At 41.8% G+C, this 72,089-nt stretch overlaps 2 protein-coding genes across 2 annotated transcripts; both read right to left on the minus strand.

Moving 5' to 3' along the window:
- Positions 1-12,120: 12,120 nt before the first annotated feature.
- On the minus strand, positions 12,121-50,864 carry LOC147897543 (uncharacterized). Its single transcript, XM_087380580.1, has 8 exons — positions 50,751-50,864; positions 50,373-50,530; positions 50,174-50,249; positions 42,915-42,997; positions 34,866-34,904; positions 34,511-34,581; positions 34,109-34,223; positions 12,121-12,757 (listed from the first exon to the last, which is right to left on the minus strand). Exons 1-8 carry the CDS (start codon positions 50,809-50,811, stop codon positions 12,689-12,691), a joined length of 672 nt encoding a protein of 223 aa, XP_087236706.1. The 5' UTR covers positions 50,812-50,864; the 3' UTR covers positions 12,121-12,688.
- Positions 50,865-64,019: 13,155 nt separating this feature from the next.
- LOC147897544 (uncharacterized) lies at positions 64,020-65,324 on the minus strand. Its single transcript, XM_087380764.1, has 3 exons — positions 64,995-65,324; positions 64,746-64,886; positions 64,020-64,417 (listed from the first exon to the last, which is right to left on the minus strand). The coding sequence occupies exons 1-3, from the start codon at positions 65,268-65,270 to the stop codon at positions 64,277-64,279; spliced, it is 558 nt and encodes a 185-aa protein (XP_087236890.1). The 5' UTR covers positions 65,271-65,324; the 3' UTR covers positions 64,020-64,276.
- Between the last annotated feature and the right edge of the window lie 6,765 nt (positions 65,325-72,089).

A 72,089-nucleotide genomic window follows, 5' to 3' on the forward strand; every position in this document is an offset into this window, starting at 1 on the left:
TTTGTTAAGCGAGAGAGAGAGAGAGAGAGAGAGAGAGAGAGAGAGAGAGAGAGAGAGAGAGAGAGAGAGAGAGAGAGAGAGAGAGAGATTGCATGCAATAAGATTAAAAACTTGCATACAAAAGAGTGGCTTTTCAATAACAACGATAGCAAACATCTTTAAGGACCTCAAACCTCCACTTCGACTAGCTTTTGAGTGATTTCTTAGTCTTATGTTTCTAATGGTCACTCTCTCTTGGAAGGAGATAATGTTCTTCTTTTTCATGATAATCTGTCTATTAAGTATGAAAATTGCCCCAAGATCAAGTGCTTATGGTAGAGATTCATCATGCATAGCATGAGAAACAAACTACTTTGAGTGGGGAAACAACTTGCTCATGAAGAAACAAATTACCTTGAGTGGGTAAACAACTTCCTTATGAAGGAGAACAAAAAAAACACCAAATTTGAGGCTAAAAGTGACATCTCAATCCTATGGTGGACTCCAAGAAAAAAAGAGAGAGCCACTTCATTCTCTGATGAAAATAGTTCTCCTGGAAAAAGCCACTTGGGAAGACCTATGCATGATCATCCAAATGGCCATCACATCATGTACAGTATCTATCCAAATACTAGATAATGTGTGTAGGTGGAACTAGGAGCCCTCTAAATCCTCTATGTATTTGGATCTTCAAATAAATGCTTGCTAAAATCTCCCATACAGTATCCACCGATGCATGTGTAGCTTTGTAAGGAAAGTGGGGAACATCATTTAGAGAGCATAACTCAGCTAAAAGTTGTCACACTAAAAGAGCTAAGGAAAATTCATTCCTCTCATAAAAGAGAAGTTCAAGCCACTGAACCCCCAATCATGAAGAAGATAGAAGGAAAAAAAGTGCCCAAAAGACTAGCAATCCCCTTCCAGGTAAACCTTGCCAATCTACAATCCCATAAACAATGTTGAATGGACTCCTCAACACAAAGACAATGAGTGCAAGTGGGCCTACTCTAAACCTGGATCTTCAAAAGTTCACTATAATCCCTCCATGAATAGAAATCCAAAAGAAATGAGTGATTTTTCTATTCCTGAGGGATTTTCGGAGCCTTCTCCAACTAAAATTTCTACAAGTCTATAGAAATCTAAAAATTCTCCCAATTAGGAGCCTTGATGGGCATCTTGCCCTTAAGATTAAGTTGAAACCTCTTGGCATTATTTATTGCATAGCAAAAAAATAGGGGACTCTTCTCTTAGTTCCTTGCATCAATTCATTCCTACTCCCTACAGTCCCATTGCTTTATGTGGACACCTCCATAGAGCCAAATCCTCCATGAACCCAAGGGAATGTTATCTAGGTTAGGGTCTAGATACTGACTCGAAGTCAAGAAACAATGCTCCACATGAACTAAACCATGGCACAATAAAAAACAATGTCCACATCGATATCTTCATCCCTGGACTTGGATGACTTAAACCTAGAGTGAACATGAAAAACAAAGGCATCCCCATTTAAACCTTATTAAAGTACTATGAAGCGAAGAGGGATACCTAACCTCATAAAAGCTCCAAACCATGTAGAGCAATGGTGAGGCTTGCCATCTATAAATACCCCAATCAAAGGGTAGGGTTGCATCAATCTACTAAATTCTCCCTTCACTTCCTCTGAGGTGACTTACTATAACTGGAACTTACAACTACTCAGAAGGTATTTGAAATCCTTCCAAGAATGTAGAGAGGAAGTAGGTCCTCTTTTCCATCTAGACCACTACATGTAATGAGAAGTACTAAGAGGTGCATCAAGTATGTTGTCAATCCACATGATAGGCTACCTATCAATATCTTCTAAACAATGTGCCATGATAATCAAGTATTCTATCATTTCACATGACACGTTGCCTATCGATCTCTTCTAAATAAGCAAGGGGACTCTGCAAAGTCTACTTTTAAAGCCTTCCCAAGCTTTTAGGATGGCAGCCACCATAAGCTTGTGAGAAAGAAATCCTAACTTGTGCTTATGTAAGTATCCAACTGGTACTATCCATCCAATCCCCACCCATGGAAGGAGAGTAGGACTAAATGCATCAAATGAATAAGTTTTCACTATTGGAAAAATCCATCTACCAAAGCAAGGCCCTGCACTGCAAGTCTAGATCAATGGTATTGAGGCCCCCTTTCTCCATGGGGAGAATCAAAGTTTGGCAAGCCACCCTAGCTCTACCGTTTGGCGAACCTTTTTTTTTTGGGGGGGGGAGATATTTGCAAAATATTTTATGTTAAAGATATGTACATCAAGATCCTGTTACAATCAACCTCATTCTAAGGGAGCATTCAAGTTCACATAAAAAAACCACTACCGTGTAAACAATGATAGCAAGGTAATATAAGCAGCTAGATATTATGAGAGATAAAGATCCATCTAAGAAGAAAGTCATAGCACACAACCCAGGCATAAACATCATTCTACTTAATTTGAATTAGAAGAAATCTACAAAGTGTCCTTTATGGGCATTCTTTGGCATGCTTGTTTTGAAAGGCCTCCACACGTTCACCCACTTTCTTTAAATAGCAAGTCATGGTCCTCATTGTATAATTTGATAGCTTGATAGCTTGACATAATTTTAGCTTTTCCCGTTATTCAGTTCAAGAAAACAACTTGAGCATTAGTATCATTATTGTTAAGCTGATAAGCATTTCTAGAAAGCTAGATGATCCACAAAGCATGAGCTTTGAACTAAGTCCATTTAGCTTGCTCGATTGTGCAGGGTCACCTAACAGAATAGACTTCCAACTACTAGGTTCTCCTAACTACATTTGAGTCACCATCCAACCTCTCTTAGAATTAGGACATGCAAGGAAAATGTGAAATATATCCCTTTTGTGCCCAAGTCTCTTTTGCATTAACTATCTCCCTTTCCAATTCTACGTCCTCTGTCATTAATCCACATTGCTTTGTGTAGAATGAGCTACAACAATGTAGATATTTTCTCAAGTATATCCTTTCACCAAATTTTGTTGAACCTATTTTTCCAAGTCTTGTCGCTGTCCCCAACTTCCACCTACCATTAAACTTCGTCAATACTCTGACAAGGGGTTGGGATGAGTAGCAAATGAGGAGACTCAAACCCAACTAAATTCCTTATCATAATTAAAGACAGTACCACCCTTCCACCCAATACATGTTATTGTCCCAAAGAGCCAATCTTCCTTTCATTAGATCTAGCACCTGATTTGATAATATGAATTGTCTTTTGATCTTAAGCCAATTCACCCATCTAAATTGATCCTTTACCCACAATTGTCCGAAGCTTGCAACCCCTATTTGATGGGAATACTTGGAGTAATGAACTCATCATTAGAGAGAGAAGATTTTCTATGTACTATAGATACCCAAATGGAGTCAAGGCTCTTAAAATCCCCCTTTCCAAAAAAAACCAAATACGATTTCAAAGTCTCAAAGTAGTCTAAAGTGATTTCCACAACTGGCTTCCTTTAGTGGAGCAAGGTTTAGTAGACCAAACTGTAAAAAGAGTTGGGAATTCCTTAAACTTCAAGGCCCTAATAGGCCTTAAAAAATTGAGATTCTAGCTAATAGGTTGAGCCTAGGTGTAAGAGCATTTTGAAAATCCAAGTAATAGCTAGTTTTGAAGTAGCTTGCCTAGGGTCAATGACTCCCAAGCCTCCCTCTTGCTTAGGTCTAATGCAAAATCCCCATCTTACCTTGGAGATTCTTTTAATGCCACTCCAAAGAAAGGATCTACACTTATTGACAAACTCGTCCAAACCAGGCTTAGATGGGTGCCAAAAAGACAAGTAGAAAATAACAATGGGATAAATACATTAGTTCAGGACCACTTTCCTCCCAACAAGATTGGCTTGGAAGCCTCTCCACTTATCAAGATTCTTATTGAACCTCTCCATAACCTAGTCTCATCTATCCTTCGTAGAGATGTCAAATCCCATTAGAATGACAAGGAGCTTAAAAATAGTCCCTCTAGGTATCTTTTAACATCCCAATTGATCAAGAAATTCTTGAGTTTTACTGAACATTGTTAAATAACCTGCCTTTGAGTAACTTATTTTAGACTAGAAGCCTTATCGAAGATGTCAAGGCAATCAAGCACTCCCTTAATATCATGAGGGATATATTCCTTGGAGTCGAATTTGTATCATCAACAAATTTTTTATTTACTAAATGCTTGCCTGAAGGAATTTAAATACCATGCAGTGTCCCCCTCTATACTTTATCTAGTAACAACCACCCAAGAGGGTCTACTGTAACAACCAAAAGAAGAGGTGCAATGGGGGTGCAATTGGGCAACCCTCTCTAATTGATGTCCTTTAGAGACTCATTAATAAGCCCACTAACACATACTTTAGCTGAAGCATTAGCTAAGAGAAGTTGTGTGTATGAAAAAATATGGTTCCTTATCCCATGTCTTGTAGTGATTGGACTAGGAAATCCCAATCAAGCCAATCATAGGCTTTATCAAAGTCAAATTTTTCAAACACATACATCTTGATTTGTTTCCTTGGCATATTCACTTCCATTCCCACAACTTGACAATGGCTTCCAAAAGATGGCCACCCTTTATGAAACCATTTTTCCCCTTCAATATACTTTGAGTCCATTCTTCTTTAAATCCTTCGGGCAAGTGCTTTAGCAAAAATTTAATAGCTATAGTTCAGCATAATGAGAGGTCTTTAGTTTTAAACAATGTCCTTTTTCCCTATTTAGAATAAGCTCAATTTTTACTTCATTAATTTGAGCAAGTAACTACTTGCTCTGGATACTTTCCTCCCAAATTTTTGGTGGCTTTGGCCAAACAGCCTCCTAGAATGTCTTGTAAAATTCAATAGGCAAACTGTCCTCACCTGGTGTTTTACCATCTTCATGGAAAAATTAGCTTCTTTGAGTTCATTAAGAGATAAAGGGGTTTCTAGAAATAAATTATCCAAGTTTTGTACATATTTCGACCTCTAAGCTGCATGTTTTTTGAGAGGAGATTCCAAAAATGTTTGTCTTCTAATAAATTGTAAGTTTTCTTCTTCATTTTTGGAAAAAAGAATTGTCATCTTGGGCAAGCAAAGGAATCTCTTCATTGTAATGAGCTTAAAATTTTCCTTTGAAGGTCTATCTAATTTACCTACCCACCATTCTCTAAAGTAAATTTTGGCATCATGTAACGTGTTCTGCTCCAACATCTTAAGCTCTTTCCTAGTTTGCAAAAGGCTTTCTTGAGCATTAATATTTCCTTATCTGGCTACAATTCCAGTGCATCAATAGTTTCTACAAATTTATCAATCCTCTGTGCCCTTACTTTAGCTCTAAAATAGTATGAATTTCTTCTATAGCCTTCTACCAATGCTCTGCAACTAATGTGTTTGAATCCTAGGGTGTATTTCATACTTCAAGAATTTGAGACTGAACAATCTTTAAAGAAAAAAGGGGGGTACTACAATAAACAATAGCGTGCCTTCCTTCCTATACCAAAATCACAAAACAGTAATATTGGTTTATGATCTGAGATAACAAGAGAGGTGAAAGTCTGGATCTTTATCTTAGTATTCCTGGTTAAAAAGACCTTGAGAAAAATATGCCTTGTGTAAATTTGCTTTCCTTCTTAGATCCCCAATTTGTCTATTTGACTAAATAAAAACACGTTGAGTGCCAGGGTAAAAAAGATGGAGTATCCTTTAAGGCATCCTAGCTCAAGTATTATAATTACTATACCTTTTTCCAACCATCTATCTACTATGGACTCAACCATCATCCCTAAACAAGAAGGCATTCCCATCCAAACTATATAAGGCATCCCATGTTCTTTTCTTCTCTTGTGTACTAGTAGGAGTAGGATCCCAGCATAAACAGAAGCCACTATAAATTGTATTCCTTTAACTGTACACTTAAGTGCAGCCCATCTATTCTCAGTATCCACAATCTTGTCAACACCCTACTTATAATGAGACAAAATTCCAATTGCAACACCTCCTTTACCTTTAATGTGATTACTAAAGTACACATCTCTTCTCTTGTCAATGTCTTTAAGTCTAGTAGCAAGAGTTTGATCCATGACCTTGACCTCTTGCAGAGCTAGAAATGTTGGGCAGAGAGAATTCTTTCTTAACCAACCTGTAATGATCTCCTCTCTAAAAGGGTCAGTAAGTCGAGACACATTTAGGTGATGGGCTTAGTCACCTTAATTTAAAAAACCCCTTTTTAGCCCTAGATTTGGGGCTGTTGACTTGAATAGTCATATCCTTTGCATGAGACAATCTCTTCTTGGTGTGCATCACATGAATTGAGGTTGACTTTGTTGAGAGGACTCCTTCCTTCGATGCGAAGAGCTAAAACCATAACATGTGCTTGGATATCATGTTGGAAAATGAAGGAAAGAATTACTCAATCCTCACACGTGCAACAGATAACCTTCAACTCTACTCAACACAGAATTATCTGATTGAAACTACCTCACTTAAGATAGTAAAGATTAAAGAGGAAAACTCAGCATGGAGGGGCTACACTGGAATAGATTGGTTCCATAAATTGTGGACAAAATTAAGCTTAAGATGAGCACAAACACTTAGCCAAAGGGGCTAGAGTAAACTGCTGAGAACTCCTCAAAAACTAGAATGTTGCTTGCTAGAAAGACTTCAATTCTAGATGAGGAAAAGTGAGGAGGGTTTATATAGGGGGCAGGCAACCCCCCTAATCTAGCTGACCTAGGTTGGTTTTTCTAGGGCCTGGACTAACCAGCCCATGGTTGGCTCAACAACTAGCCAGGTTGGTTCTAGCTGACCCCAATCAACCCCCCTAGGCAACCTATATAAGGGGTTGCCATGAGATTCTATCCCCTACTGCTCCTAAGCAATCAGACAGTCTATGAGGCCTTACTAAGGGGTCTTTGCTACCCTCCTTGATCTTGCAATAGGCATGTGACATGGTGGCCTATTATATGCTTCAAAATAATCCCTAGGCTACTCCCACGTAACCCTCCCCCTCTCAGTTTGATTTTTCTAATGTCCTCCTCATATGGGGGCTCACATGTGGGGACATTGACTTCTAACAAGTTCTTAGATATCTTGGATCTCTTCTCGAGAAGTTTTTTGTGTGAAAAAAAGCTCCATGCTACCAGAAGGATTGCTTCTACTTATTCATTGCAGCCTTCAAACTCATGCTCTTGGTTTGTGGTTCTTCTCAATAGCAGCAGTGTGATTCCTTGGATTTCTCATATTCAAGCCCCAGTTATTTATTAGTTTTTCTTCAGAGTAGCAATCTATCTCTACTAAGTGAAATTTTGGTTTTTCTCCCTCAACCAATAATTTGAAGCTATGCACCTACACAAGGGCACTCCAAGGCTACCTTGCACTTAAAATGAGCCATTTCATTATAAAATTTGAGGCTTTTTTACTATTTTTGAGATAAGTAACACTTGTGATGCTGAAATTCTTGCACTAGGATGTTCTGGAGCCTATATTTTGAAGGCGACTTGTTTTGCTCTAGATTGCATCCTATTTTGCATAGCAATAGGATTTGCAAACATGCTTCCTACGGCCTCACAGATACTGGTGATAGTCTAGCATCATACCTAGCATCATAGTTGTTGACCAAAAAGGACATATCTTCAGCCATGTACTTTGCTGAAGCACCACCCTTGTTTGCATCTAATGCATTGGAATCCAAAACTATCATTCTAGCTTTCTCTTTTTTCCTTTCTTTCTCCAAACTCTTCCTACATTCATTGACATCGTGTCTAGGGTTCTTGCAACAATGGCACTTGATCTTTCTTTTGGGATGACTTGTATTTTTTGAAATTTTCTTTGATGGCTGAGTTAAATTGTTCCTAGACTAAGAGCCACCCAAAATGGGTGTTTTTTTCCCATTTTGCCAACAAGGCTTAATCCCCATCATGCACATTAATAGACATGTTCTTCCTTGTCTATTCTTCCTGCAATAACAACCCCGGTAGGTTCTAGAAAGTGAGTGGAATTGTACTACCCATCAATGAAGTATAACCTCAAGATCATGGATCTTAGTCAAATGATCTTACATTGAATCACTCTTTTGCATCCTCACATCACCATGCTATCTTTTAAAATAAGAGTGTAGGGCCTCATTCCTTGCTTGATACATATTCTCCAAAATGTCACAAGCTTGCTTGGACAAACATATAAGAGGTTTAATGAAAAAGCAAGGCAATGAGAGACAAAGCATGGGCATCTCTAGCATCCCATCTCCTCTGATCCTAAGTAGGAGCAACAGGTCTAGTGGACATCAATTGAGCTTACTACATATCATGGGGATTACCTCCATACTAAGGTGCACCAGGAGTAATGAATGCATCTCCTAGAAGGGCATCTTCACCTATAACAATACCCCAAAGACTATTTGCAACCAACAAACTCTTCACCACAATTTTCCATGATTGGTGCTACCCAATTTATCTTTTGGGCTAAAGCTCTCCCAGTTTTTGATTTTGACTTAAAAGGTGAATGCACAAATTGTCTTGAAAATTTTAGGTGCTATGAATTATGTTACACCAACAAAAATCACTATTCCACAACCCAATACTTGGCAAAGGAAATGCAACTTGTTTGTAGCAATTTAGAGCTAAAAAAAGTGGATAGTTCAAAAACATAATTGTGCTTCTTCTATTTGGATAGAAAAAATACCAAGAAGTTTGCTCCAAATATGGTAGATAAACCCTTAGCACAATGAAGCTAGAAAGCCTAGATGAAAACAGGGTTTTCGACCTTTGTTTTGGTAGCTTCAAAACAACTCCTGTGTAGAATCAAAGGGAACCTTGAAAATGGAGCATTCGATGTACACTCCTTTAAATAAAATAGGTCAAAAAGCCTCTAAATGACTGCGTAGATGCAGCTATTGCACAGTGAGCAAGACCTATAATGAGAGTTGCATACTTCAAAACTTGTTTATAGGTCATGACTACCTTGCTCAAATCAAAATGTGGCACAGGTTATGAGATATGCAAAAGTTGTCAAAACTATCTCCTACTAAGATGAAGCTACCTCACTGACTATGAGTGATGCTTCTATCACAATTTGGTCTTTTGATAGTGGGTTTTTCCAACTGCATCACTTCCAAGAAGAATTTGTTTACTTATTTATAGCCTGCTTCGATTGGCAAGAGAGTGTCGTGTGCCAACAATTCCTCATACCTTGTGAAGGGGGTTGGAAGGATCCTATTGTCATTTATTGATGGGACTGAGTTTTCTTCAAGATGCCCTGCGTGTCTGCGTGTCAAATGCATGTGTGGCGAGAGTTCCTTTAAAAATAAAAAATGCATAATTATGGCATGCAAGACATGGTCATGTGAACTATGGCAATTTGCAGTTATTGTTTAAACATTAGAATATGGCTTCTTTGGAGATGACTCCTACACATGTTTGTGAGTGAATAGAGAAATAGATCTATTAGAGCTATAAGAAAATTGCTAGCTCCTACACAATGATGGGTGTGGTCCTATGAGGACACCATCTTTGAGACATCTATATTTTGTTACCATCATAGATGATTTTTGCAAATTCTCATGGAATGTTTTGTGTTAGATGCCTTCAAAGATTTCTTGAAGGAGAGAGGGATTATGCATCAATGTAGAGCCCCATATGACCTTAGGCAAATGATGAGAGAAAAAATAAATCTTTGATGGAAATGGCTTGATGTATGATCACAGGAAAAGATCACAAGAAAAGGTTGCCACATAGATTTCGGATGGAGACAATAATGTGTGTAGCACATATTCTAAATAGATACCCGCCCATGGCCTTGAAACTGAGACTCGCTTTGAGACTTGGTATATAGAAAATCCAAGGTGGACTAGTCAAGTTGTTTGGTTGCACATCCCATGCACATATGCCTAGTCAATTGAGAAGCAAGCTAGATAATAAGGCCATTAAGTGCATTTTCTAAGGATATAACAATGAGGGCAAAGCTAACTATCTCTATAATCCTCATACAAGAAGGGATTTTGTAAGTATAGATGTGATTTTTGCAAAAAACCAAGATAAATCCATGAGAGGTTGATAGTCAACTGCATACAAGTTCTTGAGATGTGTTTGAAGGGTTACTTCCATCTTTGAGACATCTATATTTTGTTACCATCATAGATGATTTTTGCAAATTCTCATGGAATGTTTTGTGTTAGATGCCTTCAAAGATTTCTTGAAGGAGAGAGGGATTATGCATCAATGTAGAGCCCCATATGACCTTAGGCAAATGATGAGAGAAAAAATAAATCTTTGATGGAAATGGCTTGATGTATGATCACAGGAAAAGATCACAAGAAAAGGTTGCCACATAGATTTCGGATGGAGACAATAATGTGTGTAGCACATATTCTAAATAGATACCCGCCCATGGCCTTGAAACTGAGACTCGCTTTGAGACTTGGTATATAGAAAATCCAAGGTGGACTAGTCAAGTTGTTTGGTTGCACATCCCATGCACATATGCCTAGTCAATTGAGAAGCAAGCTAGATAATAAGGCCATTAAGTGCATTTTCTAAGGATATAACAATGAGGGCAAAGCTAACTATCTCTATAATCCTCATACAAGAAGGGATTTTGTAAGTATAGATGTGATTTTTGCAAAAAACCAAGATAAATCCATGAGAGGTTGATAGTCAACTGCATACAAGTTCTTGAGATGTGTTTGAAGGGTTACTTCCACTAACAATTGCAAGAACTTCAGAGCAATAAGAATATTCAGCTTGTGCATGTTGATGCACAACCGCCTTTGGATGCTCCCAATAAGGTCTAAGGTTGTATATCTAGATGAATCCAAGAACATGCCCAAACTCATCCTCTAAAAATACAACACATAGTGCAGTTTCAATCTCACGATAGTCACTCGTAAGTTTGAAAACCTCCATTGCACATAGCAAGGACTAGCTACTATGACATCCCCACTGACATCATCAACGCCTAACAGTGGACCATAGCATAAACATATGCTCTCACAGATACAAATCCACACACCCACACATACTTGAGCATCCATTTATCACACATGAGGATGTGCAAGAGGTCTAAGATCAGCCTATCACACATGAGGATGTGCAAGAGGTTATTAGGCAGGGGAGAGTTTCTTCACAAGAACCTAGATCAGTCCCTAAATGCTGTTACAAACTTTTGATGCTATTATATACAGTTAGCCTCTTAAATGCCTCATTTTCTCTGTGATAGCTATCTAGATATTCAATTCCATGTATCTTAGTTGAGCACATATATGCACATCCCAAAGGCACAGCATTGGTGTGCTGTAAAGCATGTTCCATATATTGCAAGATACTCGGCCTCTTAATTTGTTCTATGGCAAGGGGATGCCCCAAAATTGCATGCTTTCAACGATTCAGATTGGGATGGGGATTATGATATGAGACACTCCACTTGTGAAAATTGTTTCATTATTGGCAATTCATGCATTTCTTCGTTGAGCAAGAAATAATCCACTGTGGCAACATCATCTTGTAAAGCTGAGTATAGAGCAACCTTCACAACTACAATAGAATCTGAGAGCAACCTTCACAACTACAATAGAATCTTAGAGCAACCTTCACAACTACAATAGAATGTGTACGGCTTAGGAGATTAATGGCAGATCTTCTACTCCCATACTCATTGACAGTCAAAGTACAATTGCAGTAGTACAAAATCCTGTGTTTCATGTGCGTATGAAACGCATTGAAGTATCGTATCATTATATTAGGCAGAGATTGCATTCATGAGAGATAAGTCGATCTACAATCCTAAAGATCTGAATATTGCAGATCTTTTTACCAGGCTCTATCTAGAGAACGTTTGAAGCTTTCTACAAAGCTTTGGGCGCTTACTTCCATGATCGCTCCTTGAACACCAGGATATTGTCAGTGCAGGGGGGTGTTGCAAATATTGTAGTAAACAACCAAGTATTAATTAGTTAGGAGGGTCAGGGGCACTTTTTGCTTCTAAGGGTTTTTCGCCTAACCATACCTGTGGTTGAGTTTAGGTTTGTGGGGACTTTAACCCTTGAGGTTCTACGATTTTATCATGTTGACAGCCCCTTGGATCTTAATTCTTGCAACTTCATTTCAACAAAGCCTTTCATGTTTTTGCTTGCTCCATCTCTCACAAGTGTAACTTTAAAAATAGACAAGAATACAAAGACAGCCTTTGAAATTCTACGACATTTTCTTCTTCTGTACACATACTTGATTCCGCTTTAAAGATTGCAGCTTAGCACAGGACAGGTCTCAGAACCTTCCCTAGGATTCTTTTCAAGTGCCACTTCCACAGCTTGACTGTGGCCATAAGAACAACAGCCATGTTCATGTACAATTGCTCCTGTCCATGCTCATGTGAGCCTTCATGTCCTCTTGTTGAAGGTCACTCTCTCAAGATTTCCTTATGATTTAGGGCAGTTCCTACAGGTTTGTTGATGAGTTGACACTGGTCATGAATGGATATTTCAGACACGGGAGATTGACAATCTTCTTGCCCAGTTAGCAAGCAGCATGAACTTGAACTTGTTAACAACTGATGTATACAACTGAATTTTTTAACTGATGGACACTGAAGAAGTATAGCTGCTGCTTGGTTGTCGTAAGCAGCTTCCATATTTTATTAACTAGTTGGTACAACATATGGGTGAGTCCATGTTTTGAAAGTACAGGAATCAGGCCTTGTCTCCACAAAACCACTTACAGAAGAAGAGAGACTACTTTGGTGCACTATTTTGTGAGCTCCCACATCGCTCAACCATCACATCGTACAATTGTTTTCCATTCTGTATACACCAAGGATAAATAACAGCAGTCTAATCAAGATCCCACTCAGTTCCACATACATGCTAACTATACAACATCAGTAGCTTTATCTTCTTTGGAAACTCATTGAAGGTGCAAAGGACAATACAATCAGAAACTGCTAAGCAAAAAGTTCACTTTGGTCTGAAGTTGAGCACACCTTTTGTCCTTAAAACAACTATTCTATGGGCATGGGCTGCTGCTCCCTCCAACAGCTTGAACAGAGGCATTCCATCCACTAAAGATTGCTTCTCTTTGACAAGTGGTCTTATGCTCAAGCCTAGAAAAGCTTGGTTCTCTTTTATTCCTGAGAGTGGTCTTTCCTGGATGTGTGTATGTGCATTAGATTCAAGCGCTATCTGATCACGGATATGTACTTGCTCCATGCTGCTTCTCTCAAAAGAATGGATTGATAAACAGGCCAAATAGGATGCCATCAAACTCCAGCAGCTTAAACTGAAACTATGATGCTATATTATTTTTTCAAAAGAGCGAGCACTCTCTTTACATGTACAGTTGGAGCAGCTTGTCATTAACCTTGAGTGATGTTACATTAGCAAGTGCCAAAAGTTATGGATCTAAATGTATCTTGCATATTACTAGAGTCCTGGATGTATAACATTGAACTTGATATCCTATTAGCATCTTTTGAGAGCCTCCAGCTACATTGCAGGGGTCATGAATCATCTGGTGGGTCGTTTTCTGGTTTTCTCGAGAAACCTAGAGCAGTCCCATCACCAATATTTAAACCCCACCAATGAAGATACGAAACGAAGAGAGAGAGAGAGTGCAGGTACAACTGAGTCGATAGAGCAGTCACGTCGAATCTTAGATAAGATGAAGAAACACAAGGACAAAGTACTTGTACCTAGACCTAGGACTAAGTGTCCTAGGTGTCACATAGGACTAAGTGTCCTATGTGGCCTAGAAGGCACTAACACTATAAGTGCCTACACTTATGCCTACAAGGCACATACCATGGCCTATAGGGCATCACTAGAACCACCAGAAGATGGCCTACAAACCCCCCTCCATGGGATGGGCTGAAGTACTCTAGAAACGTCTCAGAATACCTGGTAGTTTCTCGTCATGGTGGCACATGTTCATCCAAAAGGATATAGCCACCTATGAATGTACAAGGAATGTCAGATCATGTAACAAAGGGAACCAAGTGTAAAGCCTGTCGGAAGACTTCGAACTTGGGACGAGGAAGTGCCTTTGTAAACATATCTGCGATGTTGTCCTCTGTGGGAAGATAGGACAACTCTATGTCTCCTGCTGACAACCGCTCCCGAACATAATGATAGTGAACTTCAATATGCTTGGTACGCGCATGAAACACTGGGTTACGCGCAATGGCCAAAGCACTCTGGCTGTCAGTGTAGACAATAGTGGAGGATGTCTGGCAAATACCAAGATCTGTAAGTAAATGTCGAAGCCAAACACACTCTACTGTAGCGGTGAAAGCTGCCCTGTACTCAGCCTCACAGCTAGACGTGGCAACTGTCGGTTGCTTCTTGCTGAGCCAAGAAATACATGAATTGCCAAGCAAAAAACAATTGCCAGTATGTGACACTCTGGTGTTGGAACATCTTGCCCAGTCACTATCCGTGTAAGCATGCATGGTAAGTGAACCTTGATCACCGTAGAAGAGGGCTAAATCCTGAGTGCCTCTAAGATATCTGAAGACTCTCTTCACTGCCTGCCAATGCTGTGAACTGGGCATGTGCATGAATCTGCTGAGCTGAGATACTGCATACTGCAAGTCAGGTCTGGTATGACATAAATAAATAAGGCATCCAACAGCCTGCTGATAAAGAGTGATATCACATGGTGGGCTCCCATCATGAGCTGAGAATTTGAAGCCAGGGTCCACTGGAGTAGAGATTGGCTTGCAATCCTCAAACTGAAAACGATCAAGGAGCTATCCAATATACTTGGATTGAGATATCATGATACCCCCCTCAACATGAGCAAACTGAATGCCCCAATAATAATGGAGCCGTCCCATGTCTAACATGTCAAAAATCTGCTGCAAATCAGCCTTGAAGGCTGCAATTTGCTGAGTATCTGGGCCCGTGATAAGCATATCATCCACATATAAAATCAGCACTAAAAAATCAGATCCACTCCCATGGAAATAAAGAGTGGGTTCTGTGGGACTATTCTGAAAACCAAGGGATAGTAAGTGTGCATGAATTTTGGCATACCATGCCCTGGGTGCCTGCTTCAAACCATAAAGGGCTTTTCTAAGCCGGCATACCTTATTTTCAGAATTAACAACCTCAAAGCCAGGAGGTTGTGTGACATAAACTTCTTCCTGCAGATCCCCATGAAGAAAAGCGGTCTTGATGTCAAGTTGGTGCACTTGCCAATGATGATGGGCTGCAATGGCAATGACACATCGAATGGTAGTAATCCTGGATGTGGGAGCAAATGTCTCCTCAAAGTCAATGCCTTGTTGTTGGGCATACTCTTTTGCAACAAGACAGGCTTTGTATCGATCTATGCTGCCATCAGATTTCCTTTTTAATTTGTAGACCCACCGCGTTCTAATGGCATGCTTGCTAGGTGGGAGATCTACTAATTCCCATGTGTCATTTTTGGCAATAGATTGTAACTCAGCCTTCATTGCATCCATCCACTCTTTGCTGTCAAAAGCATCTTTATGGCACAAAGGCTCTTCATTGCAAGCTGTAGCAAGGAGTGCAAACTCAAGAAAGTGACCATGCTGTCTATTCCCTGATCTTGTCCGGGCAGCAAAAGGCTGATCTTGTTTGCTGTCCCTCAATGTATCTAGAAGCCATCTAGGAACTTGCCTTTGCTGTCTATTGACAGCTCTTTCTTCAATGACTGCATCATGAGTAATGGGATCATTCTGTGCCGAAAGAGTAACCTGCAAATCAGCATGAGGTTGTGGCTGATTATTGCTTAATGGAGGGTCTGCAGGGGGCTCATGTTGCTGCTCAAAATCCTCTTCTGATGATGGCAGAGCTAACCAAGATTCAAAGGCATCAAACATGTTAATATCTGGCTTTGCTTTGCAATCCACAAGAGGAGAAGCTGAATGTTCAGCAAAGATCACATCTCTACTGACAATAATCTTCCCAATATTTGGTTGATATAACCGATACCCTCTGCTCTCTTGGCTGTACCCAATGAATATGCATTTGATTGCCTTGCAATCAAGCTTATGTCTCAGCTGAGATGGTACATGAACATATGCAAGAGACCCAAAAACTTTCATGTGTGAAAGTGAAGGCTTCCTGCCTTTCCATGCTTCATAAGATGTGATAGTCTTTAATGCCCGTGTAGGTGATCTATTCAGCACATAGTTGGCACACATTACTGCATCAAGCCAAAATTTATTGGGCAAAGACTTGGCCTTAAGCATGCATCTGGCCATCTCCATTGTGGACTTGTTTTTCCTTTCAGAAACAGGATTCTGCTAAGTGTAAGGAGTAGTGCATGAGTGAATAATGCCCCGTGAGGATAGAAATGCATCAAACTCCTTTGACATATACTCACCTCCCCTATCTGTGTTGAGGGTGACAAGCTTGCATCCTGATTCATTCTCAACCATATTCAGCCATCTCTGAAAGCATAAGAAAACTTCAGATTTGGCCTTTAAAGGATATAACCAGCAATACCTTGTGAAATCATCAATGAGAGTCATGAAATACTTGTATTCTCCAATGGCATTTGTCCTCATTGGGCCACAGACATCACTGTGTACTAGCTGCAATTTCCTTTGTGAGAGTTTTGGACAATTCTTTGAAAAGGAAATCGATGCATCTTACCCAAAAGACAACCCTCACACACATGTTTGGAAACTGTGTGAGTCTGAGGTACATCAATTGCCATTTGCTGTGAATGTAGCTTTGCAAGAGCTCTATAATTGAGATGGCCCATTCTCTCATGCCAAAGATGAGTTTCAGCAAGCTGTGAATCTGAAATAGCCAATGCTTCAATAGAAAGTGCAGCTGAATGATGATCAAGGTGATAAAGCCCTTTTGCAAAGTGCCAGTGAGAACTATGGCATTGTCATCACGAAGATCATATACTAGGCATCTGTAGCCATCAAAAGTTACTCTGAAACCTGAAGTAGTAATTGCTGAAATTGAAATCAAGTTGACTTCAATGCCAAGCACAAAAAGAACATTTGTCAGAGTGATAGGATGGCTGGAAATGGATGTGAGCTGCACATCTCCAACTCCTTTTACAGCATATGAAGCATTATTGGCACATGTAACAGTTCCCCCTCGAGGTGCATCAGCTAGAGAATGAAACAACTGTCTGCAAGATGTGACATGCTTGGAAGCACCACTATCAAAGTACCAGGACTGAGCATCATTAGCAGTAAAGAGTGCATCAGCTTTGGAGGGATCAAATGAGCAATGGACAGCCCATGCCCAATCATCCTAAAGAGCATGTGCATGTGAAGCATCTGCTGGCTCATGGGATTCAATGGCATGTGAGGCATTTACTGTCAATCCTGCTTTCTTTTTCTCCGAAGCAATGTGCTTCTTGCATTCTGAAATATCATGTCCAGGCTTGCGACAATAGTTGCATCTTTTCTTCTTTCCCTTATCTGCTGTATTTTTAGATGCATGGGAGGAATTGCAACTGCTATGCGCAGATTTTGGCTTGCCCATAGGCTTGGAAGCCTTGCCTCTTCCTGTCTGCTGTGAAGCAAATGCATGATCAGGAATAATGGCTTGTCTATTAGCTCTACTTTGCTCTTCCTGCAAAAGCAAAGTACCTAGCTGGTCAAAAGAATAGTGGTCTGAATTACCCATGGCCACTAATCGAAGGGTTGTAGCAAACCCTTGATATGTATCTGGCAGTCCATTCAATGTGGTACTGACAAGCTGTGAATTTGGCACCACCTCATCAATGTTGGCAAGCTGTTCCATGAGGTCCTTGACCTTTGTCAAATATGCATCCATTGACTCACCTTCATTCATATTCACTTCCTGTAATTGCCTTCTCAAATATGCAACAAGAGCTTCATTGCGTATCTAATAGAGAGAAGCCAATTTATCCCAAGCATCCTTTGCTGTCCTGCAAGACCAGATGTGTGGAATAATGATTCTCTTGCATGATAAAGCAATGCATGAATGTGCATTTGCATCTCTTGCATCCCATCTTGACTGTTCTTGAGTTGGAAGAGCAGCAACAGGAGTGCTAGAGGAAGAGGCATCAGGAGAAGTACCACCTGCAGAAGGACCAGCAGTAGAAACAACCACTGTAGCATTGGCTGGCCTCACATCAGCCCCAGAAACAATATTCCATAAATGCTTTGCAACAAGAATATGTTTCATGAGATAAGACCACATCGGATAGTTGGTGCCATCCAACTTATCATCTTCACGAAGAACTCCAAATAAATCTTGATTGTTCCCATCCATAGCAACTGTAATAACCTGTAAAAGACCTGAAAAACCAAAAGCCTCAAGGCTATCATTGCAAAAAGCTGGCTGTCCCAAAAATGACAGCAAATATCTGCAAATTTCTGACCCAAATCAAAGGGCAAATGCAAATCTGACCCAAATGTGACTGTGACAGGCAATGTTCACTGCAAAAACAGCAAATTTGGCAAAAGCCCCAAATTTATTGAGGACAAATAGGCCAAAAAAAGGGCAAATGTAGAAAAGCCCCAAATTTTGCTGAAATTTTGCAAATGTGACCCAATGTATCATAATTTTACCCAATGTCTTGCAAATGTAACTTAATGTCCTGCAATCTAACCCAATTTATTGCAATCTAAACAAGAAATTGCAGACTAAATCCCAAAACTCCAATATTCTTGCAAGAAATTGCAATCAAAGGAGGTGAAAGGAAAAGAAAGCCCCAAATTTGCCAATGTCTTGCAAAAGCCCCAAAACTGCAAATGTTTGTAGATGACTGCAGTGAGACCAAGAACCTGATTCAAGCCAATGCCAAAACGGGTACGGAACCTGTGGTGAAACTGTACGGAATACCTAGATCAAGTACAAGCTGTACGATCAGCTACTAAAGGTACATGTGTACGGGAAGCTGGTACAAGCTGTTGACGATTGATCTGTAGGTACGGTGCAAGTACCTTGCACGGTGTTCCTACGTAGGTACAACTGTACGGTGAAAGTTCCTTGTACGGCAAACTTTGTACAGTACGATGTACGGAATAACACGGGGTGTACGGATGAAGTACGGCTCAGTGTACGGTACACGTACGAAATAGCACAGAGTACTGAGCAGAGTACTACTACGACGCAGAGTACAGGTGACGACAAATGTACGGCGACGACGCAGAGTACAGCGCAGAGTACAGGTGATGACGGATGTACGGCGACCCTCTATGCAGATGTACGACGACGACATAGAGTACAGGTGATGCACGTCTGCTCACGTATGAACTGTACGACGCATATATTGTAAGCAGTACGGGACAGCACTGAAGGTACGAGATCTTGTGGAAGCTGGACGCCTGAATCTTGGACAGCAACTGAAGAGCCTCGAACAGGCTGGGAATGTGTCGACCATCAGGGCAGAAAACTCTCAATGAGCAATGGAGGACTCGGGGCCTGAGGAGAGCTGGAAGACTAGAGCAAAACCTGGCTTTGATACCACTGAAGATACGAAACGAAGAGAGAGAGAGAGAGTGCAGGTGCAACTGAGTTGATAGAGCAGTCACATCAAATCTTAGATAAGATGAAGAAACACAAGTACAAAGTACTTGTACCTAGACCTAGGACTAAGTGTCCTAGGTGTCACATAGGACTAAGTGTCCTATGTGGCCTAGAAGGCACTAACACTATAAGTGCCTACACTTATGCCTACAAGGCACATACCATGGCCTATAGGGCATCACTAGAACCACCAGAAGATGGCCTACAACCAATACATTAACTGGTGCATCTTAGTATGCTCCAACTAGGTGTCTAGTTAGAGATTTGGGTAAGACGAAGAAATACGTCCAGTTAGAGATTTCGGTAAGACAAAGAAATACATCCTGAGAAATGGACTGAAAGAATTCCCCTTTTAAAAATTGGCCAGGAAATATAGCCATGCTAAAGGGCAGATTATCTTTTCATGGATGAAAAAATCTCAAAGATGCCATAAGAACATTAGGAGGCATCTATGCATGAGGTGTATGAAGCACGAAAAGTAGGGAAATGGGTTGTCTCTAGAGACACCAAAGTCTAGAATAAAAAAATATAGCAGTTAGAGGTCTACGAAACCAGAGAACATGTACCTGTCTGCATTGCATCTTGGAATCGAAATTCATCAATGTGCTCTGAGTCAGCTAATTCCAGGCCTTCGATTCTCCTAGGATATATTTCCTTGATAGAAATCCACAAGATCAGGGAAAAGAGTTCCCTGGGTGCGCTTATCTGCCCAACAAATAATCCATGTGGTGGGAAAGTTATTCCGAGTGGTTCAGTTGAAAGTTGTGGTGGGTGGCATATCTTTTTTAAACTATTATAGGGAAGCGATCTCAGTGGTGTTCAAGGAGAATGATGCTTACATGTGGGTAAGAGTCAAGACTTTGCAACAAATCCTTCTCACTATCATGCAACATATCAGTTGAATTTTTTCTCTAGGCAGAGCAAACTATGCCATTGGCATCCCCGTACTCAGTGACAGGTTCTTACTTTGATGCCAAGACATGAGATAGACAAATAGTTTCTCATCTTGAGACTCTCAGGGACCATAAGAATCCAGCACATGCACATGTCTCCTTGGATAGAGAGGCCACTATTACCACATATGGTCATCTTCTTCTATACTGATCTATAATGGAATACATGCATGGATGGGATCCTCTGTATCTATCTCCATCATTCATTGGGTGATCAGGAAGGTAGTAGCGTGGTGGATTACATGGGCATCCCTTCTCACCTATCCAGGACTTCTTCGTCCTGAGACTCCCGCTTGCAACATGCTGTCCTAACCTTTGATCTATGTGGTATCCCCTTGCACTAGTCATTCACTTCTCATGCCCTTAGTTATGTACTGTTGTATTCACTAGGTCCATCATTTTGAACGTGTACACTGCTCTCACTTGGCACTGACCTAGTACAGAGAGAGACAACTGACTCCTTTGAGGCCCAAGCCACTCTATTTCCAAAGACCCTACATAAAGCAACCTTTCTCTCCCTCCCACGCGCATTGTTCCAGGCTGTTTTCTGCTTCCAAACAGGGCGATTCATTGCTTCGGGTGTTCATGGGGATGTTCCACACAATTTCGCAATTTGCAGGAGCTCCCTAGCCTATTCCAAGATTTCACAATTTGCCACAGAGCTCTTCTAGCAAATCGCCTTCCGTTTTCCTCTAATCTGGGCTGCTCCGGTGGTCTCCCGCACTCTGCTTTCATTTGCTAGGCCAACCAAGTGCTTCCAGAAATTGCGAACTTCACCAAGAGGCTTTCGGAGTTGGCGATTCTCCTCCAGCAGGTTTTCCAGGGTTGTCTTTGTTGATTTTCATTTGCCAAGGTGCCATAGATCTTGTCAGGGTTTCCCAAGTTTTTCTTTCGGTTGATAGCTTTCTGGGAGCTTTCCTACTATCTCAGAACCTTCAGATCCTTTTGCTTTGCACAACTGCCTTTTCCATTTGCCAGGAACAGCCAAGTGTGGTTGTTTTGTTGGCTTTTGTTTTGCTAGGACTCCCTTGATGGGTATTCAGAGCTACCAAGATAGATAGGGCTGATTTCTCTGTTGCTAGGACTTCCCTAGTGGGTATCAAAGCTACCACGTTACAACCATCAGCCGGATTTGGAAGAAGGGCTTCCATAGAATGTTGCACTCGATTGGGATGCCTTTTCTGTGATTGCAGAGTAGGAGGGAAGTGCCTGTGAACAAATTATTCAGTTGGTTATCTAGGGATTGATGCACTATGGTGCCATTCTTGTATTTGCATGCCTTTTGAATAAAAGATAAATAAATAACGAAAGGGACGCTAAGTTTAGGGCCAATCTGGTGTCCGGTGCAAGACAAGGGCGATCAAGTTCTCGGGTGTTATGTTCTAAGTTGATTTTGTTTGCTGTGGAAAGTTCCAAGTGGCTGTAAATTGAGCATTTTCTGGTTGTTATATGTTCATTGGCCTTTGGGGATCTCAAAGGCCGGTTACAGTGGTTCCATTGCCCGGATATCGCCATCTTCTTCAAGGGGGTGAGCCTGTGGTTCTGCTTGGGTCAGGACAACAAATGCTGTCGGAGCATGCCACTGAGGGTTCTCGTCATGAAGAGGAAGAGGTTGAGAAGCCAAATGCAAATAAACAGTTCAGAGCACAGTTGCAGGGAACCGCTTAGACTTTTGTGCAGTTGATGCAAGATCCACGCTTTGCAAAATTGGTGAATGCACCTTTGAAGCCTGAGAAGAAGAAGAAGAAGAAGACTCCACAAGCTGGTGCAATGCAACCTGCATAAAGTATGGTGGAAATCCCTAGAGCTTTTCATTTTATGGTTCGGAACTGTAGACTTTCCCTCCATCTTCTATGCCCTAGGTTACTTCGGAGGAGGTTCAGTGTTTCAAGCGATAGTTGGACAGCTTGACCAAGGCATGGGAATGCTTGGAATTTTCCCTTGTGGATTTCAGCCTGGCATGCAAGGCTATCAAGGACAAATGTTCACAGGTATGCCGGCTATGATGCCTAATATGATGTATGGCAACATTGGGATGCAGCCAGGGATGTAGACTGCCATGCCCGGTATGATGGGGGATTTTTCGAGAATGCCTGGAATGAATGCAATGGGATCAAGAATGGTCAATCCTGTAGTGAATAGTGGACAGCATGTCACAAATCCTGGCAATATGATGCAGCTCCTGTATTTACAGCGTAGAGTTTAAGCAAGTCTTCTCAGTTCCGTAATTGATCACCACATTTAAAGTTGACCTCATGACGGCTTGGCATAAGTTGGATGCCGAGAATTGCCGTAATTTAAAGGAATACAATAAGAAAATTTGGGAAGCCCTGATGCCAGTTAGTTCCTATTGGCATGTTCTGTTGTCTGAGCAAGTAGAGAAATATTGTTGTGGATTGCCGAACGAAATTCGAGACTTCTGCACAAAGTCCAAGGTTTCTAACATGTTGCAGTTGATCGAGAATGCCAATACAACTTATGCTTTGCTACAGGGCAGAACCACTAGTTTTTTTTTTTGTGCAAAAAAGAGACTTCTATTAAGTAAGAAAGAAACTCGCTAGAGCAAGCTCTGTGTGAAACATGCTAAGCATGTAATAAAAAACACCTCAGAAGAATGAGGTAAAACCACTAGTTTTAAGGGCAGCAAGAGGGAAGAATTCAAAAAAGGGAAGAGTTCAAAAGGAAGGAGGACTTCAAACAGAAGGATAGACTTGGAAGACCCTCGAGAGCTACTTTGGTTGCAGCGGCGTGTTCTCAGGTCACGGCCTACAAGGTTGACAGAAGAGGAGAAACAAGTCCTTAGAGAGAAGAACAGATGTTTCTATTGCAGAGAGGAAGGCCATCAGGTGCATGAATGCCCTCTCAAGAATAAAAGACAACATCCCTCGGAGGATAGAGATGAACAGAAGACGAAACCCAAAGCTGATCCGAAGAGCAAGAAACAAAAGCCATCTGCTAGCCTTGTACCTGACATGATCACTGATGAGAAACAGGAAGATGATACGGAACTTTGTAGAGCTTGGGGCAAAATTCATGAACAGACCGTTCTATTTTTCTTCGACCTAGGCGCTAAAACGAATTTTATTTCTCCTGAGTTGGCAGGTAAGCTGGGTATACGCCCTGAGGAGATGGATTCACTTGCGCAAGCAGACATGGCTGCTACGGGGCTAAGTACATCCATCCCTTCGATCATTGGGAAGCTTCAACTTCATATTCACACTGAAAAAATTTACATCATGCCTCTGAATGGTTGTGACACACTTTTGGGCATTCCATGGTGTTATCGTCTTTGGGCTATTGTAGATACTTTCAATAAAACAGTCACCCTGACTCACAAGAGAAAGACTCATGTGCTTGATGTAAAACTCAAAGGAGAGTCCATTCCGGACCCCGGTTGTATCTGCTTCTGCAGTTACTTCTGTAATGAAAAAGCATATTTCTGCATACTTGATTTTTGCCAAAGAAAAAGAGAGAGAAGATGATCAGTTGCCTCTTTCTGGTATGGATAAAGAGCGGACAGATTTCTTGTTTCAGTTTCAAGATTGTTTTTCTGAGTCTTTACTACGGGAACTCCTACCCGAGAGGCCTGAGGACCATGCTATCGACATTATGCCGGGTGGTAGCCCTCCAAAATATACCCCCGTACAGGGTCAGCACAGCCCAACGGGAAAAAATACTGAGCCAAGTAATGATTTGCTGCAAAAAGGGCTGATTTGGCTCAGTTTTTCCCCATATTGCTCTCCCGTCCTGTTGGTGAAAAAGAATGATGGATCTTGGCGGATGTGCATCGACTACCGAGCACTTAACAAGATCACGGTGAAGAACAAGTTTCCCATTCCCCGAATTGATGATATTCTAGATACACTTGAGGGGTCTTCCATTTTTAGCCGCATTGATTTGAAGAGCAAGTATCATCAGATCCGAAATCGACCAGAAGATGTGCACAAGACGGCTTTTACGACCACTTTTGGACTTTATGAGTATCTTGTCATGCCATTTGGGTTAACTAATGCTCCAACCACCTTCAACCGAATGATAGATAGGATTTTTAGGGAACACAAGTCTTTTGTGGGCACATTCTTTGATGACATTATTGTTTTCTCCAAGAATGAGGAAGAGCGTCGAAAGCATCTGGCGGTTGTGTTTGAAGAATTGAGAAAACATAAGCTGGTCATTGATGCAAAGAAAAGTGAATTCTTCATGCCACAAATTCACTTTCTTGGGCATATCATATCCAAAAATGGAGTTTGGATGGATCCGGCGAAGGTCGAAGCGATCAAGAATTGACCACCACTCAGGAACCTCCATGAAGTACAAAGCTTTCTTGGGTTGTGCTCGTACTACAAGAGGTTTATTCGTGACTTTGCTGAGATTGCTTCACCTCTGCATGCTTTGCAAAAGGAGGGAGTATCGTTTTGCTAGACTTCAAAGAAATAGCAGCTTTTGAAGAGCTGAAAGAAAAGTTGTGTTCTTGATCTTGCCAGATTTGAGAAAGCCCTTCACTGTCCAGTGTGATGCATGTGGCAACAGCATTGGAGGAGTCCTTATGCATGATGGAAGGGTCGTTGTTGCTTATGCGAGCAGGGTGTTGCAGCCCACGGTGATGAATTTTCATATTTATAAAAAGGAGATGCTTGCTGTAATTCACGCTCTCAAACAGTGGAAGCACTACTTGTTGGGTGCTAGTTTTTATGTTCAGACAATTCATTCTTCGTTGAGGTATTTTCTCACATAGAGAAAGTTATCTGAGAAGCACATGCGCTAGGCCAATTTTCTGTCTATGTTTCGTTTTCAGATTGTGTATGTTCCTGGAAACAAGAATGTTGTTGCAGATGCACTCTCTAGAAGGCTAGTGCCGGATGCGGTATCTAAGAAACCACAGGTTTCTGCTCTTTCTATTGCCTATCATGATGAATTGGATGCCATGAAAGAGCAATACGCTTCAGATGATGACTTTGCATGGGTATATAATCAGTTGTCTAAGGGACAAAGGAATGATCATTTTGCTCTTCGAGATGGTTTTCTAATGATGCATGGCCGTTTGTGTGTCACAAAGGAGTTGAGGGCCAAGGTAATGGCTGAAAGTCATATTCCGCCTTATGCAGGACACAGAGGAATTGACGCAGCTGTGAAAGCTGTTGAGCACTTATTTTACTAGCCAACTTTGCGACGTGATGTTGAGGCGTATGTCAAGATGTGCATCACCTTGCCAGAAAGTGAAGTATGATAGGCAGAAAACTCCTAGACTGTTACAGCCACTCCCCATTCCGGATAGACCGTGGCAAAGTATTGCTATGGATTTCATATTTGATCTTCCTCATACACCATCAGGTCATGATGGTATCTGGACCATTATTTGCAGGTTCAGTAAGCAGGCTCATTTTATTCCAGTGAGGAAGAAATTTCAGTAGACCAGATGGCAAAGCTTTTCATGTCTCATGTCTTTAAATACCACAAAATGCCATAGTCTATCATCAGTGACAGGGACCTATGGATGGCAATCTTGTTCTGGAGAGGATTGTTTCAAAATATGGGTACCACGCTGAATTTCTCATCCTCGTTCCATCCACAGCTTGATGGGCAATCTGAAGAGGCCAATGGCACCGCCCTTGATCTCTTGAAGTGCTATGTTTCGGATCACAAGGCAAAATGGGAGCAATACTTGCCACCCATTGAGTTTGCCTATAACAACACGGTTCATACTTCTACAAGAAAGGATCCTTTTGAGATTGTAGAAGGATACAGGACAGCTCCGCCCATTCTACACACCAAAGATAAAATCTTTGAAGCTGAAAATTTTGTGGAAAACTTGGATGAGACTTACAAGAAAATCAAGATCGCTCTCCAGAGGTCTCAGGATAATCAAAAGAGAGCCGCTGACTGTCATCATTGTAAGCTGCAGTTCAAAGAAGACGATTGAGTTCTCTTACGCTTCTAGAAAGCACGGCTGAAAAAGAAGGGGAAGGACAGGCTATATGTAAAGCTTGGTATGCGGTACTACTACATGTATTTTATGAGAGTAGATATGTAAGCCCAAGTTAGTACTTATTTATTGGGCATATTCCTACTTCACTGTTGCAAGTTCATTTTTGGTCTCTTCGAGTTGTTTCTAGGCAGTTTGCTGCTGAACGATGTAATCATGTACAGCCTGTTTGTCCTGCTTCAATTCCATGATTTGTTTGTGAAGTTGCATCTGAAATTCTCTTTGCTGCTCGTGGAATGTCGGCAATATCTGCAGTGCATGTTCTGCCTCCATGGTCGATACCTTTGCACCTTTGCTTGTGGTTGGACTGATGTGTGGAGTTGTCTCTTGCAATTCCGTCAGCTTGCGGATAGGGGAGAGTGCTTCAAGCGAGCTTCTTCGAGAGGATGTTAGCAAAAAATGAGGCAAATCCTCCTCGGGTTGTTGCCATTTCTCTTGATTCGGAAACATCGACTTGGCCTTCGGATTTATTTTGATTTTCTTTGCCGGCTTGGTGTCGGAGGGTCCAACCAAAAACCCGGCACTGGTGAGAGGCGTATCCCAAAGTTTCTATGCTAGCGACTGACCATACACGACCATTGTGGCTTCTTCCTTGGTGTAGTGTGCAGCTTCAAGATCTTGAATGACTTGTTGCTTCCCTTTTGCATCATCATCATCCGGATTATCATGGATGTGTTTTGTTCTTTCTTCTCGATACTACACAATTACCTCAATTGTGCTTCTGGCATGCTTGATGGGCATACTCCAAAAGAGCATGAATAAAGGTGTGATTTTGGTGTGGGCATTTGATGTTTTTAAATCCTTCCTTGCAATCTCACTCATCAGCCTGGAGTGAAGAAGATGTACCCATGAGATTTTTGTACTTTTCTCTGCTGCACCAACATGGTGTTGGTCTTGACTAACAATTGCAATCGTTCCACGTACCATACGAGTTGTTGTCGTCTGCATGCATCCTCAACTTTGGCGATGAAGAAGTAATTTTTATGTCTCTCGAGCGGACCGAACTCTTTATGCATGTCTGCATCTACGTCTTTTTGTACACGACTTCTTGCTGTAGAATCGGCAATTGAAAACTTTAGCAATGATTTCCGGGGTAACCATGAGATTTGGGGTTAGCATACCTCCGGACTTCTGAAAAGCTTCATATTGGGCGAGAGCATCGGGATGGTCCTTTTAAAACAAGTTTTTTCAAATTATCAAGCCTTTCTACAGGCATGCCACTGTTGATTGTATTCGTTCAAGTTGTCGCTATTGTTGGTTTCTTGCTGTTTGAGTCCTTTTGGATCGTACTATTGTCACTCTTTTGCACAATTGCTATGTAGCAGCAACCGGCTGGGAGTTCGAACATAGTAGAGGATCGCCAATCGTGTTACTGGTGTCTTCAAAAGTGAGAAAAACACCAACACACATCCACTTCTAGTAATGGAACTACCAGAGTCAGATTCACGTCTGACTAAAGTCGGAAAGAGACAAATCAGAAATGCGCATTCAGAGAGACGAAACAATGTTTTAAAAAGACAAAGGCTTGCAACTAGTTTGTATTCCCAGCTTATAACATACAACTTTGTCCAAAACAGAGACGACATGGTGCTTATAACATGTTCCGATAGTATTCCAACAGCAGTCAGATTTTTGAGCATCATTCACTAGACAAGGCCACTACTCTAGACTGTGAGCAGTTATGAAACGGCCTCCATTGTTATATTGATGTTACTCCCCAAAGTGATGGCCACATGGGTGAGAGGTGGGCCTCAACAGGTAGATAGTCATTAGCAACCCATACATATGTTGTGTAGGAATCGGCCTTCCTGAAATCTACAAAGCAACAAAAAAGTTTATCTTGGGAATGTTTTGCCTCCTCCAACGAGCAGGAGAATGAATATAATTCAAGTTAGAGTGTGATTGTACTTGTTGCACATCATGTCTTTCCTTGCACTCCTCATTATTCCAATCATGCACCCCTCAATGACAGCCCATAGAGTTTATATGGGCACAAAACCCTTGGGTGCGTTACATTAGTATGGGACACTGTGGCTTCCTTTGTTGGCTAGGGCTTGAGAGTAGAACCCTAGACCTTCAATTCAGTCTCTTTCTCTCCCCCTCCCTCTTCTCTCTCTCTCTCTCTCTCTCTCTCTCTCTCTCTCTCTTTTCCCCTCTCTCTCTCTCTTTCCCTCCCCCTCCCTCTCCTCTCTCTCTCTCTCTCTCTCTCTCTCTCTCTTTCCCCCCCCTCTCTCTCTTTCCCTCCCCCTCCTTCTTCTCTCTCTCTCTCTCTCTCTCTCTCTCTCTACCCCCCCTCGCCGGCCACGTAGCTTTGCATAGCTGAGTTTTGAGTCTAAGTGTTGAGATTACTAGCTTAGCACTCAGCAGGGGCCTTAGTGAGCCCTTTGCTTCAGCCTGCATTGGCTTGTATGAGTTACTTTCTTGATTGTACTTTGTCTCATAGGCCCACGAGGCCTTTCAAAGACGTTAATACAGCTTTCTTTTCTTTCTCTTCAATCTTTTTCATTATATACCAACATAATGGCAGGTACATTGTCAAGATTTAGAAGCACAAGAAGGTTATCCCAATAAACTTTGAAGTTAGAAATAGTAGTGAATGTCGATTTCTTTGTTATATTAGAAAAAAACATGATCCATGATGCATGGCATAGCATTCAGAGCTCCAGCAAGGAGTTTTGCTTTGTCTCCTGTGTCACATTGATCCTTTGGGTCTCTAGAGGATCCATAAATCCTCTCTCTCTCTCTCTCTCTCTCTCTCTCTCTCTCTCTCTCTCTCTCCACAGAGTTTGGGCCTTACCCCAGTGGAGACTACCGAGGTCATTAGAGTCCTCCAGGCGACTAGCAGAGAGTGGTGTTGATACGGCATGGTACACACGGATATCCACGTGGATTGGTAGTCACAGCATTCAGATGGACAGACTTCCCCCCTTTTAGTACAGTCTAGACGCACCACCCGAGATGATCCCACGAGACGAGATCAACCGTATCATACGATTGAACCTCCTCCAGCTCCATACATCTAGGGCTTGGGGGGGAGAGAAGCTCTTCACGAAGATCCAATTCTACCATGATCAATTCTCGAGGATCTCAGAGCACGGTTTTGTCATCAAAGCGAGGGCAGGAGAGTTTCACATGCACCGAGGATCGTTGTTAACCCTGTGGCAACAAGGGCCAAAAGTGCAATCTAGGACAACAACTATGAGAGCATTGTGTGTGTAGAGTAGCGGCAAAGCTCCGCTTGTAATATCTTGAGCCTGAAAGATAGTATGACAAATCTTAAAGGATGAGGATAGCTAAAATCCTCTCTAGAAAAGATCCAATCATACTTGCAAAATCAAGATCTAGAGAGAGAAAGACTAAAAGTCTACACTTTCGAAGATCCCTCCACTTTGTGTAGAGACCCAAAAAGTCCCCCCACTTTGTGTAGAGACCCAAAAAGTCCCCCCCAAAAGTGGAGGGACTCCTATCCAAAAGAACTCCTACAAAAGAGGTCCCACCACAGAGGTACCTATAGATTGTGTAGAGACCAACATGTATAAATCTCTCTCAATAAAATGAAGCTCCGACTCTTTGGGGTTCAGTGTTCAAGCTCACTATTGTGTTCATGCGATTGATCTCCATTGCATCCATGCTCTCTTACACTATCGTGTTCTAGCATGCCCTTACCCTTGCACTCTCTACCCTTATACTCCCTCCTTCTCCTTCCTCCTCCTTCTCCCATCTCTTCTCCTTCCTCCTCCTTTCTCCCTCCTCCTCCTCCTTCCTTCTCCTTTCTCCCTCTTCCTCCTCCCCCTCCCGCCTCCTCCTTCCTCCTCCTCCTCCCTTCCTCCTCCTTCACTCTCTCCTCTCTTCCTCCTCCTTTCTTGTCCCTCCTCCTCAACTCATACCCCTCGAATCTACGAAGAAGACTAGCTCTCCACTCCTAAACCTTGGACTCCTTCTAAACCCTGCAACCCCCTGTGAACCCTGGAACTCCTAGTTAACTCTCTTAACCCTGTCCTCCTTTCTGACCCTGAAATCCCCTTCTAAACCCTTGAACTCCCGTGGAGGCGAAAGCTTCCATCAATCGTTATAATCAATCCCTCTTTCTCATTCACACGCGCATGAGGTCTACTTTCCACGCTTTAGCCTACACCTCTCACCGGAACACGACCTGAGGACCTATGCTACACTTGTGAACACCTATGCTACAACGAGCAACGACACGACTATAGGTGACCAACACTCTCGGAACCTGCACTTGGGTAAAACAGAGACAACATTGGGCGCCGCTGCTGATGACGATGACGAGGGGTCAGCACCATAGTTACGGGAAACGTGGAAACGGAAACGGGAAACGAAAACAGAAACGGAAACGTTTTGAGATTTTTGAGAGAGGGTGAAACGGGGAAACACCACGTCATCAAGGGGATTTACAAAAGGGGGTTTAGAGTAATGCATACACACATTTAGAGTGCTCTACCTTCAAAAAAAGTACGGGCCAAGAAATCGTGGGGGAGAGCAGCAGGCAGATGAGCATAAAAACGCGACAAAGAGAAGCAGGCGCGCGGAGTTTTTTTTTTGTTTTGTCCCTATTTTTAGGTCATGCCCGAAACGGCACCGAAAATGGCACGTTTCGGCTTTGAAACGCCGTTTCAGATGCCGTTTCGGCGTTTCTGTACGCTGTTTCAGGCCGCGTTTCGCGTTTCGGGAGGTCGGGCATGGAGAAAACACCGTTTCCGGCCTAAATTGCGCCGTTTTGGCGTTTCAGCGTAACTATGGTCAGCACAAGATCTTTTGATACAAGACATCACTACATTATACCAAGAGCTTGTTGCAGTTCTCTAGCAAGAGGATCACCTTGAAGAAAGAATACGCATACTCTGGAAACACTTACAAATCAAAATGTTGCATGTAGTATCTAGTCTTGATTGGACCAGAACAGTAAGCATAAAGAATCTCCGAGATCTGTGCCAGCACATGGATGAAGACGAGAGAAAAGTGTTTTGTCTCTCAGTGCATGTAAATCTCATACAGTTAAAGGCTGATGCAATACTACCATATGAATGCTTGATGGGAAGCCCCCCTCTTCGGGTAGTAGCCGGACTCCTACCTTTACAGCAACAATCACCAGCAACTTCCATGGGATACAACTCCCAGAAGAATCCAAAATTAAAGCTATCAATGCCTACCACAAGCGACACGGATTTGCCAAAGGAATATGTGGTCTACCTTCAATCTAATCTCCCCTATCTTGCCACTCTCTATTTCGATCTACTCACATCCCTACCTAACTCCAGTACTATCCTCCATACCTTTCCAAAAATCCACGCTAATCCATAGTCCTTGCCATGCCTCTTTGCCCATGCCTCTCAACACCATCGCCTAATCCAAGAATCTAACTCCTATCATCCAGTTACACCTAACTTTTTTCCAACACTTGACAATCCATCCCTTGAGGATTATCAAGTTGCTAAATCAATTTGTCCTACTCTCCCTCCACTTTCCACCAACATCCCTACTTCTAACTTCTCGAATTTACTAGCTTCGACCTCAAGCTTTTCCCCTATAACCTCTTCCTCTCCCCCAAGACCACATGTTTCTCTAATCTCCCTTGAGTTTTCAATGGAAGACACCATTAATGATTCCATAAATGAGCTTCAAATATTGGATAATCCAATTCGCACACCCACAAGGGAGTTGCAATAAGATATAGATAGGATTCCCATGCCTGGTAATCCCATTGGTGATTTTTGGAGGCAATACCCAAACATGCAGTCAAGAGGAGGATGGGACCTCTCGGGAATTTCAATGAGTATCCGCCAAGCACAAATCACTCCAAACATCAGCATGAAATTCGAGCCACAGCTTGCTTGGCGTAGACCAAAGTTGCTCAATGAAAAGTACCTCCTTGAATACATGCAGGCTCCATCTTCCTTTCGCACGCATCCCATATTTGATGCGGTGCCCCGTCGCTATCGATGGGATGCCAATCATCATGATCAAGATAATGCACACGCTCCTCGCAATTGGCCATTAATCAATAGAAACTCTAAAATCAAATGGACAAGCCAGGAAACACTCATCAGAGTCTTGGACAAACATGCATCAATTATGCAAACCAGTTATGACAAAACACTCAAAGAAAGTGCAAGATACAGTGAAGCCTTAGCAGTCATCCTGGAGGTGTCCCTCACCATTGATGACCATTTGCCCAACCTCAGCTTCAATCCAAATCAACAGATAGATGCTCAAACAACAAGTCGCCTCTTTCAAAGGGCCATATCCCTTCAAGGGCGTTATGTCTATTTATTTGAAGAAATAGTTGACACTGGCTTCTTAAAAACTGAGCAAGCAATCTACGGTGTTCGTGGATTACAAGGAAAAGATCGACAAAAAGCTCGCTCCATCTATCAGTGCCGCCATCTTTACCATACTCATTGGGTAAAGACAACTCCATCACAACATCGTCTGCAGACCCAACCATAACCCAAGGACAGGTAATCAAATCAATCCAAGGGAGTTGTTAACCCTGTGGCAACAAGGGCCAAAAGTGCAGTCTCGGACAACAACTATGAGAGCATTGTGTGTGTAGAGTAGCGGCAAAGCTCCGCTTATAATATCTTAAGCCTGAAAGATAGTATGATAAATCTTAAAGGATGAGGATAGCCAAAATCCTCTCTAGAAAAGATCCAATCATACTTGCAAAATCAAGATCTAGAGAGAGAAAGACTAAAAGCCTACACTTTCGGAGGTCCCTCCACTTTGTGTAGAGACCCAAAAGGTCCCCCCACTGTGTAGAGACCCAAAAGATCCCCCCCAAAAGTGGAGGGACTCCTGTCCAAAAGAACTCCTACAAAAGAGGTCCCACCACAGAGGTACCTACAGATTGTGTAGAGACCAACATGAGACCAACATGAGACCAACATGTATAAATCCCTCTCAATGGAATGAAGCTCCGACTCTTTGGGGTTCAGTGTTCAAGCTCACTATTGTGTTCATGCAATTGATCTCCATTGCGTCCATGCTCTCTTACGCTATCGTGTTCTAGCATGCCCTTACCCTTGCACTCTCTACCCTTGTACTCCCTCCTCCTCCTCCTCCCATCTCTTCTCCTTCCTTCTTCTTTCTCCCTCAGTGTGGTTGAGGAAGAGGAGCTTGATGAGAGATGAGAGCATCATGGATCAGCAATAAGAGTGTCCACCACGATGTGGCCAGACGAGGGACACACACTCCACGTGCGACATGGAGAGAGACCAAAGCATGCACAATCAAGGTCCGGTCTATCTCATCCCTTCTGAAAGCCGACTGCCAGAGATGAGGCATCACGCTTGACGTAGCCCACCGGATCCACAGATCGAGGAGACCACACCCTACCCCACGTCACGAGACAGCTTGACACACACAAATACGAGAGCTTCTCACGTCTCATCAGAGTGCCACCAAATTACCTAGATATGTGGAACCTGAGCATGTACTAGGAGTGCTAGCCTTGAGCACCTGACACTCTTCTCTTACTTTGCTACTCTAGTATTTTGTTTACTAGTTTAGCGTGTTAGCACTTCAGCTTTAGCTTTCAGCTTTCAGTTTTCAGCGAGGGTCTTAGTGAACCCTTTGCTTCAGCCATCACTGGCTTGTATGAGGTACCTTTTGGATTCGCACTTTGTCTCATAGGCCCGCGAGGCCTCTTGCAGACGTCTCTCTCTCTCTCTCTCTCTCTCTCTCTCTCTCAGAGTAGGTACTTACAAATATCACAGGAAAGAAGTGCACTTGACCGTCAGGCTTTGTCTGGGTTTCCTTGAAATATACAAGAATTGGGAAATTTGGCCACCAGAGCTCCCAATTTACAAAAGTCGAATATCTACAAGAAAAGCATAAAGATTATAAACGTTAATACATGTGATGAATTTTGCAAGGCATGTGGGATGATGCGACACTGCAGCAATTATGCTTCTATGACAAGGCCTTTTACACTAACGTTACTCTTCACTCAAGCAAATAAAGCTATCAGAAAATCGTTCTTAGTTTTATCTATTCTTGCCACCAACAAAAAAATTCTCTCCAGGTATTGCTTCTATGGCAAGGGCCTTTTATACTTGCATTATTCTTCACTCAAGCGAAATAGAGCTAACAAGAAATTGTTCTTACTTCCATTTATTCTTGCCACCAACAAAGACATTCTCTCCAGATTCTTGCAGTTGTTCACCAATTTTGACTTCCTGAAGTCACAGCAGAAGCACAATTGACACCGTTTCCCAATAAATTCCTGCAAAATCACAAAAATGCTACATCTACAATTCCTAAAATATTGTGCACAATATTTACACATATTCTGGACATTGTACCCTGAACACATCTGCACTACCTACATGTCTGATTTGGAAGCCCAGCAGAGCTGTATATCAGCACCTACCAACACAGACTAAATTTACCATCTCTATGTCTGAAAAAGCCTAAGGGAAAATCCTTCAATAGTGCAAGATCTTCATGATTGTGAACATACCAGAGCCTCATCATCAAACACAAATCTTACCCGCGTGGTCTGCAGCATGGAAAACAAAAAATTTATCAGATGCGAAAAGTTGTGCCTCTTCCCCATAACCTGGGAACAGAAATACCACATCTGCTACTATTTGAGGTACCAATTTGGATATAGCTATTATTTCAAACCCAAATGGGAGAAAATATATTGTAATTAACAAAAAGAAATATAATCTTATGCTGCAGTGAAATCCTTTTTCTTTGAAAAGCTACAGTGAAATACTTTGCCCAATGGAGCTTCAACATGGGGATCTCCTTGTTACCGTACGTTTATGACCTTGTTTGTACAGAAATGTGTTCTATGCTTAGAAATATGTGCTTTTATTCACCAGGAGGACCTGATGGCCACAAGGACCCTGCCTGCTAGAGAGAGCTGGACAAGCTCCAGTACAGAAGCTTGTGCCTCACACTCTCCAACATTGGGACAATTTGCTGCTCTGCTGACATGCCAATGCCAACCTGGCAACCTAAGTATCTCGCTGTGTACCCTCACGAAATTCAGTGGGAGCCAAGCGCAGCCCCCCAATCTTGGTTTCCCAGACCTCCTCAGTGGCCGTGAGGAAACCAACTGATTTGGCTAGTTGATCCTAGCCCTTGTGGCCAAGCAGTAAGTCGCAAGAGCTCCTCATACCTCCTCTAAACTCTTCTCAGCACCCTCAATGCAAACTCTGAGTCCAAAAGCTCCTCCTGACAGATAGGGAGCCACATCCCCCATAGGCCTGCTGCATGAGAGTGCAGAGAATAGCCTAGAGCCTTTGCTATGAAGAGGAAAAGGAAGGCGGCAACCCCAACAAACTGAGTGAGAAAAAGAAGGCCTCTCCCGTGTGACCACCTATGAGCATCTAGTTGGCAATCCCTGCATACATCTATCCGAAAAGCCCCTCCTTGCATAGTGCACTCCAAAAAGGACCACACCACCCTATCATAAGCCTTCTCGAACTCTAGGAGAAGGATCATGATAGGCTGAGACTCCTCCTGTGCCCAACCCACTGCCTACCAAAAGGTGAAGATATTTCCCAGCATACTATGTTCATGAACAAAACCTGTTTGTGTGTCGTGGATGATATCAGTAAGGTGAGGCCTCAACTGCAAGCTCAAGACCTTGGCTAAGATCTTGTAAGTTGTGTCCAACAAAGTGATCGGCATCCACTGTCGAATGTCAAACCCGTCCCCTCCCCCTTTGGGATCAAACAAATCCAACCTAGACTCAAAGACTAGGAAGAGAACCTGAGTCAAATATCTCTTGAAAAGTGAAACGTAGGGGCGTGAGGATGTGCTCCCAAGAGCACCTAAAGGATGATTGTCACATCCTCCCCATGGCAGTTCTGAGGTGGGAGCTCAAGCCACTATGAGATTGGGTCCTACTCTTTGAGACACTCGATGGATGCCAAATGCCGTCTCAATGCTCTCTCCCGCTCCTGCGGAGAGTGCCGCCAGCACAGAGCCTTGGAGTAGAGCTCCCTCCTTACTCTTCCAAGGATATGTCCGCCACCCATGTAGCCCATTCTCCCTCAAGAGGAATCTCTAGTTATTGCCAAATCTCAAGCATTGCCTCTTGTACCTCCTCCTAGAATAAGGCATCGGGTATACCAACTCCCTTCTGGGCAAATCCATGATGGGGCTGCTCTAAGTGAAGCATAATCACAGATTGATCTGATATCCTTGTACTTGCCAAAATACCCATGGCACTCCCTCTGTGCAACACCCATCTCCCACATAAAACCTATTAAGATGCTCTAGCAAGCCATCATGTCCCTACTAGCCGAAGGAGAAAAGAAGGCTGCCAAGCAGTCTGAGAACTCTGCCTCTCTCTACAGATCATGACCATTGATCACAAAAACGAATTGTTCCCACGTACTCCTCTCAGCCCTGTAGGAATCTCTAAGAAGGAAGCTCCTCCCTTCTTGTCCTCCACAAACGCTAGGTTGTTGAAGTCACCTCCAACAACACAAGAGTCAATGTCTAGGATGCTCTCAGACAGTCGCCTCCAAAAAGCACAACATTCATGTTAACAAGAAGGGGTGCATATATTCATGATCCCAATCCTAGAATCCCCCATCCGCAGACTCATTCAAACAATCTTGTGATAAGCTCACCCTAGTCAAACACATCTGAGGCCACTATTTGAGAAACCGAAATGCAGATCCCTCCACTCATATCAACTACGAGGTAGACCAATCTGCAAGACCCCTCCCTAGGAGAAGGGGGCAATGGCATCTGATCAGATGCTGAAAACATATGATCCTGAATCGAACAAAAATCCACCTACCATCCTACCATAGTCCTCTGCAACTCCTAACAAGTATCACACACGATCGTGGAGCCCATCGTGCACGTTCCAACTCACCAAGGTCCAACTCATGGTGAGGAGGGGTGGTGAAGAAGGCCCTCTTGTGGGTGGGAGCCTTGACGACAACTGCAAATTTTTTACTTCAAAGGGAGTTTGTAAGGGAAGTAGTCCTTGTCCGTGCAATGGTGCGTCGGCTAAAGTGGCTAGTGAGTGACTTGTGTAAGTTGAGCCTCCGGCCCCACTCGGAGCATAGCGATTGCTAGGCCTAGTCCTTGTCTGTCTCAAGAAACCCAACTGACAAATCGCCGTGTGCCCATGGTAATCCACAACTTCCTGCCTTGGGAGCCTAGCAACTCCTCCAGAATATGAAAGATCTAGTCTCATTATGAAATGGAAAAGCAATGGGGTCCACTTCTCCTCTCCCATAGAGGTGAAGGCGAAACACCAAAAAGGTCGAGAGGAGGAACCAACTGCCCCAATTGGAACCCCCCTGTTGGGTTGCAAGATCAAAACTATCACCTCTAGGCCATGGGGTAATCACCTAAGATGTTGAGGTAGTTCCACAGTCCGAGCCTCCAGAAATCACTTGGGAGGAGTTGTCCAGGGCGAGGCCTTGGACCTCGAAGCTAAGAAAACAAGCCATTTGCCTCTGCCGGAAGAGAAAAGGGCTAGGACTACAAAGAAGATGCCTGAGACTAGGAGGAGGATGTCTCAGCCTTGCTTTTGCCTGAAGGCGAGGGAGGAGGCTGAAACTTCAAGGGGGGGGGGGGGGGGGGGGGGGGCAAGATGAGGAAGAGGGAGGGACCGCTACAAAGAGGGGGAGGCAAATGGAAAAGAGGAGGGCATGGGGTGGTGAGAGTGACTATAGTAAGAGGAAATGCAGAGGAAGGTGGCAGGAGTGAGGGGGAAGAAAGGGAGGCGATCAGGGAGAGCGGGGGGAGATGGAGCTAGGGTCTTCCCTAAGGCCTACCGTGGTGTAAAATCCTAAGAATTACTCGCATCTGTCTCTAGCGGGTCCGTCGAGAGGTCTGAGAAAACCTTGCCCTCAAAAGTCTGCGGCTATCTCAAGGGAGATCCACTTGTTGCTCCTCCAAGGCAAAGGAGCTGCTACCCGTTCTGGTGCTAACCCAATGTTGGAGTTTGGCACTGCTTACGATTTTTCATTGCCTTCTTGCTAGGCTTCTCTCTCCTCCCTAGTCTACGTCTTCTCAAAATTCTCCACCCAATGGGTCTGGGACTCTTGCTACTACAGCATCGGATGACATTGTGCTCCGTCCACTCGAGGCTCTCTCCGCTGCCCCTATCTGGCTTGCGAAGGGGGAGCTTGTCCTTGCCTTGGGGCAAGCCCGTGCCAAAAGAATCGTCTGCCTCAACAAAGACATTGACCTAGAAATTCAGAGATCCCCATCCCCTAGTGGAGCTCTCCCCCCTCAAGGGCCTCAGGATAGATCCCCTCAGGAAGGGACTGTGGACTCTCAAGATCATCCTATGTCAGGGAACCCGGTCATCCAGCATGCTCGACGCTGTTTTGAAATTGGGAGGGCTTCTTTGCCAAAAGCGCCTCCGCTAGAAGGAAGGATGGGCCGGTACTCGCACGGGAAACGAGGCATGTGATATATCCATGTCATTGTCTGTGCAACCATGGTACAAGGCGATGAAGAAAACAAGGTGCGGGCCAAGGAAAATGGGGCTTTGCTCCACAAGGTGTTGAGGGAACTTGGCTGGAGAAGGAAGACTCCTCTCCTGTAAATGGTGACCTCTTGGATGTGGCCACCCTCTAGTGCCAAACTCACCCGGATACAATCACGCACTAACTCCTCGTGGTAGTGAGTCCAACGATCCTGCCACCACTACCTATCCTGAAGTGGCTAGATTGCATCCTTCACCTACTGCTTGTCAAAGAGAGAGAGAGAAAAACCTTAACGGCTTGGGGAGGCGACGGTGTTGCCATGTAAGCTCCCCTTGCCAAACCAAGGGTCACCACTAGATTCATTATCTAGAAAGTACAAACACAAACGTTGTGCCGCCAAAGAGAAAAAGGGGCAAAAAAGGAAAAAAGAGCTAAAGAGGATTAAGATCCTCTCAAAGGCTGGCTGGAAAAGGCAAGCACTGCAAGAAGGGGCTCACAGCAGAGGAAGGGCTTAGTCCTTAAAAAACACTGCCTAATGAGCTGCAATAGAACCACAGTCAGGCTCAAGAGAGCTCTAGAGGCAGTGGGAGCTGCTCCAAATTAAAGGAACAGCTCTAAAAGGCACCAAGAACACCCAGGTAACCTCTAAAAACACCAGGGAACTCCAGGAGCAAGCTGCGAGCCTCAGATCAGAGTCACACAGGATGAACGACCAGAAAAAACTTCAACGGCAGGCGCTGGCCAGAAGGGACTGCCCAGGACCAAAATGCAAACCAATGGCCAGCAGGAGGTCCAATGAACAGGCATGAACAGCTGGGGCTCCTCCAGCAGACTGTGCGAACTGAAAGAGAGCCAAACAAGCTCCCTTAGAGGCATGAAAGCAGCAGGAGGCTCATGCAACCTTCGAAACCCTTTCAATGGACAGACACAACCTGAGAAAACAGCCAGACAGGCTCTCCAAAACGTGATAAGCAGCTGGAAGCCTGGGAACCACAGCACAAACTGAAGGAAAACCTGAAGGCATCCAATGGCACGAGAAAATGCAGAGAAAAGGTGACAGAGTGAAGGGGTGAGTGAACGGAACAAAGGACGGAGGGGTGGGATGAAGAAGAGGGGAGAAGAGGCTATCGGCGGGAGGGAGGAGGGAGCACAGCAAGCAGGGTGCAATTAGCTCAGCCGGATTCAAGAAGCATTCATTTCTCTTTTGTACTTACAAACTAGGTCTTTTGAAGTTTGAGCAAGGCTTTTACTTTCAATTTGCCTTCTTGAAATTTGGGACAAAATAGAATAACCTTAAGAAGATGTAAGGGAGTGGGAGCTCTTAAATTACATGGCGCAGCGAAACAAAAACTGAACAAAGAATAGAGAGTACACAGAAAACTGGAGAGGAACAAAATTTTCCTTCAATACTGATGTAGTACAGATGATGGCTCCGTCCACCTGTGCGCTCCCACAGTGAAGCTTAGATGGCGATCTAGACAGATACTAGGTGAAGAACTACTAGCTGGAAGATCTCATCTGATCTGAACTGATCTGATACAATGGACTGGGGAGGTCGCCTCTTTATAGCTATGAGGGCGGTAGTCGGATCAACGTAGTCGGTGGAGTCGACTCGTGAAGCCGACTAGTCGACCTAGTCGGTGGAGCCAACTAGTCGTCCATGGAATATTTAGGAAATATTCCCTCTACCATCGCCTCGGGGGCTCCCGCCCCCGAACCCCCACCAGGAGGGCCACTAGCCCCCCTGGGACCCCCCAGCTGGGGGCCAGCTGGACCCCAGGCCCCAACAAGAATAAGGGGCTCCCACACAATCACCTTTCTACCATCGACAGTCTCATTGATAGACCTCATCTGACATGCAAGTCAGGATTCATCTAGTGTCCCGGGCTCACACATGGCTTCTCCTCATATGGGGGCCTTACAACTTGAGCACCTTGGACCACTAGTGGTTACCAGGAGGGTGGGGCATTGAGCATATCTAACAGGAGCAACCATCTTGTGGTAGAATCCATAGATCCTCAAAAAGGACAGCACGCAAATACTATGCCAACTAATAAAGATTATCTTAAAGTACTAAGAAGCTCGACTCTATATCGGTTTATTTTACATGCAGGTCTGTCTTCTGAAGCTTAAGACTTAAAATGGCAAACTTGGGACCTGAATTGTTGTCTGTTTGTTCCTTTTTCTTGTTATCTAAGTTTGGTTTGCCCACCACCGCTATAATGCAAGGTAAATTTCATGTTGGAAAGACATACATTAGTCTATCTACATTGTCATCCCAAAATCTCAAAGCTAAAACTTACAGAAAATTAAAAAGAGTTGTGATCTAGAAGCACAGCTCATGTGCATCTAAGGCTTAAGCTTCCAGCAAATCTGATGTCACGTCATTGTCTGCGCACACGGAAGCGGGGCATTTTCTGACCTTGATGACACTCATGACGATGGTTCAAGATTTTAAGTGTTCTAGCGGAAGTAAAGAACATCTTTGTGAATTGAACAGAGATATGAGAAAGTGCTATAAAGAGAACCATCAAGAAGGCTGCCCCAGAGCTAGAGTAATAAGACTCCAGACAGAAAGCTGCAAGACCACAACCAAATGTTGTCCCCCACACAGCAGCATACGAACAGCAGAGATTGGGACATTCATAATCTGGATACTAGATTACCAGGATCTGCAATCAAATCGCCCAGTCATTGAGCTGAGACCTTAGTTAATTGACTCGGCAGTTCTGCAATCAAAACCAGAGCAGAAGTGGAAAAACTTATAAAATCTGGGCATTGAAAAGTGGTCTTTGAATTCATGTATTTCAGCCATTAGCATCAGGAGAGAGGCTTGCAGTGCAAGTCAAAAAGAAACTCCTTGGACTAGATGCTTCTTGTTTCTACTTTTATGTGGGTGTGAAGGTACCCCACAACCAGGTATATCAAAATAACAAATTTTCCTCAATAAGATGTAGTGTTGGCGACCTTTAGTTCAGGTATGCGTAGTAGGTTGGCTCTACACTCACCATAATTACCAGGGAACATTCGCATTCTGGGAACGCCCAATGCCGGAACAGGAACTTTCTGGGATGGAGGAACATGGAATGGGGAGCAGGAACTGGCTATGACGCATCATCAAATCGCATGGAAATATACCAACATATGAAAACAAAACCTGCACAGGAATGCCAAAACCTGAATTGAAACACCATGGGACCACCAAAACCTGAACGGGAATGCATTCCTGGAATGGAGGAACGTGTTCCCAACCTAGTCCATGTTCCGGGAAAGTGGAACACGTTCCAGGTTCCACTTCCATCACAGAACGGCGTTCCCCCCATTCTGGAAAAGGGAATGGAGTTCCCTGATAACTATGCTGCTCACTAGACTGAGCTGGATGAAGTCACTTGAGGACGTGTAGAAGTTCACCTAAGAATCCCCACTGGGTGGTACAGCTTAGCATCAGCTTTGATGACCCTCAATATCATGCAGCTCCACTTTGTGCTTTTCTCACAAACCTCTTTCAATATTTCATCCATATGACAAGATAATATATCTGTTTTGGGCATTACTCATGACCTTCTTTGGATGGTGCTTTACAATTTAGGCCCCACAAAGCAAGTTTATACATGTAAATTAGACAACATTTAACTGTCTTGTTTTTGAGGTCCTATCTTTCTCCCATGATCCTTTCCACTCAATGATTTCAAACTTGAAAGTTGAACAGGAAGAGAAAAACAGAATAATAGAAACAAGAACCATCCTAGGTACTCAAAAGCTGTGGAATATCCTTTGTAATTTTTAAGGTTTCTCAAAGCCTTCTGAAAACATTGGATGGGAGTACAAAAGCTAGAGTTATCTCTCTTGTTTGAGTGCACAGAGCCAAGGACAACAGATTGAATTCGAAAGGCATATCAGAAACTATATGGTCAAGAAGATGTTTCTTATATAAGATCATTTCAAGCACATACTAAGTTAGGACAAGTTCGAAGAATGCAGACCCCTCAACCTACAAATTGTTACCAAACGTAACATAGACTGAAGAAGCTTCAACCTCTTGCACAACACAGGATGAACCTTTTCAGCTTCACTTTGTGAGCATTACTCACCTGGAACAGCAAGAGAAGCCCAAGGAGGCCTATTGGTGCAGCAGGCAGCAGGTTGTCTGCATAGACCAAAGCAGCTGCAGCACCTGTAGACGCACCAGTCCTCACAAAGTGAGCCAGGCAAAAAGAAGGTCAATAGCACCTGTAGATGCACCAGTCCTCACAAAGTGAGCCAGGCAAAAAGAAGGTCAATAGCACCAAGCAGCATCTCAAAATAGGGACCTGTGTTTTAACCCCAAAAAAAACCTCGTCAAATATGCATGTTCCATGTGCAGGGTCTACTAATATGACCCTTTGGCAGTTCTATAGCTCTAAAAACCAAAACAATTGAACATGCATCTTCCACGTGCAGTGTCAAGTAAAGTGATCGCTCGGCATTTATCTCACTCTAAAAACTTCCCTTGCCAAACTTCATATTCTGCTTACTAATATATGCTCAGGAATGCTTGGAAAGAGCAAAAAGTGAAGAGCCATAGTTATGCAATTCATACCATAACCACGCCATAGCACAAGCAGCATAGCACCATTCATCTGCAGCCTCAACTCTTTCGGAGCGAATGATGGAAACCATAATTTTAAGTGTGATTAAACAAGATACTTCTTAGTACGCATTTTCACATCCTGAATATCCCCCTGCCTGAGCCCCCCCAAATGTAGATGGACATGGTTGGGTGGGAGAATAGGAAGAATTGGAAAATAGTAGTAAATAGACCTTGTGTGATATGAAAACTTCTAGGATACTTGGCAGCCTCCTTAAACAATACTCCCTATAATGTAATCCATCCATCAATGCTAACAGCTCCACAAACAAGGTCTAGATTCTAACCACTTCTCAGAATGTGGCATACATTTCCACAGAAAGGATTCGTGGCAGCTTGCACTCTTTCTGGCTTTGGTGTCATCATGGTACTTGATCTTGGGTTGGGGTCACACTAATACTTATGGCTCTTGGGCATGTTTACCCATACAACAGGATTCACAAAAATCCTTTTGAAAGTAGAGGTATAAAGGCCTTCTAGCACTTTCTTTAAAAAACTTTTAAATGCAAATAACCACTTCGTTTTGTTAAATAGCAACTTCTGCTCTTTGAATAGAAATACTTGATGTCATTTTAAACATTCTGCCAATCTTTTCTCTCGACTATGCAAGTCTCTAATCATGAATCAAGTTGTTCAAAAACAACTCCCGTATCTCTTTCTATTGATTGACTAACAAATAAACGATTTTGTGTCATACTTGACCCCTCTTCTAATACTTAAAATAGGCGAGATGAATACCTCCCTCTCTCTCTCTCTAGCCTATTATCTTATACTGAGTGGAATGCATGAACTATAAAGAGAAAAGGTGTACTACACACCCACACACACACGTGTGTGTGTGTGTGTGAATGGCATACATTGGACGAGGGTCTTTTCCCGTCTGCTAGCTTTGCAGGAGCCTTGACGCTCTTATTTTCTAAGTCTCAAAGGGATCCATTCCGTAGCAGATGTTGTTCATGATGATGGGACCCCTCTTTCTTTTCCCTTGGCTGCTGCAAAATATAGTCTTGGCATGCACTATCATCCTGCATGCCGTCATATTACTTTTATGCTTCAAGATTTTTTACCAGTACCTCCATTAGAGAATGAAGACCAGCTTCAGGACTAGACTCTTCATTTGCCAGGGTCGTTATGCCGTCCTTTACGGCTGTCTCACATTACAGTTTCTTCACTATACAAAGTTATTTTGCCCTTGCCTTGGACTTCACACGGGGCAAGTAACCTTTGGCATATGAATCGTCCTACAAAATGGTGGCAAAAGAGACTGCAGGGGATTTGGAATTCGAAAATTCCTCTTCGACAACAGGTTTTCTTGTGGAGAGTCTTGCTAGGAGTTCTTCCATCTGGGCAGATGCATCTGGGCAGATGCTAGCACGAAGACATATAGCTCCGGCTGTTTGCCGCAGATGCTTGGCTCCGTTGGAATCAGTACCTCATCTTTTTTGGCATTGTTCTCATACACGTGATTTCCTTGGACTTTGGGGACAGCGTTTGCGAACCAAATTTCCAAGTGCCACTTTTGGAAAGTGTTTCTGGTTGTTTGGGATTCACCCACCTAGACAGGGTTTTGATTTATTTTTCATTTGGGTTCGATATTGGGCACTTTGGACTCTATGGAAGGACAGAAATCATGGAGTTTTTGGTGATCCAATTTTTTCAATTTACTCTGTTATCAGGCACTCTTTACAGCAATCGTTTTATGATTGCTTGCAAACACAGTCTATAGATCATGAAGTACACTTGTCATATATTGAGATCTTTTCTTGATGTATTTGGGCACATCCCACTTTGGGATAGTGACTCTGTAATATAATGCAACAAACATTTCCACCAACAAAAGAGAGAGAGAGAGAGAGAGTGTGTGTGTGTGTACACCCCTCCCCTCCCTGCGGCAACTGCTGTTGCTGCTGAATGCTGCCCGCTGATGCAGCTGTTCATTACTGTTCGTGCTGCCCGCTTCTAACTGAAGACCCTTGGTTGGGGCCTTGTGCTGCTGTCAATGTAGCCTTGTCTTCCCAGAGGGAGGCACTGCTAACAGGAGGCAGCACCAAGACAGCTCTATCGGACTATAAGGTTCAACTCTCCGCTTGTAAGTAGGAGGAGTGCCTATGGACAGATAAGGGGAACATGGAGGGAAGAGAGACTAGCATGCGGGCAGCACATGCCGCCACATGGGCAGCTCTTGAAGACTCTTCTTAGTTTACTTGTTACCAACGCTACAGGGCAGATCAGTCCACATGGGGAATGTTGTGGTGCTGCCCACATAAGGGGCTGCACATGAGCCTTGTAGAGGGGCATATTGGCTGGTGCGTATGGCACAAAATGTGGCCTATGAAGTGTGTATTATGGCACAGCATATGGAGGCTTTTATAGGCCCCAAAGATGGCCCTGGTCAATCAGGAGGTACAGCAGGTTGGCAGAGGAGGGGGCTGGTCAGCCAGCCCAGGTCTGCTCAGCGGCCTGATTGGATATGCCAGAAGCCTTGAAAAAGGAGAATGAACCTCATGTATTAAGGCTTTGGAACTACAGATTCAAGAGCTCCAACGCCTACTGTTGGGAGAGGTTTTAATGCTTTGCGAGCCCTCCAAACTGAAAATGCTGCCTTAAGAATGATTTTGGAAGAGCTCAAAACAATCATGGACAGACTAAGGAAGACTCAAAGAAGATAGAGGCCCAAATTGAGGCTAACATGGAAGCCCATGCCAAGGATGCTCAATTATGGAAGGACACAAACCTCAAAAAGTCATCAAAGAGACTTTGACAAGTAGAGCAAGCGGCAAAATAAAGCCCTTAATCTTAAGATGATGGAGGTGAGAGAGGATGCAGTCAGCCCTTTGGAGATGGCCAAGAAAGACATGCATGAGAAGTTTGGGGTGAATCCAACCCACCTTGAGAAGTTTGGGGTGGATCGAACCCATATTCAGAATGCATTGGACAGTGGGAAGAATGACACATGGGAAAAGCCATCATTAAGTCTAAGCACGCCAAGGCAGGACTGAGGACAATGAAAGGGACCCCAAGCTTTATCAATAAAGATCTCACAATTATACAGATTGAGGCTTGGGCAGTGGAAAAAGGGTATAAGGAAGATGATGGAGACAAGGGAGCAGGGCAAATGAAGTCATCTTTTAAGAACGGCGACACCCACCCATCCCAAACAATTGCATTATTATTTATACAAAATATATGAATAGTATCATATAAAAATGTATGATATAATTGATATAAAATATATAAATATAATACTAATTATATAATACTATTGATAAAAAACATATCAATAGAATTACAAAAAAATATATAATATTATTGATATTAAATATATAGATATAATATTGATGTAAAAATCATAAAGTAATTGAAGAAGTATTAAATTATGCAAATTAATTACCACTCTTCTCAAGCTTCCAGTATATAATTTTTAAATAAAACTATTCCCAAAAAAACAAATAAGAAGAAATAAATATCAGTCCAAAAAAATAAATTAAAATAATTTACTTTAATTTAAAACTTTTTTAAAAATAAGTTATGCAGTCTATGGGATCACTAGTGCTTTGTCTTTTGCCTTCAAGAATGGCAATGGGATATTATAGTCCTCTTCAGCAGCTTTACTGGGATCTCATAGTACAAGCGTACACACCAAAGCCCAAAGAGGGGGCTACCCATAGTACAAGCGTACACCACACACCACTTGGAGACCTGCAGTGCACGGATCAGGTGGGTGGCAATTCTCTTCACCTTACACCTCCAAGCACACATCACAATCATGGACATAGATGAGCATGCCAAATACATGTGGATCAAACTATCTAGCATCTCCCGACCCTTCCGAACACACAAAGGGCCACATCATCCACGTAATACTAGTTGACTTTGACCTAGTCACACATAGGGTTAGCTATCTCGCTACTCTTGTTATAGCACATAGATGAGCAATCAAACATAGATGCCAATGCCCTTCTCTTCACTAATTCCATCCACATTGCAGCACAACACTATTTTTCTTATACAATCAAAAAAACATTAACGGCCTGTATCTCCAATAGTTGGTATGATAACAAGTGTAACACACTTGGGGAACGTTGGCACTCTCAGCCCAAACAAGGACACCTTGACCAAGAACATACCTGGAAAGAGTATTGACATTTGGTGCGACGGAAGAGACAACAGTTTCTTGCTCACCACCGATAAGAGCTCTCAAATGTCCTATATAGCAATGATTCAATTTTGGGTATAAGTTTTATAAAAGGTCACCATGTCCTAGCAAGGACCCTAGTCTTTGGACAGTTTACACAAATAGACTGTATGACGTCCTTGACCAGCCCAGTCCCATCTTAGATGGCATCCCTCACCCCACTACCTCTACACTCTTCACCACGACACGCCTAAAAGAGGTTATCAAGAAGCTACAAAATGGCAAAGCCAGTGGATCATGAGGGCTTCCAAGCAGAACTCCTAACCCAAGGGTAGGGACTGCTTGCGCAGATCCTAGCAAAACTGTTTAACGAAGCTTTTTGCTAAGGCTTTCCGACCTCTTGGACCACAAACACCATCATACACATTTACAAGACAGGGAATCCGATGGATATAGGTAGCCACTAGACTATTATGATATGGCCAAGTTTTATGAGTCAGCTCTTAACATATACATCAGTGAACATGCTGAGATTGAGGGTATGAAAGCAACTCAACAGGCAGGTTTTAGACGAGATCAATCTATACTCAATCACTCCTTCGCACTCATGCTCTCATAGAGGAAGCCCTTCACTAGATCTAAGAGTATATTGCTGCTTTGTGGACTTCCACAATGCTTTTGATTGTACCATGGGCACGCCTCATTGCATGACATTGGATATTGCCTTCTGACTTCTTGAACTATAGAAGTCAACTTGCAATATCCCTGATTCTGCCAAAGATAATCTGGTCTGAATCTTCAGATGAAAGAGCTCGGCTCGCATTGAATGTGATCAACTTTAATGTGAAAGATGTTATGCTCTTGAGAATAGGTCTAATGCAAAGAGTATGTCAAGGATTCGAATGAAAACCAACCAATGAAGTAGTGCAAACAGCAACTCCAGCTGCTCTGTCTCATGTAGAAGGTTTTGGCCAATTACAATGACCCATAGCTTCTTGAATCCAAGTATACCGATAAGTTATTATCCTCAAGCTTGCCATTTTGATCCAAGCAAATGATATCATTATGTTTGGCCATTGTGGGTTGTCTTGATGTTGCACAATGCCTTGTGCTTGTGATCCTCAAAAGTGTAGTGACAGCTATGGGATTTTGATGAAACCTTCGATGTTGTTGAATGATTCTCACTGTCTTAGTTTTTGCTTGAACTCCTAGGTTTTGAAAATCCCAAGCTCAAATTCAAGTTTGACCATGCAGAGGTTCCAATGAAGTAGAATCGGATTTGGAAATCCCAAGCTTAATTCAAGTTAGGGCATCCCAAGCTTGAACTCATGGAAGTTCCACCTTTAATTCATTCTTTTGTACCTTACGTTCTATCTTTTGCAATTGTGTGACCCATGTATTGAATCTACTCCTGCAACAATTCAACTTTGCCTCATTTACACGAGAACCTTTTTCTCAAAGGATGTTGAAAATGATGTGCTTCTCCTAATACCATTTAAGCTGAGAATATCATCAAAGAAATTATATGCAAATCTCTAAACAAACAGTACATCACGAAGTTAAATGTAAGAGACATCAATGAGGCCATGATGTGATACCAAGTACCCACAACAACATTACCTTTGTCGATTTAATGCTGCACTTATTGAGATTATCATTTTTTCGTAATTAGCTGACCCTATAAGCTGGCCCATTTGGTGAAAGCTTTCATGTAATAAAAAAGACTTGGATCTCTTCAAGTTCCTCATGAAGTAAATCCTTTTAAAGTTCTTGCTTTGGTTAAATTACTTGAGGCATCAAGCACAAAAAGTAAAAAAGAATTTGATCCTATCCTCACATAATATGGCTTACCATGTAATCATATAGTTGCACTCTTGAAACTCATCTCTCCTACGCAATGATAATCTCTCGATTCACGCAAACAGCATCTTCTCTATTGACGCCGTGCAAAAAATAGTTATCAGCATGATTGTTGGAAGCGCATGTCCCCTCATTATACTCCTGCCTAGTAGTGCGTTTAGTTTTCCTCTCAGCTGTCTCAATACTTATCTCCATCAACCACACATTGTTACGCTGTTAGACTTTTGGATCGCCCCAATAGGAACATCTGGCCCAATACCTGCGGATACTTACCTCCCAGCTTGCACATTAATCTCTCCCCCGTCTAATCCTCATTCCCTTTACTTATACTATAGGTACCCGTAAGAACTATCATCTACAAAGTTTATGTGTAATCGTAGCCAATGCTTGCGCTCATGGAATAGTTATTTTCTAGATTTCGATCTGGTATTCTTGACACCTGGACCTCGGCCATTTTCTACGGTTGATGAGCATGAAAATTGGAGAAGTATAAAATCACCCCGTATGCCTTACATTGTCTGATTCCCAACAAAGTTACAAAGCAATTTGATTTGCAAACAGATCGTGAGCCCTCAATTTTCAAAAAAGAAAACTAAGATTACAGACTACAGGGAAGACCTTGGATATATGTCGCAGTGCATCACTTAAACAGGAAGGCAATGTAGGACAGGCATTGCATCAATATAGCTTTGTTTGCATGACTTGTGAGTCGGATAAAAAGAAACAACCTAGAAGCACGATTGGAATTCGGTAGTCAGGTTCTGGCACAACTGTCTCTCTAGCAGTCTTGACATTCCTTCCAAACTGCCAGACAATAGACCATAAAAGAGCCATCAAAACAAAAACCGACGGCACTGCATTTGGCAGACATCGTGCAATAACATAACTCCAAAGCTGCTTTGACATGTATTTGGATGTGCTGCCTACCAGTGCTTTCACAATAAAGCGATTCTCCTTTTTACCCCGCCCTTGAATGAGAGAATAAGGAGATCTTCCAGGCACGAGAATTTGCTTCTGGAACGTCCTGTTGTGTCCCAAGCATGGCCGCAACGGAGCTGCCTTGGCTCGCAGCTGGGGGAGCTGCCCTGCATGTCGAAGCAAGGGACCATAAACAGAAGTATAAAGCAAAAATCTGCCGATAATGAAACGCATTGGCTGGAACCCAACAGTGGCAATTCAAAATTGCGGGGGTGGGAAGGATGGAATTGCGAGTTGGACAACCCAATAGTTGAATTCTAAGAGTTGGAATTCAAAATTGTGGAGGTGTGAAGGATAGAATTACTAATTGTGGAAGGGAAAGAGTACCGTGAGGGGAGTGTAGGCGATGAGGAGGAGGGGCTGCCAGCAGCAACCTGCACGACGCCATAGCTCAATATAAGTTGATAACCAGAACCTCAAGAACCGGATACCTTATTTTTATCCTCCACCTTGCCATGTCACTCACCTTTCAAACTCTCTCACTTGAATTCACAATGCATCATACCACACCATTTCATTTTCAAACTCTATGAGTTGAATTCACGGTTCTTTCACACTAAAGCCGCCCCATCCTCCATTGAATGCATCTTGGCCGTGAGCTGGCCTTGGACAGGCAATCTCGCACGCCCATGATCCGTAGATAGTGCCTATGGTGCACTAGCCTATCAACACCCTTAGAGGTTGTTCCCGTTTTTGCGTATCTGCCAAGCTATGCTTGTGCCTGCCAATGCTCACTCTGTTCCCACGAGCACACCCCTCATTTTCGGTGACAAAATCGGGCATATGTGTGCCGTGTTGGAGAGCCAAAATTTCGCTCCTTAGGCGAGCATTACAAGGCTACACTTGACTAGCAACTCTCTAATTCGTTGCTGGACTACCCAATTTCCTCTCATACATGTAGTGGCAGCCCCGTGAGAATATTGTCTCTACTACGCTTGGATTTGCCATCCCTCATATCATTTTCGCTAGCTTGGCCCATGATGGGAACAACCTCTAAGAAGACATTCCCACTCAACGCCATGGGAGCAAAAATTTCAAAAAATGCCAAGGCTCCCTATGTTCCCACTCACCGCTCTACAATCTGAGGTGCCAAAATTCAACATTGCAAAGCTCTATTAGAGATGAGGTTTCTCTCTTGCTTAGCAGGCATGTCGGGGCTACATTGCCATCTACCAATCCCAACGTCTTCTTTTCTCTAAATTTGTCAACTTCATGTGCAAGCTATTAGCCACGTAGCATTTATGCTAGATTGTCAATCATGGGAACATCAAGTGGGCATTTCTACTCGCATGGCATCAAGTGGGAAGACCCTCTTGCCTTTCTTCCACCTTCAGGCCTATGATCGCACACCACACTCATCGCTCCTTGTCATCGTTCATCCAGGGCAGCAACCTCAAGATCAATATATACCACCCGCTTACCAGCCCATGGGAAAAAAAGGGTGGTCAATGTTTTTTTACACTAGGTTATCTTGAATAAAAAACAAGCATTAATAATAGATAAGTGTGGAAGGCCCATAGGTATACTAGAGAGGTAGGTTTTCGTTTGGTCGGTGTAGGGTTCAAACCCCCTTATCAGTGCATGTTATGGATGGGTGGGTATGGACGAGGAGTTGAGGGTGGGTCCGTGCTCATGGGTGCCCCCTTCTCATGGATCAACTAAAATTACACATGAGAGGCCACATCCAGGTATGCCCTTTTTGCCCATGCTTGGGCGATTGGTGTGTATGCTACCTCATTGCTTACTCCATCTTTTATCCAAGACATTGATGTTTGTACCATATTATCCAAGCATGGCCCATAAGATAAGGGCCTTGTTCACCTTGTTAGTATTGCCTTTAAGGCAATGGTAATGGAATCACTAAGGCCATCGTTAAAGACTCTCCAACCTCATTATTTTTTGTTAGCTCCATTTTGTGTTGCCATGAATTCCTTCACTTTTCTATGCACACTTTGTCCCCCTTTTCACCTTTGAGTCTCTTCCAATAAAAGGATAAATGGTACTACTCCCAACATTTTATACTAGCTTTTACGTTTTAGCCCAAGGACATTGTAATCGTTATGATAACATTTAAGGGACCAACATAATCAATAATTCTTACTTTTTTTAATGAGGGAGTGGGATCATGTAGGACTTTTCTATTAGACACACTCACAAATGACCCTTATGGTACCAGATTAGCTTCGTCAATTGTATCTCTAAGCGAATCACTTGTAATTATCCCTACCAAAAATAGATCATAAGCAATGGCTAAACATTGATTGAACAACTCACATTAATGTCCCATTCACATTGGTTGTTGCTCTTATGTAAGGTTGCTAGATATTCTATAATATTTGAAATTGCAATGTAGCCTCTTAGGAGGGAGTTTAAATCAATGGGCTCTAAACAATGCCCATACTAGCTTTTCAAATTGCAATATAGGTGCTTTGGAAGGAGTGTAAATCAATAGGCTCTAAACAACACCCATACTAGCTTATTCAATAATTCAAAGGCTAAACTTAGATCCTTATTACGTTAAAAGTCCAAGGTGCATGTACGAGCATGAGCATGAGAGTAAACAACGTTGGAGGATGAATTCTAGAGAACCCAAGGTGGGATACTAGGAAGTGGGTGGCTAGCTCCATAGGACATAACCAAAGATTGGAATAAGATTGAATTTGTCATCTAAAGAAGAAAGGCTCGATGAATTTACTAGATGATTAGCCTATAAAAGCACACTTCTCGAGTGGATGGGTCATAGTTAATTACCCAATGAATGCACAAATGGCAATGCATTACTATTGGAACATTACAATGGCAAAATAATGATCCCATCCTTGGTTGTTCTCTATAGAGTTGGAATTTTTTTGATCCATTGACATTTTAGCTATGGGTTAAGTTGGGAAAATTTGACTCCTCAAGAAAGACATCATTCTTTGCATTATATGAAGGAAAGGATGTGATTGCACTCTATAGAGTTGACAATTTTTTCATCCATTGACCAAAATTTTAGCTTTGGGTTGAATTGGTCAATCTCCTTAAGAGAGCCTTCATTCTCTACAATATATGAAGGAAAGGATGTTAAATGCAATTGTTTGCAAACTTCAAACTCTTGTTGGCACTCTATTTGAACAATGTTCTCACATTAGGGTTGTCCTACAATCATTTTATAACATGTGCATATGCTCTATTGTGTTGGTCAATAATCAACACAATCTTTGTTGTGCTTTGGTTCACTAGAGCCAAGTTATTGCACAGTGGCATCATACTTTACCAAGCCCTCAATGGAGCTTTGATTTTGCATTCAAGGACACGTTGAATTCATGTTTGGAAGACTTTCTAGACTTTGTGGAGTTGTGTCACTATTTTTGTTGCTACATTCTTAACACTATTTGGGTAGAAGGACAAAAAAATAGGCCTACGACACTTTTATGTCTTGTTAACTCTTCCACTTCCTAGAATTATTCTAAGGCATTGATAAGATGTTTTGGGGTTTTCATTATTGGCCATAATAACATATGTGCTAAAAAAAATTTGGCATTATTATGGATTATATGTCACACCTATGACTTTAGGTTTCACATAGAGTTTTAAGGTAAAGCTATCACTGAAATTTCAAGCTATTTTCTCAACATTTAGACAAAATGGCCATACTTTTTTATTTGAATGAGTTTTCCCATAGTTTTTAAGTCCCATAGGCTAATAATATCTATAACATGTATGTTTATATTGCTTTTGGAGTTAGATAATCAAAATTATGGACCAAAATTTATTTTTTTTGTGTGTTAATAGTTAAGTAAATTTTGATCTTTTGTACATTATTTCACATGTATAACAAGTTTCAAACTCAACTACACTTTGATGTTTCAATGATACTATTGAGTAGCATGAGTTCTTAGGGGACAGTTATGAATGTTTTTAAGTCCCATAGCCTAATAATAACTATAACACATATGTTTAGATTACTTTTGGAGTTAGATAATCATACTTACTATGATTTATGGACCCAAATTAACTTTTGTGAATTTTGTAAATTAGGTAAATTTTGACCTTTTGCACATGATTTCACATGTATAACAAGCTTCAAACTCAACTCACTTTGTATATGTTTTCAATATGATAGTATAGAGTAACATGAGTTCTTAGGGGACCTAATCTAATGTAGAGCATCAAATTCAAACCTTATTTTGATTGTAGGTTACGTTGTAATTTATGTTAGTTTCAAGATATAAGGATTAAGTAATATCATAGGAACCTCCAAAGCAGCTTCAAAGGTCTAAATTTTACTTATAGAGTGGCTCTTGAATGATATCGACAAAAAATGCTTAAATATAGAGAACACTTATGGATACTTTAAGACTATGAAAGCAAGATTTGCTTGAGACCTATTTTGAATCTTATATGGGAGGAAAATTTATGTTACTATACTTTTGTGGGCACTTTGATTTTATGTGTGATGCTTTTCATGTTCCTTATATTTCCTCATCATGGCAGCTACTAGACTACCCATGTCCAACTTTGGGGAATCAAGTAAGCTTGGTGGAAGTAACTACCCATCATGGAAGATGAAGATCGAGAGTCATTTGGTGGTTCAAAAGAGTTGGGAAATCAACATGAGTGGAGCCAATGCCACAGGCTACCACAAATGCAGCTACAGTAGTGACACCAGCAAATCCATCTCGTAGTGAGGGATTAGAAACTATGTGATGCAGAGACCCTAGATATTATCAATGGCACGACCATAATGCCATTAGAAACTGTGTGATGCACATACCCTTGCCATTATCAAGTAGTAAGATGATAAGGGGAGGAAGAAGAGCACTTGGCTCTAATGCCATGTAGAGAAATGCGGTGCAAAGGAGAAGAGATAGAAATGGTGGAAAACTCACAAAGGAGAAACTCTCAAGGACTCGACGTGGGAGACAAAAACCAAAGAGCATCTATCCAACTTCCTTATCACCTAATCCACACACATCATTGGCTTATCATCCTCACATGCTTATCCAAACCCACACACCCTCTACATGTCTTGTTTCCACTACATGGTGATATTCCACTAGGATGTTGCTTAGGGGGAATGCTGCTTGCCTTTATTGCTTCGTTGTTTTAAGGAAGGATTTTCCTTTGGAGTAGCTGACTTAGTAGCATAATTTTTGTCCTACATAGTGGCATAGTGAGATCCTAAGGATTGGTGAGGGCATCTTGTCGAAGGAGGAGTGATTGCAAAAGATGACTCTTAACTTAAACTAGATGCATGACAAGCTATATCTTGCTCAAGCTCATTAAGTTAACATTAGAATTCTGGCTTTTTGATAGGCATTATAAAAGTGTAGTATACCTCATTCATATCACGTATGTCACATATATTCCTATCCTTAATCAACCAAACCACTTGATCATCTTCGGCATCACTCAATCACACAAGATAGGATGTGCAAGCTTTTCAATAGTAATCTGATATGAATGAAACATTCCTAAAATCCCTATAAGGATAGAGAACTATTGACTAAAACATTCCAAGGCTCCTTGGAATTCATTTCCTCCACGTAGAACCCACTACTAATAATTAAATAGTGACATCATTGATCTTGAAGCCATGCTCAAAATGAATTGATTGTTTAAGTTCATAGAAGGGAGAGGAGTTGGGGGGGTAGGGGAGGACCCGAGAAAAATAGATGCATTTCTCATTATAAGTCAAACCATGTGTGTACCAACAAGCTCTACATGACATAAGTCCATAAAAAATTGTGTGGAGAAGTTGAACATTGGTTGGTATCAAACAAGGACAATTTTGATGTGTGTCTATTTTACAATGTAGAACTTCATTGATACATATGAACTTATAGAGTTAATTGAGGAAAATTTGGAAAGGATGCTCTTATGAGAGGGCCTTATGTCATACGAGGGAGATACGCCCGAAATTGTACTTTAGGCTATGCCACTTCTCTCTCATCATCCCAAAGAGGACTCCACCGTCTAAACCTTGTAGCTCTCTCTTTTCATTTTTGGCCTACCCCTACCCCTAGGGGGAAGGCTCTAGTAAAGGATTGTGTTTTTAGAAAACAAGAAATTTCAACTGTTTTGAGAAAGAGTACACCAACAAAGAAATTCAAGAGCACCAATTGAGAAACGCAGCAACCTACTTCCTCGGGATCCTTCAAATACAAAAGGGTACAAGCAGTTAAGATGATAAGGGAAAAGACAATGAGCACTTGGCTTTGATGCCATGTTGAGAAATGCAATGCAAAGGAGAAGAGATAGAAATGGCAGAAACTCACAAAGGAGATACTCTCAAGGACTCAATGTGGGAGACAAGAACCAGAGAGCATCTATCCAACTTCAATTTTGGACTTCATTTCCATACCACACACCACTTGTGTGTGTTCTTATAAAAGTATTTGGATAGGGTCCGTATCACCCAATCCACACTCACACATCATTGGCTTATCGTCCTCACATGCTTATCCGAACCCACACACCCTCTACATCTCTTGTTTCCACCACATGGTGATATTCCAACAGGATGTTGCTTAGGGGCCTTTATTGCTTAGTTGTTTTAAGGAAGGGTTTTCCTTAGGAGTAGTTGCCTTAGTAGCATATTTTTTGTCCTACATAGTGGCATAGTGAGATCCTAAGGATTGGTGAGGGCATCTTGTCAAAGGAGTGATTGCAAAAGATGACTCTTAACGTAAACTAGATGCATGACAAGATACATCTTGCTCAAGCTCATTAAGTTAACATTAGAATTATGGCTTTTACATAGGCATTATAAAAGTGTAGTTTACCTCATTCGTATTACAAACGTCACATCTTACGTCACATATATTCCTATCCTCAATCAACCAAGCCACTTTATCCTCTTCGGAATCACTCAATCACACAAGATAGGATGTGCAAGCTTGTCAATAGTAATTCGATATGACTAAACATTCCTAGAATCCATATAAGGATAGAGAACTATTGACCAAAACATTCCAACGCTTCTTGGAATTAACTTCCTCCATGTAGAACTCACTACTAATAATCAAATAGTGACATCATTGTTCTTGAACCCATGCTCAAAATGAATTGATTATTTAAGTTCATAGAAGGGAGAGGAAGTGATGATGTGCATTACATTGATATTAGATCTATAACACTGATTTGAGCTTGATGAGCTTGATTAATGTTTGTTATGGTATATTATTAGATATTAGGGGGATATTAGGGTTCATTGTTAAGGATTAGGGGGAATTTTTAGAGATTCAATTGATGCAACTTGCACACTTTTTTATGGTATTATTCATATTCTCATGTAAGATTTTAGTAATATCTTGAGGGTTATTCTCCTCCTCCTCAGCTCCCTCCCTCCTCGCCCTCCTCCTTTTCTCTCATGCTCCCACTCCTAGCTAGGATGAATTCCATGGCCCATCTTAGGGGTTTAGATATCAATTTGAAGTATTCAATAAGTTGAATTCATTCAAGGGTCCACCATTCACCTCCAACTAAACTCTTATCAGGCTACTGCTCTAGAATAGTTTTTTCAAAGGCAAAGAAATTAGCATAACTTTTCAAAATTTGCTTCGATCATTTTAGTGTTATTTGCGTCGCTCGAAGGGGGGATCCCTGTGGAATGTCGTTTTTTGGCTGCACAATGAATGATAGGAAAAAAAAGAGGCAGTCCTCCTATGCTACTACATTAGCATCACCTTTGCCTAGCACCAGGAAAAATGAAGCCCTACTTATTCTCCAAGAGCAGATTCTTCTTCTTACAAAGGAGAACAATGAGTTGAAACATAGATTTAAGGAAATTAGAAGAAAGGGTAAGATCTTGTGGGCTTGACCTGAAGAATCCAACTCCCCAACGAGTTTTATATGGTTAATCTTTGATTAGCTAGAAGAGCTACATAAGAAGCTTAAGGGAGAGATTTAAGAGATGCTCAAAAGAGAAGTAAAGAGCTCCTTAGATACACAAGTGTCTGCATGCTTGCAAAAGGAAGTAAAAGAGCAACCTAAAAGGTAGCTCACCTCAAACAGCTACTTGACAAATAGAATTTACGAGAAGGGAAGAGACCCGCAAAAAAATCAGCAAAGCTTTACTAGGGATTGAATGGTCAGATTTAGACTTTGAGATTGGTCAAGAAGGAGTGCATGAAACTCTTACTTTCGAGACAAGAGCTGGAAGAACAAATCATCAAGTAGTCCAATACATTGAACGGTTTACAAGTGTGGATTTTAGAGGAAGTCAAAAAAGCATACTTAACTAACAAAGCCTCAGAACTTGGAAGGGTAAAGGTGGCTAAAAAAGAAGGCATATGGGTTGTCTATTGAGATGAGATTGCATTGATCAAAGACTTCCAAGCTAAACCAATAGAACCTCATTCTATGACTAATGTATGGTCTCCATTTGTTTTCTTTTTTTCTTAGCTTTACTAGTTGTACCAATTGTATTTGAAACTTTATGTTCTTATCTTGTCTTTTGAGACATAATTAAAAAACCCTTTTTTTGCCAAAAAACAAAGAGGTTTGGTTATTATTAGTGTGTACTTCTATGCATGTGTGTGCATTGGTTTAATGTCTGCATGTTTTTGTTAATGGGTTGCTCCAGTGTTTGCATGTCTATTTTAATGGATTATTTAAATGGGTTTACTTCAATTGATTAGTTCAATGCACAATAACAATGGGTTTACTTCAATGGATTTCTTCAGTGCACGATTATTGCTTAAATGGCTTTGTCTAAATGGGGTTGCTTCAATGGGTTTGATTCAATGCATAGTCACTTCACTGGATTGCTTAAATGGATTTTCTTAAATAGGTTTGCTTCAATTGATTACTTCAATACACAATTACAATACACATTATGTAGGTAATTCTATATTAAGAACTCAAGGCACATTATGCTGGTTCCTCAAAACATATGAAGATGTATAGATTCAAATGTGGGAAAACTTTACTTTGCATGACTCATGAGCTAGATTGACAACAAATTGGCAAGTTCCAAAACCAAATAGAATGACGATGGAAACTTATGACGACAAAGTTGGCACATCCTACTTGCTCACAAGGTTCATATATAAATAAATTGATACTTGTTCCCATAAGATGTTAAAGATAGTGTAAATTGCACTATCACATAGGGGATAGGGGCAAACCCTAACCCTAACCCTAAGGGGTTCACATGTATATCTTCATGTTCATTGTCAATACACTTACTGTACAGGTAGCTATATCATGTGCACTCTTCTCTTTCCCTCTCTTATTTCCGCTATCATGGTATCAGAGCTGATGGTGCTCCACTCCTTTCATGAGTGTCAAGCCCCACTTCCACGAGGCATCTTCCATCGAGAGAGGATTTTCGTCGAGAGAGAGCAAGCGCTTGTTCCGTCAATGCAGCAAGCCCTTCGTTGTGAGGCATCTTTATTTCTGCTCTAGTTCTTCTTGTAGAGCTTGGTTCACTCTTCATTTTGCTTTAGAAAGCTCCCAGATCTGATATTTGGAGCTTGAGATATGGTCTCTTGAGTGATCTATGATTCATATCATGATTACGTTCCTTTAAGTGAGATTGTGAGTGTTTTGAAATGTTGAGAGGTTTTGTTCTCCTCTCCATCTACTCCTCTGGTTCAGTTCTTTAACAACCAACACTCCAAGAGCTTTGATAGCTCCCTCTCCACGGAGCCTGTAACGACCATCTGCAACTAAAGAGTTAGTTCCCACCAGCGTCCATCCATGTGGTTCTGTCATCGGTGTACACATTCCACACTGACACCAACTCAACCCCTTGGCATTTGGCACTTATAGCACCTCAGCGTGACACTTGGTAGAGTTCTCCTTCTCAGATTCAGGATTGTTGCATTCTTCTTGCACACACACATGCCATCCATGTAAAGTCACGCATTGTTAACTATTTTTGGCATTAGTTCCTGCACGCATACATATCAGCCTTGTACAACCTCTTGGCTACTGTAGGCACGCAGTTGTCATCACTTTACTATAGGCTTGTTGATCGTTGGCACACAGACGTTCTCACATGACTTGGTTTTGACTATTTAGCGTAAGCCCCCCAGTGGCTGGTCTTTTACATTGTTCTCATGGGCCTCTTGCACAGAGCACCAGACTGCCTTCAGCATGGAGTTATCCACATCACACCATTGATGATACACCATTCATGACTCTGGACGAGATCCATGAGTGGAAAGAGAACCTTCTTCAACCATTCATTGCCACAGGGTATGTACCAATGTATGATGCTAACTTGAGCCTCATTGGCCTTGACAGATCAGATGCAGATTCTTCACATGTTAGCATGGATCAACCCACAGTCTCTGATCATGCACATTCCTTGGTAAGCCCTCAACATGAGGCACACTTCTCGGTAAGCCCTCGGCACGAGGCACATTTGGTAGTAAGCCCTCATCACGAGGCATATTCGATAGTAAGTCCTTAGTATTAGGCAATCCCATCGACATCAGCTCACACTGGTTCTAGTGATGTACAACCATCACATTCATGCATGGATCCGACTCCATCCTTTGCCACAGATGCATATACTTAGCAAGAGTTCACTAGTGATTATGTAGTTCTTTAGTAGGTAAGTCTTCAGTACGAGGCACTCACATCTTCTGCCGCAAGCAAAGATACATGCCACAGTGCATTCAACTCTTTAGGTGATTCCATTCTAGCATCCATCACTGATGCTTTCACCTCTGATACAAGGCACATCATGTCCTTGGACATAGTTTCCATGAGTAGTATATATTAGCAGATTAGTCTTTAGGACATTCCAGCATCGGCTCACTCATGCCGCATTGCACCCTTGGATCCCCAGTGATCACGACCTCTTTCAATCAACAGATCATTCCTTAGTGCGAGGATACATATGCATCAGTGCGGTCCTGCCACAGTGCAGTGGACATCATTAGGTTCAGCCATAGTGCAACCTGGGGAGACTTAGTGTTTCATCATGCACTTATGGCTATCGTATATAGCCCATACTTGATGTAGATCAGTGGTTGGATCCATGACTTCAGATCGGTCCCTTCATCAGCATTCGGCACCTCTTATGCCTCAGGGACTTCTTATGTTTTCACAGTTGTACTTCATGCTTCTAGGCCTTTACACTGTCAGCTCCTTCTCGACGAGCCTACGACAAATGCTACATCCTATGTCAATGGATGTTTAGCCATGCACACATCAGATGACCTTTAGCTCATGACAGTTGAGCATACAGGTTGGACAGGTTCCTATACCTTATCAGTTTTACGAGCCTCTTCATTAGCAATAGAGCAAAGTATCACACCTGCATCTTTGGCCCTAAATTTTTAGCCCCTAGATCACTCTATCCACATCGACTATGTGGTCTTCTTCGACCTTGCATTGTTTGACAAAGATTACATTACTTCAACATACCTCGCACATTGCTGTCAGTTCTTTTGTGTTGGTGACACCCTTGTACGTCACAACCTACCGGATCACATCGCCATAGCTACACCAACTAGCCTCACATCCGAATGCCTCTTCTTTAGAGTAGTTGCACAATCCACAATGACTCATGACATGTTTAGCTTTGACTTGTTCCAACACGTAGCCATACATGCAGACCTTCACGCAGTCATCATTCGATTGACCAGTGTTTGATCCAGGTGCACTTGACTTTCTGCATATTTTCTTCCTCTTTCCTTTGGCCTATCTTCTAGGTTTCATTTCCAAAGGCGAAGGATGACCCACAACTTAAGAGGGGAAAATACACATCTTGTATAGGACCACGTAAGTCATACTCATTGTACATGCATCCGCTATGTAGTCATTAAGCTCACATACGCACATATTACTCTGATTTCTTTTAAGTTTTGGATGCTATCATATGCACCAAACGAAATCCACGAACAAATCTTGTACATGCAACCTCTACTTACCCAATGCAATTTAAGAGGGGGTATTAAAGATAGTGTAAATTGCACTATCCACATAGGGCATAGGGGCAAACCCTAACCCTAACCCTAACCCTAACCCTAACCTTAAGGGGTTCACATGTATATCTTCATGTTCATTGCCAATACACTTAGTGTACAAGTAGCTATATCATGTACACTTCTCTCTCTCTCTCCCTCTCTCACTTCCACTATCAAATGTGTTTTAAAATCCAATAGATGCATCAAAATTTTTATTAAATAGCATCATCATTGCTTTGTCCCCCTTGAAGAAGAAATATCATCAGAGAAAAGTGTGTCTCCATCTTGTCCTTCACTTGCTTATCTCTTCAAACATTGTCTGAGAAATGTACTTAGTTTCACATCTATCACACATTAAGTGCAAATTCTACCCACAATAACAATAATGCAAGATTTCACATGCTGGACACCACATTACCTTTATATTATTTCCTTAAAGTCTTTGTGCTATGATTTTCTTATCAATGTGCATGTTTGGCCAACTCTGAGTGTGCCACATATTGTGTTTATGAACATACTATGTTTACAATGTTCATGTAAACATGGCTCCGCCAACACCTTTTTAAATCCATGTTTCTTAGGCCAATTATTGACGGACTACTAGTTTTTCATAGACTAAAATACATGGATAGGGTAGTTTCAATTCTAGGCCATATGTGTGCACTCTAATTATTCATGTAAGTGGATGGTGTCTCTCTCAATAAAGATGTTAACAACAAGGATTATTTGCGAGAGCATAATGGGCTATAAAGGACTAGTTTCATGTTGAATGTATATTTACTACATAGGGATTTACTTGCAAGAAGATTTGTATTTTGCAAGTCAAATGTAGGGATGATTGCAATTATAAATCATTTGGAGCACAATAATTCTGCATGTATTCTTTGTCTCATTTGTCTCATAGAGATCCTAACCTCTCATGCCTCATGCAATATCTCAAACAATTGGATATGGGGCATCGTCACATCCATCGTCATCTCAATAATCCTGGAGAGTGTGATTGCATCATTAAGTTCAACTACTATTTATATTTGTTAGAATTGTCACCTTACCTATAGCATCCACCACATTGATGGGTTTAATCTCCATCCCTTTTTCCACCTAGATCACCCTTGTCACCAAATCTCTCCAAATCTTCACTTTCCTAGAGCAAATAGTTAGTTCTATCCAACTTTTTAGTCTCACTAAAGTTTGGGATGGTTGAGTTGAATGCTGTGGATAACTAGAAGCCTCTTATTCTTTTCTATACTCATTACAAGACAAACAAACACAATTTAATGTGAAAGCTCCTTCCTTCAAATTCACTCTAATCTAGGACAAGAGGATAACCGAGAAAAAGTAAACATTAATGTGGGTGATCCTCCACAAGGCTCTTTGGACCAACAACAAGGGAGAGACAATAGGCAAAGGAGATGGTAAATGCAAGAAATTTCCTATTATCAACACTCAAAATCATAAATTCAAATAAGACAACATGAAAATACTATTGGGTTTTATCAAGACTATGATAAAGAACAAGTTGGCACGGGTACTATCTTATAGTATGTTGGAAGTAAGAATTACATGGGCTATTGGTGAGACATAGCCAAGGTTTAGAGAAGTACAAAGTAAGTGGGGAGGGAGATAGGTTAGGGGGGGGGGGGGAGGCCAATTTAAGAGAGTAGAACCGAGAGAAAAATGCAAGCAATTAACAATCAGATAACAAAGATTTCATTAGAAGGGAAAAAACATGGGTTGTTTTTTGGAGTTTTTCAATCCACTCGAACAAATCCATCTAAGGTCCCCAGCATTTGAGATTGTAAAGGCTCTCTATCTTTTCCTTCAATTGCTTGTATTGCCTTTGTTAACTTCGGTAGACAAGCGAAATGGCAATACCTTGTCATCTCATTTAACTTATGGTTGATTTGAGAGTGGAAGCACCCAAACTTCCTAGAAAGGACTCAGCTAAAGCTTGCTAGAAGGGTAATACATGGTATGCCTCCCTTGAGCTACTAGCTCACCTGTGGTTTTATTTGTGACATCCACAACCACCACTACCACGCTCGTTCCTTTCTTCAAAACCTTGGCATCAATCTCCACTTCATCCTGTGCAAACCCAGAAAACATACCCCCTCATTTTGAGGAAAAAACCTTGAAGATCATGAATTAAAGAAGAATATCATACACATAATCTCTCCTGTCTGATTTTGGGGAAAAATAGTTTGCACAAGTTGTATGTGTAAACAGCCGCATGTTTTCATTATATAAAGGCTGCGACTCCAGCCCCTCAAGGAATTTCTCTGTGTCGAGATTGAACAATTCGAAGTTGCTGTAGTCTAAGACTGACTTTTACATTGCCCATCATTTGCATTTCAAAAAATATCTCTTGCTGAGGAATCGCAGAGACAGAGAGGTAAGAACAGGCGTTACTTACATCGACCCGTGCGGGAGACATGTATGAGACGTTAAGATCGACGGACACCCGCACGTGGCCATCGAATGCTACGAAGACAGCCGCACCGACGTTGTCCACGAGGCTAGCAATGACGCCTTCGTGAAGGAGCTGGGACGAGTTCTGCAGGCAAGAAGAAGATAAAGTAAGGACGTGGGGAAATGACCCAAGGGAAAAGAAAAGCGCTACAGACGAAATTTGAAGCAAATTGAGATGGATGGAGGTTCTGACAGTGAGGCGAGGAGGGACACGGAGGGAGCAGACGATGCGGCCGGGCTGGCAAAGGAGGAATCGGAGGGGATGGAGGACGAGGCCTTCGTGGGACTGGCTAGGAAAGGAGGGGGGGGGATCGGAGAAGAGGGACTTGGAGTGGATCCATTGAGATACGAGCTCGCGAGGTGAGCAGGAAGAAGAAGAAAAAGAAGTAGACTCAGAAAAAGAAGATGAAGAAGATGAAGGATTAGACTCAGAAGAAGAAGATGGAGAAGAAGAAGACTCTCCTTCCATTGCTTAGGGAATTTCAAAGAAAGAACTCTCCCTTACAAGAGAGCCCCTTCTTTGTATTCATTCCCTATGTGGTGCAATTGAATGCATTCTCTATGTGAGGCCATTGAGGGCACTTGAAATTGACTTGGTTGACCTCTGTTCAATTGAATGCATTCTCTTAGTTGAAATTGACTTGGTTGACCTCGTGTGCAATTGAATGCATTGTCTCTGCCAAAAGTTCGCGCGTGGTTTGAAAATGACCTCCCACCATCAATCTCTCTCTTCCAGATTTTGAATCCGCACTCGTCGATCTTCAGCATCCAGCTAGAATCGGTTGAGCGATTGCCACATCACCTTCTAAAATCATCGAGAATGTAATTTGCTTAGATGGCAACAACAGACGGCAACAAATATTTTTAACTACCCCCATGCCATTACTGACGGCACATCACCCTCTAAAATGACTGAGAAATGTAATTTGCTCATATGGCCACAAAAGATGTCAATAAGCATTTTCAACTGAGAACTGCTGCATCAATCACATTTTCTTTCATATACGAATGTGGCTCAAGGAGGCTGACACCACGCTCGCCATATTCTTATGCAAGAAAATGCTCATGTGTGCATTTCTCTAGTGTTTAGGGTAACTACACTAGCTAGCCCCTAGCTCGTGTTGCCTCTCCACCCCCAAGTTGGCAAACCACTCCGCTATAAGCCTTGCTAAGGTTAATAGCATAATGAAGAGAGCACAAAGCACATGACTTAGGGCCCAAAGGAAGTACATGTCAAACTTAATAAGGGAGGGTCTCAAAGAAGATTTGACTAGCAAGTATCATATAGCTAAATCTAAAAAGTTAACCTAAACAATGCATTTTGGCAAAAAAAAGCCCAAACCATTTCCCAGAGTCCCTTAATCAAAATTGTCCTTGCATCAAAGAAAGTTAAACCAATGGCTCACCTATAAGCGCCCCAATTCTAAACGTACATAGTAATAACATTATCTGCAAACACATCAAAGACTAGCACACTAGATTTTAACTTTTTCCTACAACACGTACAATCTCAGACACAACTCAATCCACACAAATGATAAGGCTATCAACAAGCATCTACCCCTCACCTCAACCCTAATTAGAGGTATTGACTAAATGTCCTCAAGTCCTCTCTTTCTCTCTCTCTCTCTCTCTCTCTCTCGCTCTCTCTAGGATCTAGAGATCTACTCCAATATTTAAAGGATGAGGACATTCACAAGAAGAAGAGACTCAAGTTACAGCCTTCATGTTGTTTGCTAGATAATTTTACAAATTGGCAAAGGATCACACCCTCCATTAATGTATACTCCCATATGAAACCTCAGCTATTCTTGAAGAAGCCCATGCTAGTTTAGGAAGACATGTTGCTCTAGGAATGAGAGCATGGTTTTGGTGGCCCAATTTGATCTAGACTCATGTATAGAGGTGTGATGCATGCCAATGTGGTGCTCTCAAACCAGTTAATTGTAAATTCTCACGTTTTGAAGCACTTCAATCCAATTCTACCTTTCTACCATTGGGGCTTAGACTTTGTGGGTCCCATAAGCACAACTACAAATGATGTTGGCCTTTACCTTTTTACCAATGGTATTTTAGAGTTTTTGGGTCCCATTAAAGAAACTAAAAAATGGGGGAACAAATACATTATACATATAAGTGGCCATAGACTATGGCATAAAATGCATTTGCCAAGCTTGAGTAGTTCCACATGTTTGCCATAGGTGGTTGCTAGTTTCTTATATTTGCAGATAAACTCATGACTTGAGGTGAATAGGACTCTGGCTATCCCTATATAAGTTGCAATTTTCTTGCTTCTTCCCAAGTTCCTCTATAAACCTCTACAACCAAATCATCTCTTTACTAGCCTCTGTAACTGCAACATATTATGTTTCTGTTGACTGACAGTTGTACGGAACGTATCCCATGAGGATGGAAATGAACACAAGAGGAATATTGCCTTAGTCTCCGCATCAAGATTCATCTTTTGAGCTTGAAGCTACCTGAAAATAATATTGAATTCATTTGACAAGTGGGAAGCAATGGAGAACCCTTCCTTCATCTACAACTCAAACAACTGCTTCATGAGGTAAACTTTATTAGAGGCAATTTCCTTATGGTAAGTGGCACATAATTTCTTCCACAAATCTTCCGTAGTCTGCTCATTTACTATTATAAAATAGACTGACTCTACAAGATGAAGTCTAATAGTAGACTTTGCTAATGCATCCAACTCATTCCAATCATCCTTAGACATATCTACAAGCTTAGCTCCAATCCCTGCCAAGGGTTTAATTTGCTTCTTTTGAATAAGCACATCCCTTATGTGCACTCAACGAAAGCGGAATGGAAGAGGGTGAGAGAGAGGAAGAGCCACACAAGTTTTGGTGGGTGCAGAACACCCTAATCTTCTATGTCATCCATATATATATGTGTGTTTGAGTATTGTAATAACTGAGGTTATGGCACAGTGGCCTTTAATCCCCATAGTAAGTTCCACATGGTGGGCTTACTTCCCACCATGTGGTCTTACCCTCTGGGTTGGGGGTTGGGCCCCACACACACACACACACACACACACACACAAAAAAAAAAAAAAAAATTTGAATAGTAAATGTATCTCACACACAGAGACACTTATTTCTTTATACACACACACACACACACACACACACACACACATGAATACTTCCCCAACTATGAATGATTCTTTTATGTACCCCCGTGAAATCTTCCCTTTAACCTTTTTTTTTAACCACCCCACATACCAAGCCCACTAACCGTCCCATACCTCCTCTAATCCCTTCTCAACCCATGCACTCATTCGCTCCTTACTCCACTTGTGACTTAAACTTCACTTGTTGCTAATTTTTTTAATTTAAAAAAAATCTAAGAATCCATATGGTTGTCTATATTCCTAGGTAAAGTGATAACAAGCTGGGGAAAAGAGGCACTACTTGTCTACCCAAATGTAACTATGATATTCTAACACCTAGTTTGTTTGGATGGTGGCAGGTAAGTGGACCCCGACCTCGAAACTTGGGACTGCCTAAGGATTTGACATCTTTTTTCAAATTTATGTTTGTCAAACTCAATATCATTAAAAGCTCTTAATTTTGATCAAATTTTTTGCAAACTCTAGTTGTATTTTTCAACTTAGATGTCTCAAAAAAATTTTTCCTTTTATGTTTCCCTTTTTTAACTTTTTATCCAATCGATGGAATTAATTGTATGGCTCAATTATTGATGGTAATTTTTAATTTAAACAAACAAACACACACACACACACACATAAAACTAATGGCATTCGATCCATAGAATGAGAACCAAAGGCACCCATTTTCCAAAAGCTTTTGTCTACCCTTCGCTCTCTCTCTCTCACACACACACACACACACACACACACACTCTCTCTCTCTCTCTCTCTCTCTCTCTCTCTCTCTCTCTCTCACACACACACACACACACACACACACGCGCGCGCGCGCACACACACACACACACAACTAATGGCACCTAATCCATAGCATAAGAAGAATAGGCACCCATTTCTCAAAACCTTTTGTCTACCCTTCTCTCTCTCTCTCTCTCTCTCTCTCTCTCTCTCTCTCTCTCTCTCGTTAAACCTTCACATACCTGCACATTTATGCATTGGCGAGAAGCTTGTCCATACACTCAAAATACACCACTCAAAATGAGTTTTCACTTGAATTTGAAACTTAAGAGAACTTTTACTTTGTTTTGTTTTTGCTCTAAAAAGTGTTGAATTTTATTACATAGAGAAGAAAAATATACAAACTTATGGCCGACTACACGAGGCAAAATACCGGTAGCCAATGCCAACCCAACACAAACACACACACTTGTTTACATAACCACACTTAGATCAAAAAACGCAAACCAAGTAGGGGGTCTCTTTTGGTTACAACCTTTCCCATTGCAGCGAACACTCTCCTTGCCATGCTTGTTGCAACACTCTCCTTGAACCCCATTCCAACACCCTTACTAAAGAGCAAAGGTAAGCTAAAAATGGGAAAAAAGGCCAACAAACATGAAAAAAAGGGCAAGAAGGGGTGATGAAATCCCAAGTGGACGCCTTTACTATACCCTTCCCCACACAGGTCAGGCCAAAAAAATCCACACGCACTTCAACGGCCAAAATGCTAAGTGGCATTTTGGTCGCCGAAGTGCCACATGGCCTTTGACATTTTTTGGGTTTTTTTTTTGTGCCCATCTTGGCCGCTAAAAAGGCCTCTCCACCTCAGTCGTCATCTTCTCGCTCTTGATTTGCTCATGCTTCTTCTTCTCATTTGTTAGCATTCTTCTCCATGTCCTTGTCTCTATATCCCCCAACAGACATTCTGATCTACTTCCTCGTCTCTAAATCCCTGCCTTGTCTCCTTGCCTTCGAGACTCTGGCGCTCTTTCATTATTCTTGTCCATCCATTGGCACCGTGCATCCTATACATCCTCGATCGCTTGTTTTTCATCTACACTTTGACCTTCTTGGCCATTTGCCAAGTCATTATTCCCTTCTAACACTGTTGTTGTCCATGCATCTTTTAGGCTCAACGCCAGGACTTCTTGTTTTGTGAGTATACTTTTGCCTTTATTGCATCTTGATATGGCTTCATGCCATTGTGCTTTTAGTTTCATGAAATTCTCTATAGATTTGCCAATTAGGATTTCAAAAGGCAGGAAAATTAAATCTACAAAAATAGTCGTGATTGTGCACTTGTGTGCTTCCACCTATGTATTGCATATTTTTAAAGTGATGATTGCGCAATGTGTGTTTCCACTATCTTGGTAGAGTTTGATTTGCGATTTCATCATCATGGACCTCATCATGTAGTGCCAGACCAGAGCCATTTAAGAAAACAATCAAAGATGGATGATTCAGCTGGAGCCATGCTGCAAACGCCAACAAAATATTTTTGCATTTCTTTTTCTTCAGCTTCAAGAGAGAGGGATAGCCCCTAGCAAATGCTTCGAGGCCTAGATCTAACGTTGGGCAACTTTTTATGCAAGCTTCTTTAAAGATCAGCACTTCTCAGAAATGCAAGACAACTCTATCTCCGACAACCTCATTGTTGCAAATGCCATCTTCTCAAGCACTGTATCATATCGACTCCTATAAGGATGCGATCTTGAAGATATGTGCATTGACTCCTCCTGATTAAAAGGGGTGATCTACATGAAGATTTCTAAGGGTCATGCATGATCCTTAGTCCTTTTTCACGTACCACTAGTACTTTGAGCTTAGAGAACTGAGGAATATCTCTAAAGGTTGTATCACCCATGTTCAAATGGTGTTGAAGTGCTTGGAGCATGCCATCAATGGGTGTTGGCAATTTCTTTCAAGCAAACGTATTGCAGCTTACTTTTCCCAGGGAGTATGGCTACTTGGTTATCACAAAGCTTGGAAGACTCTTTATGTCAAGGTCTTATAGTTGAGAGCAATGATACAACACGGCCTTAAGACCTATAGCTCAAAACCATAGGAAAACTTCTTCAAGTTACAATAAATCTTGGCAAATTATTCAAGTCCATTGCCATATAACCATTGATAGCCTATTCAGAAGGCTGCAAAAAAGAGTGAATAGGGGTTTCCCAAGAAGCCAAAGAAGAAAGACAAGGCAAGGCTCAAGAGGAAAAAGAATGAGAGTGTGTACTGCTCCTATCTCTTATCAAACCATTAGGCATTATAGAAATTGAAGATGAATTGACAGCTCGCTAAGTTTTCACTCTTCAAGATGCTCAATTTCCAAAGGTATACTAGCGAGATAGACCCTTTGGCTTTTATTGCATGGCTTAACGAGTTCGAGAGCTACTTCTCAATGGTCCCTATAAGGAGAATGAGAAGGGTTTTTTGGCCTCTATGCATTTTTTGTGTAGTTATTAGAATGGGTCCCTATGAATTGGTCAACAATTACACCAAGCAATTCACACATGTAGACTTCTAGTTACACCCCAGTTACACTTAGTGGTATAGGACAACAACTGAAAGAATACTTATGTGCTTGTTGAGGTGTCCTATGCCCTTCCACAAGCAATGTGTATCTAAGAATGTCTAATAATGATGTAAAAACTTAATTCTAAAGATTACATGGGTGAAAGATAAAATGGGTGCAAGAATGTAGCACACAAAATGGGTGAAAGACTGTAGCAATATGTATATGAGAGTGTATATTAAAGTTGTCAATTATAAAGGTTAAAATGTCATCTCCGTGTGTGTGTGTGTGTGTGTGAGAGAGAGAGAGAGAGAGAGAGAGAGAGAGAGAGAGTCAACTAATTTACAACCCCCCAGTGCAATTTTTTAGAGAAACCAAAAAAAGTCAAGTACCGTTCTTCAAAGCCCTGGGACTTATGGTAAGATTTATGTAAATGCACGACATTTGATTGTATGAATCTGAGCCTTGTAGTCCTTCGGGCGAGAGTTTGGTTTGAATTCAACAAGCTTGTCAAAATAATGAGCAAAAGTAGCACAACTATAGAGGATCAAAAAAAAAATTCAAGAAATATTATGTAATTTCACAAAGGCCATGGTGGATACTTGGGGTGAAATGAACATTACTCATTACATGGTAAAGATATACAATTTTTTTTTTCAATTTTTAAGATGATTGATTATTATTTGATGACTTTCTCAATACTTTTGCAGCATATATTGTATGCACATGGTGCATATTTCATGAATGATTACAATTCTCTTGAAATGTGGAGCACTCAAGGCATAGAGAAACTATAATTTCCACATCACTTCATAAAGAAATATTCATATATGCTGAAATCAAACATATTCTTTATGGAT

This window comes from Dipteris shenzhenensis, chromosome 10 (genome assembly GCF_047967505.1).
Source record: "Dipteris shenzhenensis isolate YYH24624 ecotype China chromosome 10, Dip_SZ_1.0, whole genome shotgun sequence".
Taxonomy (NCBI): domain Eukaryota; kingdom Viridiplantae; phylum Streptophyta; class Polypodiopsida; order Gleicheniales; family Dipteridaceae; genus Dipteris; species Dipteris shenzhenensis.

Coding starts and splice junctions, on each gene's coding strand:
- LOC147897543 (XM_087380580.1), bottom strand. CDS start 50,811: ATGGCGTCGTGCAGGTTGCTGCTGGCAGCCCCTCCTCCTCATCGCCTA. Junction 50,531..50,750: donor TCGCCTACACTCCCCTCACG/GTACTCTTTCCC, acceptor TTCGACATGCAG/GGCAGCTCCCCCAGCTGCGA. Junction 34,582..34,865: donor TGTTTGATGATGAGGCTCTG/GTATGTTCACAA, acceptor CTGTGACTTCAG/GAAGTCAAAATTGGTGAACA.
- LOC147897544 (XM_087380764.1), bottom strand. CDS start 65,270: ATGGAAGGAGAGTCTTCTTCTTCTCCATCTTCTTCTTCTGAGTCTAAT. Junction 64,887..64,994: donor GTGTCCCTCCTCGCCTCACT/GTCAGAACCTCC, acceptor TCTTGCCTGCAG/AACTCGTCCCAGCTCCTTCA. Junction 64,418..64,745: donor TGTCTCCCGCACGGGTCGAT/GTAAGTAACGCC, acceptor GGGTTTGCACAG/GATGAAGTGGAGATTGATGC.